Source organism: Ricinus communis, chromosome 2 (assembly GCF_019578655.1).
Source record: "Ricinus communis isolate WT05 ecotype wild-type chromosome 2, ASM1957865v1, whole genome shotgun sequence".
Classification (NCBI taxonomy): domain Eukaryota; kingdom Viridiplantae; phylum Streptophyta; class Magnoliopsida; order Malpighiales; family Euphorbiaceae; genus Ricinus; species Ricinus communis.
Genome location: NC_063257.1, coordinates 26,423,763 through 26,495,851, shown reverse-complemented (window position 1 = coordinate 26,495,851; position 72,089 = coordinate 26,423,763). Strand labels below are relative to the sequence as shown.

The following is a 72,089-nucleotide window of genomic DNA, read 5'->3' as shown; positions in this document are numbered from 1 at the left end:
TTCTAGCTTGTAGGCATTGTTGTTGATGCGTTGAAGCACTCTAAAAGGACCATCTCCTCTTGGCATAAGCTTTGATTTCCTTTGGTTAGGAAATCTTTCCTTCCTCAAGTGCACCCACACCCAATCTCCAGGCTCAAAAATGACCTGCTTCCTCCCTTTGTTGTGTTGCTTTTCATATTGGAGTGTTTTCTTCTCAATGTTTGCATGCACCTTCTCATGCAAAGTCTTGATGAATTCAGCTTTTTATTTCCCCTCTAAATTACCTTTGTCCAATGGCAATGGTAGCAAATCTAATGGAGTCAATGGATTGAATCCATACACAACTTCAAAGGGTGAGCAATTTGTTGAACCATGCACACTCCTATTGTAAGCAAATTCCACATGTGGCAAACATTCTTCCCAATTCTTCAGATTTCTTTGGATGAGAGCCCTCAAAAGTGTTGCAAGTGTCCTATTGACCACCTCTGTTTGTCCATCCGTTTGCGGATGACAAGTTGTAGAATACAAAAGCTTTGTCCCCATCTTTCCCCAAAGAGTCTTCCAAAAGTGACTTAGGAATTTGACATCCCTATCACTCACAATGGTCCTTGGCACTCCATGCAGCCTTACAATCTCCTTGAAGAATAGATTCGCAATATGGGTTGCATCATCTGTCTTGTGACATGGAATGAAATGTGCCATTTTGCTAAACCTGTCCACAACAACAAAAATAGAATCTCTCCCTCCCTTGGACCTAGGTAATCCTAAAACAAAGTCCATAGAAATGTCTACCCAAGGTTCATTTGGTATGGGAAGAGGTGTATACAAACCATGAGGCATTGCTTTGGATTTGGCTTGTTTGCAAGTAATGCATTTCTCACAAATTCTCTCAACATCCCTTTTCATGTGTGGCCAAAAGAAATGGTCACCCAACATATCCAAAGTTTTCTTAATCTCAAAATGTCCCATTAAACCTCCACTATATGCCTCTCTCACAAGTAACTCTCTCAAAGAACTTTGTGGCACACACAATTTGTTTTCCCGAAAAAGAAAACCATCAAACTTATAGAACTTATCAAAACCCCCTTTCTCACATACCCCATAAACATTAGCAAAATCAGGATCATTAGAATACAGATCTTTTATGTATTCAAATCCTAATAATTTTGCATCAAGTTTAGAGATCAAGGCATACCTTCTTGACAATGCATCGGCCACCACATTTTCTTTCCCTTGCTTGTACTTAATGATGTATGGAAAGGATTCAATGAATTCCACCCATTTTGCATGTCTCTTGTTGAGCTTTCCTTGTCCTTTCGAGATACTTCCAAGGACTCATGGTCGATGTGAATTATGAATTCTTTGTAGCCAAGGTAATGCTGCCATGTCTTTAGAACCCTCACTAATGCATAGAACTCCTTGTCATATGTAGGGTAGTTTAGACTTGCTCCACTTAGCTTTTCGCTAAAGAATGCTATGGGCTTGCCTTCTTGCATCAAAACTCCTCTAATACCTATGCCACTTGCATCACACTCAATCTCAAAAGGTTTAGTAAAATTTGGCAAAGATAACAAGGGTGCAGAACTTAATTTGTCTTTTAGCAAGTTAAAAGCCTCATCTTGTTCAATTCTCCACTTAAAACCAACATTCTTTTTTATGCATTCAGTTAAAGGTGCAGCTATGGTAGAAAAATTCTTAATGAACCTTCTATAAAAGCTAGCTAAACCATGAAAGCTTCTTACATCACTTACACTTATGGGTGTTAGCCATTCTCTAATTACTTTTACCTTTTCTTGATCAACATGAATACCCTTGTCATTGACAATATATCCAAGAAAAGTAATTTCATTAGTGCAAAAACAACATTTCTTTAAATTAGCATACAACTTCTCTTCTCTAAGCACATAAAAACACAAGTCAAATGTTGTACATGCTCATCTAAATTTTGCTATAAACCAAGATATCATCAAAATAGACAACAACAAATTTGCCTATGAATGCTCTTAAAACATGATTCATCAATCTCATGAAAGTGCTTGGTGCATTAGTTAAACCAAAAGGCATTACTAACCACTCATATAAACCATGTTTAGTTTTAAAACCTGTTTTCCATTCATCACCTTCTCTCATTCTAATTTGATGATAACCAGATTTCAAATCAATTTTTGAAAACAAATATGAACCATGCAATTCATCCAACATGTCATCTAGCCTAGGAATGGGATGTCTATACTTCACCGTGATTTTGTTGATGGCACGACAATCAACACACATCCTCCAAGTTCCATCTTTCTTAGGCACTAACAAGACGGGTACGGCACATGGACTCATGCTTTCACGAACATAACCCTTCTCCATAAGCTCACTCACTTGCTTTTCGATTTCCTTGGTCTCCTCCGGATTACATCTATATGCTGGTCTATTTGGAATGCTTGCTCCGGGTATGAAATCAATTTGGTGCTCAATGCCTCTTTTAGGTGGCAAACCATTTGGAATTTCTTTCGCAAATAAATCTTCATAAACCTGCAAAAGATCAACAACAACACTAGGAAAACAATTGGTTATTTCGTTAGAAATATGCAAAATCTCCTTGTACATAAGTACAAGCATGTGTTGCCTCAAAAGCATAGCTTCCTTCACATCACTCATTTTTGCATAAACACTCATTTTTCTTTCATTTGAACCATCCTTGTTTTCTCTCACCTTGTGTTTCCCATTTTGGTCAAGAGAATTGGAATTTTTAGGTTCACTCATCTCACCTTTTTCTTTACTCTTAAAGGTTTCCCTTCCCAAAGAGTTTCCCAATGAAGAACCCATTTCTTCATATTGTTGCTTGATGCGCATTTGGTCTTCAAAAATCTATTTTGGAGTTAATGGTCCAAGGTTAAACCTTTTTCCATCCATAGTCAAAGTATACATATTTTTGAATCCATCATGACTAGCCCTTCTATCATATTGCCAAGGTCTCCCCAACAACATATGTCCGGCCAACATTGGCAACACATCACACAACACCTCATCCTTATATCTACCAATTTGAAACGAAACTAAAACTTGCTTATTTACCTTTACAACTCCACTTTCATTAAGCCATTGCAACTTGTATGGTCTTGGGTGCTTGGTAGTAGGCAACTTCAATTTCTCCACTAGCAAAGTGCTTGCTACATTAGTACAACTTCCACTATCCACAATCATGTTGCACAACTTGTTAGAAATCAAACAATGAGTATGAAACAAATTTTCCCTTTGCTCCCTATGGACATCATGTTTATTTTGCAAACTCAATGTTCTTTGAACAACAAGATTATCTCCCTTAGCACATTCAACATCACTACAATCTTCTAAAGAAGGCATATCATCATCACTATCCCCCTCACTCTCCGACTCAATATCACCATTCCTTAGAATCATAGCTTTCTTATTTGGACATTCCCTAGCAATGTGCCCATGACCCAAACACTTAAAACATTTGATTCCCCTAGTTTGGGCTGGTTGATTCTCACCCTTTCCCTTATTACCCAAGTCAATTTTAGGTTTAGTTTCTTCCACTTTTGACTTAGTAAAAGGTTTATCATCCTTTTTCCCCCAAGAAGTTTTCCAAGAAGAAGAAGAACCCATATTTGGTTTAGAATCATACCTCTTTCTTTTCAATTGCCTTTCCACTTTCATGGCCAAATTCACCATATCTTCAATCTCCACATAAGGTTGCAAATCAACAACATCAGCAATGTCTTTGTTTAGTCCTCTCAAGAACCTTGCCATGGTAGCTTCACGATCTTCTATCACATTTACTCTAATCATAGCCTTCTCCATTTCTTTGTGATACTCCTCCACACTCATAGATCCTTGAATTAGAGTTTATAATCTTTGATGAAGCTCTCTGTAGCAGTGGCTTGGAATAAACCTCTTTCTCATGATTTGCTTCATTTCTCTCCAAGACTCTACGGGTCTTTCTCCATATCTACGTCTTTCCTTGCAAAATTGATCCCACCAAACAATTGCATAATCACTAAACTCAACAGCGGCAAGTTTTACCTTTTTCTCCTCCGAATAATTATGACATTCGAAGATGAGTTCCACTTTCCTCTCCCATTCAAGGTACACATCTGGATCATTTCTTCCTTGGAATGAAGGAATCTTCATTTTAATGCTTCCAAGGTTGCGATCAACATCATCATTTGGATGTCTTCTCCTAGCTTGTCTCCTAGGATTGATTCGTTGTCCCAACAAGGTGACTTGATCATCATCCAAATCATCCTCTCCTTCATAGTCCTCTTGGTCAATTGGTGGATGTCTCCTTTGTCTAGGCTCTCCATGTAATTGGTTAAGGATGCCATCATGCTTCTCTAATTTTTCATTGACTCCCGCCATCATACTAAACATTCTTTCGAATTGTTGTTGCATAGCTTGAATCACATGATCATTTGTAGAAGAACTTGTGTCTTTTGACATGATTGTAAAACCTAAAATTTTAATAAAAGAAAATAGAAAGAAACGATCTCACAACACTCCCTCACGTGTTTTCACTCAAAATTGATGTATACCACTTGTGTTTACACTCAATTTTGGCTTCTTTTTTTTTTTCCTAATGATCTCACACTCTTGCCTTTTACCTCTCAAATTTGCCTTTTGATTTCTTAGATGAACTAAGTTTCTCAATCAAACAAAATTTCAAGAATGTAGTAATCAATGAAAAAAAATAAGGTAGGCTAACAAGAAAATAATAAGGTAGGCTTAAAGAAATGAACAATTTGTAGCAAATAGGCTAATAGAAATGAAAAATAAAGATAGATCATCAAAGATCACAAAGATATAGAATTATAAAGATAGATCTCAATGGAATATGAAGAGTCAATTTTTTTTTTATGTAATCTGAGATCTAACATAAGAATATCAAAGATAACAATTTTTTTCTTTTAGGACAATTTTTTTTTTTTGATATATGCAAACAAAATCTTGAGATAAGAAGAATAAAGATAAAAATAATAATAATAACAAGAACAATAGATGGCAAAAGGTGCAAAATATAAGATGAACACAAGATATTGAGAATTAAAAGATAGTATTGGATACGCAAACCTCAATCTCGAGTCAATGCTCTGATACCACTTATGATGGGAATTGTAGGTTTCATCAATTAACTCCCCAATAGCAAAAATACTATGATAAGTTGAATTAGAAGAAAACTAGAAATTACCAATTTAATCCACAAATTCGGATCGTTCAAAGATTGAAGTAAGAAGATGGATGCTACTTAACCCCTTTACCAACAAGGATAAAGATACTAAGATTCTCTTATGCCACAAACAAGAAAGTTTGATGAATAACAAGAAAACAAAGATTTAGATTTTGACACCACAAGCTAGAATAAAGCTTGATAAGTCGCAAAGTTCAAGCAAGAAATTAAAGACAAAATTCTTCACAATAAAACTCAAACAAAATTTCATATATCAAATTCAATCATGCTCTAAAAGAAAGAGAAAAGGACTTGTTTATATAGAGTACAAGTCCATGCACACATTACTAAAATAGACTCACACACATAGGATTACTTTTACTCTTAAATGGCTTTAGTAACCACTATCCACACTAATAGCCATTACTTGGTATTGATTACCCCATTAGCTTGTATATAGTGGCTCTTAATAACCACTACCCACATTGATAGCCATTACTTGGTATTAATTACCACATTAACTTGTATGGTGGCTACATGTAACCCTAATTGTTATTAACATGAAAACAAGTTAAATATTATTCCTTGGGCCTCCATGGATGCCTTATTGGGTTGAAGTTCTTGGGCTTTCCAAATGTCCCTAATTAAACCCAATATGGCTTGTTGAAGCTTCTTGGATTTGGACCTTGTGATTGGGCCTTCTTGTACTATTAATGGATCTTGGATCTCTTTAAGCTTTGAACTTGGATTCATATTAGAGCAATTGAACTTTCTTGGAGCTTACTTGCTTGGTCCTTTCATGGTAATTCTCCAACATCTTCCAAACTTTGAAGGTGGTGGGAAGATGTTGAACTTTTTCACATTCTACTCTTGATAGAGAGCTCAAGAGAATGATCATTGCTCTTTTATTTTTCCCATTGGCTCTTCTAAGAGCCTTAACCAATTCATCTCTATCAAGAGGAATCTCTACATCATTTTCTTGCTTTGTTGGAAGCTTCCACTCCTTTCTAACACAATTCCAAACATCCACTACATCACTATCCAAATATATTTTCATTTTGTATTTTCAATGGGCATAATCAGACCCATTGAAGAATGGTCTAAGGTAGTGACTTCCTTTATTGGCCATCTTAATTTTTAACTTTTGCACTTAAGATTGATGAAGATTACTCGGCTCTAATACCATTTGTTATCCCTTTATGCATCAAGAAGGGGGTAGAATTGGTATATGGAAGGTTAATAAGAAATTAAGAATTCAATTAAAAGATTAGATTGAAGAGAAAGAAAACCAACACAAAGATTTATAGGGGTTCGAGTATTAACCAACCCTACATCTACTCCCCAACCTACAATTGCGTATTTCACTATCAATGATCCTTTTGCAGGTGCAAGATCAAACCTAAGTGTTTTCAAGCTCACACTCAAACTTTTCCTTATAAGTTTTTCCAAGCTCACCCCCAAACTTAGTGTTTAGGCTTACACTAAACCTTACAAGAGTTTTTCTTCCTAGGCTAAGTCAACCCTTACCCAAGTGTTTAAGGTGTGAGCGATCAGGATCCATTGTTGGTCCGGGGTGTGCTCTTCGTGCTAGGCCCGTTTTAAAATGAGCTGTTCGATTGAGGGTGCTAAGGGATTACGAAATGGCCTTAAGACCAGACGAATAAGGAGTCGCCACCTGATGAGATCGGGACAGTTTCGAGAGTGAGGAAGACAGCTTTGTACCCCTTGTGGAGAGCCTAAATTTCTCCCTCTCTAAAATCAGAGACTCTAGGTTCGGAAAGTTAGGTACGTATAGGGAAGGTTTACAAAAGCACCCCTACCTACCTAGGCAATGAAGCTTAGTCTCCACTAGAGCAGATGAGCCTTTGCCTATCCTAATATCATTGTCTTAGCCTATTTTACGCTATATGCAATGTTGCATACCAACCTTTTTTTTATGTTATTTAGCATATGAGGTGATAAACCAAGAGACTATTAGCCTAAGGTGGAAGTACTTTGGTACCTTAACTAGTCTAAATGGTAGGCACATTAGTGCCTGTGCTAGTTCTAAGTGGGCGGTATTTTGGTACCTTAGTTTTTATTATCCTCACATGTGAAAGGTGACCAAATCAGAATCCAGTTTTATTACCTAAGTCTAGGTGTCAGATTTATTTTATCTTAGCATTTGGGGTGAGTACGTGCAAGACGTGGGGGAGCTTACATTAGTAAGCTTGATTTATTTTAAAGTTGACAGATGAGGTGATCATATAAATACTAGATTGATTTTAGTTCTTTAATCATGTGAGGTGAGAAACCTAGAAAGTAATAAGCATATGTAGAAGGGATTATAAAGATTAGGACGTTTAGGAAAAATTATTATAAACCATGACCTTAGGTCCTCAAAATAAATAAATATAAATAAAAGGCAACAAACAATAAATAGAGCGTGCAATTATAGGAAAATTAAATGGTAGAAAATAAGACAGAATAATTAAACAAGTAATTAATTAAAATTTAATAGAAATTAATTGAAGTAAGGTCTGGCAGACTGAGCTAGCGCAAGGTCTCCCTCTAGAAGCCCCAAAACAGTAAAACGATAGCTAGATCAACAGAAATGACAAAATAAGGACTGTTAAGGCTGAACACGCGCGAGTTCAAACTTTTAAAAGCTCAAAATCATCAAAATGACAAGAGAAAACCAAAAGTGACAATGCACAAAGCTATTAAGGTTGAATCCGCGTGAGTACAAGCTAAACTCATAGGAGTTCAAACTTCTAAAAGCATGGTAGTGCCAAAACAATTGCATTTTATTTAAATCCGAAGGGGTAGTTTGAACCCACGCATGTTCAACTTATAAAAGGGAAAGCAAATGGGTTTTGTACCCTAAATCACAAAAAGAGATGAAATAAGATATAAGAAGCACCAAATATGAAATAAAATTAAATTTGGCCCTCAAGTAATGGGTTTCAGTTTAAAATAAAAAAGATGCTTTGAAATAAAAGAAAATGAGTGTAAAACCTTTGAAAACACTTTTTAGGATCTTTTAGGGAGTGAATGGAGTCGGGTTTTTATGCTTTTTGTGTATGGAGAAGGAGGAGTGTAGACAAAAATTGAGGGTAGGGTATTTAGTGTATATGGGTATGTGGGGGTATGAAGATTGGAGAGTGGTTGGAGAGTGGTTAGAGAGTGTGTGTGTTGAAAAGGAAGTAGAGATGTGTTTATATAGGTTTTTGGGCTTTGAAATGAAGGGTTGAGATGTGTTTTAGGGTTAGAGATTGAAGGGCCAGGATGGCGCCATGTCACTTGATAAATTTTGACTTGAAATGACATGACATAAAGTTGAAAAGGCCCTGCCCTAGCTTGAATGCGTGCTAGCTTAGCCTGAGCTCGCACGAGGTCAGCCTGGCAGCTTTTGCTAAAGTGTGATTTTTCGGGTTCTAGATCTTTAGGATTGATCCTTGAAGCTGTTTGTATAGGTTTAACACACGTTATTCAAGAGCATTCCACCAACTAAAATGTCATCATTGGGCTTATAGAAATTTTAATTTGAAAAAATTTGGTGCTAACATAAGGCTAACACTCAAATCTTTACAAGCATTTTATGGCTCATACTTGAACCTATACAAAGAGAGTTTAATGTAGAAAGATGAGAAATCACTTTGGGAGAGTTTGGGCACTTAAAAGATTGAACAACCATTGTCTGAGACTTTAAGAGGGGTATTTATACATATAACAACCTTTTAGAGATGTTACAAATAGCCCACACTTCATTAAATACAAAGTTAAGATGATTTGGCAAAAGTAGATTTCTGCCAGAGAAATGCTCTCGCGCTTTAAAAGCACCCAATACTTTTTGAATATAGTCGTTAGAACTCCAAAGGCCCTTGATACGTGGTGTACCTTTATCGACTAATGGCATAATGGTCACTAACTTAGTGATGAGCGTAAAATACACACATCTAAGTGGGATTTTTAAGATTGATTTTATGGACATTTCGATGTGAATTGGTCCCAACACTCACCCTATGCGTCTGTTTGTGTGCATTAGGTTCAAAAGAAGTCAAAGAATGATAAAGGGAAGAATTGGAGAATAATTGGACGTCAAAGCTGCCAAAACAAGCTAAGTATGCGCATGAGAAAGCTGAACATGGCCGTGTTGGTTTCAACACTGGCCGTGTTCCCAACACGGGCACCAACACGGCCGTATTGGGTGCATCAAACATCAAAGAAAAAGAAGTTTTTAGGGAGCACGGCCACAGAGAGTAACACGGGCATAAACACCAGCCCGTGTTGGGAACACAGGCATCAACACGGCCGTGTTGGCGGCGACAGGGGGAATTAATTAAAAAGAAAGAAGAGAGGAAAGTAAGAAGGAGAGAGGGGGAGAACGTCCCAAACCCTAATATTTCTCTCTCTATGGGTTTTCTGAGCTGGAACCAAGGAAAAATTTAGATCAAGGTTTCACTCGGATTCCCTTCAAAGATTGAAGATTGGGCGAGGTCCGTTGATTAGTTTTCAAATCGAGCAAGAGAAACAGAAATCGATTCAATTCGAGCAAGAGGAATTGGGACTGTTTACTCTCATCCAAGGGTATAATCGGGTTTCCCTACCTTTACTCATTGTTGTAATTGAATTCTTGTGGATTTTGATAATGAACATGATTAGCTAGATTGATTAAATCCACTGGGATTTCTTTACTATGTTGGCTTAGTATTATATTATTGGATTGCTTGGGTTAGTTTTGTATTCTTCTTGCTTTTAGTATTAATAAGTTAATGCATTATTCATGAGACGTTGTGAATTGTGTGTTTAGATTGCTTTGTGTGATTGAGAAGTCCATTTGGCAATTGGAATTTTGAATAGCAAGAACTGGTTAATAATCACTTAGAGATAAGGATAATTAACTAGCCGGATTAAGAATTAACAAAGCTTAATAGAGGCGTATTAAAGCTTAATGCTAATTTAAGAATCAAACGTTAGAAAGAGATTCCAACTTTAGGTTATTAGATTTAGGAATTCGGTTATCGAGAGAGAGAAACCGAATTCGGTTAAGAATTCATCCACGGGTAGCATAATTAGACTCACCAATCCTTTATCATTTGTTTGATTGCCAACTAGTTTAGGTTCCCTTTGGGTTTGCTTTCTTGTCTTGGTTATTTTAGTTATCAATTACTCCTGCATCTCCCTTAGAACTTAGCTTGTAGCTATTAGTTACTTTAGAAATTATTCATCACTCATTTTAGGTTAATATAACAAAGAACAAAGGAGTAACTCTGGGCTTTCACTTTCCCGAGGAATACGACCTTGATACTCGCCATTAGTGCTAGACTGCATCGATAGGTACACTGCCTTAGATTGTAGCTAATACAATTAGCAACCATCAAGTTTTTGGCGCTGTTGCCGGGGAATGTTTGAAAACTAGAGTGAAATTTGCTATTTGTTAATTTAGCCATTTTTTTTTATTTATATTTACTTCTGTTTTGTTTGTACATATTCATTTAGTTAAGTTTATGATTCAGATAGTGGATGATAAGGAGGTTCAATGCTAAACTCTTTGTATGACACGCTGGAAAATGGGATCAGGAACCAAGACAATGCTAAAAATTGGGATACCCGTGCATTTTTAGAAGCTCGAGTGGAATCGTTTTGCAGGGCTACCGATCAACTCTCCACTCCTATCCTTTCAACTCAAGTGTTTTGTGAATTTTGTTGTGGTTTACATTTGAGTAATGATTGTCCATTATATAGTGATGTTGCTCATTATCCTTATAACTATGAACAGGTGAATTATACGGGAAGTTGGCCAAATGACTCATATGGAAGCACCTACAATCAAGAGTTGAGTATTCATTCACCCTTTGGATGGAGCTTAGATAGCCAAGAACCACCAGAATTTCAGCAGCCTAATCTTGCACCATCAACTCAAGGTGAAGAGTTAGTGTCAGAGAAGCTGATGACGAGGTTTATTGCAAGTCTTGAGGATAGATTCCAACAAACAGATAGGATACTTGAACATCAACTAGCCTCGATTAAGAACATAGAGCATCAAGTAGGCTTAATCTTCAAGTTACTAGCTAAAGAGCAATTGGGAACTCCATCAAACGCTACTGAATCAGAGGAACATTTGAGCGCCATCACTTTACGTTCAGGTGAGAATTTTTCTGGTTTATCTACTATGCTTGACGATGATGCTTCTGTGCAAGACAATTTCTTGAACATAGAGATGGAACCAGAAAAGGAAAAGGCAAACATGATTCCTCTGAAAGACTATCAGCGGGAATATCTGATTGATGATCTTTGAGTTGCGATTAGAGGAATTTTTGGTGGATTTTCCACAAGTCCCTTTGATGATGGAAGATGAGCACGAGTTATCCAATGAAGAAGTCTTGGAGGAGCTCGAGTTTCTTCTAGTAAGTGAACCAAGACAAGGACTAGAGAAAACCATTGACGTTCCTGAAGAAATTGCCCAACCATCGATCCTTCCAATTAGTGAAACTTCAGCTTTCAAATTGGAAGAGCCCCTAGAGCATCATGACTACGTGCAATTATACGAGGAGCGAGTTTTGCCCATCATACTGGCAGCTTGCTTGATAGTCGGGAAGAGGAAATTGACGATTATCCCTCTAAGTGGATACTTGAAGACATTTCCTTGGAAGAATGATGGATGGTCGTCGATCACGCCCGTTTGCTTTTCACTATGAGTCCAGCTAAGAAGACTCATCATATCAAAAAGAAGCGCTTTTGGGAGGCACCCCAATTTTTATCTTTAATCTCTAATATTTTAACCTTTTATTTTGAATCATTTTATTAGTTTAGTTTTCATATTTTATTTAATTTTTGTTTCAGTTTCGATTTGAATTCTTCATTTTATTATTTGCAGCCACTCATCTACCACAGACTAGCCAACACCTTGATATCCCTGACGATGCACCTCTTTTCACTCCGGAGCCATAGTCAGGGCAGTATTAGCTCTTTCTCCTTTTTCATTTCTTATATTTTGTACACTGGGGACAGTGTGTCCTTCAAGTGTGGGGTGCGTGATATTTATCCCATCTCAGTTATTTGTTTATTCTTTGTGCAATTTCTTATAAAGTTTTGAAAATTTTTCACTTTGTTTCGATGCTCTTACTATTGACTTGCTTTTGAAATCCTATTTATGTCCATGTGATGGGGTAAAAATGATAGTGTTGAGTTTTACGGAAGAATGTAAGATAAGTAGTTTGAGTTTTGCACTAAGTTGATTTGGTTTATTTAATTCTGTTTTGATGGTTTTTGTTTGGAACCTACTCAAAAGCACACTTGTGAGAAATTGAGCCTAAATTGTAAGCATACACTTTATATGCTTGTATTTATTTCTTGTTGAGAGTGCCAATTCACATCTTTCTTGTTAGAATTTGCTCGGTAATGCTTATGAGGGCCACAAGGAGAGTTTAACACTTTGGTATGATAGAGGCACTTAGGTTTTTCATTCTAGCCAAATAGCCTTCATTCGTTTATTGATTCTGTAGATAACCCCTTCTTTCACCATTTTTTTATCATATTCCATTACCACTTAGTTTTATTCTGCTTTGGGTTATGATTTTGCATATGAGTTGTTTCTATTGGGGATCTTTGTCTTGGGAACAGTGTGGAATATTATAGCAGCTTTCTTCAATCCAAAAGAAATTCACTCTATTATGTGAATGTTCTTCCCTTATGAAAAAAAAAGAAAAAAATAATAAGAAGAAGAATAAGAGGGAAGGGTGATGAAAAGAGAGAAAGTAAGTGAGCTAAACATTTTGACTTAATTCCTATTTCCCACCTTGGACTACTATCCATTGCTTACCCCTTGTGATCATTGTGGCTTGTGTGCAGGTCATGTATTTCATTGTAGAACACCATAGGTTCAACTCTGACTAAATTTACCTACCCCTACCTAATCCCTATTACAACCCTTATAAAGACCTCTTAACATGGTTGTTGACTCTCCATAAGTGGTAGGAGTAGGATTTAAGAGCAAGCATATAGTAAGTAAGGCAGTAGTTGATGCATTGAGCGATTAAACACCACCCTTTAAACACTTTGAGTGATTTAGAGTGAATCTGTTGAGGAGTTGGTTCTGAATAATTTTGTTGAGACAGTATTTTGCGAATTATTTGCATCTTGGTTGTGATACTTGAATTGATTGCTTCGTTTCTTTTTGTTTGACTTACGCTTGTTAAGGATATGTGCATGAGCTCTCTAGCTTGATTGTCAGTTTAAGTGTTGTTCCTTAGTGGTTTATTTTCCTTATTTTACTTTTGATTGCTTGAGGATAAGCAATGAGCTAAGTGTGGGGTTATTTGATGTGCGTAAAATACACACATCTAAATGGGATTTTTAAGATTGATTTTATGGACATTTGGATGTGAATTGGTCCCAACACTCACCCTATGCGTCTGTTTGTGTGCATTAGGTTCAAAAGAAGTCAAAGAATGATAAAGAGAAGAATTGGAGCATAATTGGACGTCAATGCTGCCGAAACAAGCTAAGTATGCGTATGAGGAAGCTGAACAGGGCCGTGTTGGTTTCAACACTGGCCGTGTTCCCAACACGGGCACCAACACGGCCGTGTTGGGTGCGTCAAACGTCAAAGAAAAAGAAGATTTTAGGGAGCACGGCCACAGAGAGTAACACAGGCATAAACACTAGCCCGTGTTGGGAACATGGGCATCAACACAGCCGTGTTGGCGGTGACAGAAGGAATTAATTAAAAGAAAGAAGAGAAGAAAGAAAGAAGGAGAGCGGGGGAGAACGTCCCAAACCCTAATATTTCTCTCTCTAAGGGTTTTCTGAGCTGGAACCAAGGGAAAAGGAGACTTGGATCTAGGTTTCAATCGGATTCCCTTCAGAGATTCAAGATTGGGCAAGGTTCGTTGATTGGTTTTCAAATCGAGCAAGAGGAACAAGAATCGATTCAATTCGAGCAAGAGGAATTGGGTTAGTTTTGTATTCTTCTTGCTTTCAGTATTAATAAGTTAATGCATTATTCATGAGACGTTGTAAATTGTGTGTTTAGATTGCTTTGTGTGATTGAAAAGTCCATTTGGCAATTGAAATTTTGAATAGCAAGAACTGGTTAATAATCACTTAGAGATAAGGATAATTAACTAGCCGGATTAAGAATTAACAAAGCTTAATAGAGGCGGATTAAAGTTTAATGCTAATTTAAGAATCAATCGTTAGGAAGAGATTTCAACTTTAGGTTATTAGATTTAGGAATTGGGTTATCTCGAGAAAGAAACCGAATTCGGTTAAGAATTCATCCACGGGTAGCATAATTAGACTCACCAATCCTTTATCATTTGTTTGATTGCCAACTAGTTTAGGTTCCCTTTGGGTTTGCTTTCTTGTCTTGGTTATTTTAGTTATCAATTACTCCTGCATCTCCCTTAGAACTTAGCTTATAGCTATTAGTTACTTTAGAAATTATTCATCACTCATTTTAGGTTAATATAATAAAGAACAAAGGAGTAACTTTGGGCTTTCACTTTCCCGAGGAATATGACCTTGATACTCGCCATTAGTGCTAGACTACATCGATAGGTACACTATCTTAGATTGTAGCTAACACAATTAGCAACCTCACTTAGCATTAATGCAAATGCCGCCCCCCGTGCTGGAGAAGCGTGAACGGGTTGTCGAAGCCCTTCAAAATAAATTATTGAGTTTTCTAAACTAACTTATAGAAATAGTGAAACCAGGTCGAATCCCAAGGGAACCAATGTGAATAGCTTCTCAAAGTTAAATAATAAAAATAGGGGGTTTTAAATGATTGAACTAAAATTATAAATAAATAAGAAAATAATAACAACTGAATATTAAAGTAAATAAAAAGTCAATCTTACCAAACTTCCAATTCAAGAGTGCAAATTCCATCCAATTGTAATTCTGATCATAGACTTAAATATCAATTTTTCTATTCAAGTACTTAGTTTACTTATTCAGAAAAGCTACAACAAGTATAAATTCTCCTAATATAATTGACTCAAACCCAACATCCAAATCAAAACTTATCATTAGTCAAATGGGCACGGTAGCGTTCCATATCAACTCAATGATAGTATTAAGAATAATGAGAATGACTAAACCAACATTAATTAATCGAGATAGCTGCAATTGAATTAATCTTATTCCTTTATTTCCCTAGAGCCTATCATGCAAGCTATATAATTCGGAAAGGCTGCAATCACACACACATGAGCCAACTCCTTGCTACTTGTGTCAATTGTTCATGACAATTACAGATCACAAACTCAAGGATATCAATAGAAAAATTAATATTAAATTGAGTCGTCAGTTTAATAAATATAAAAAATTCATAAACAATAGTGGAGCAAAAATTCACAAGAGTTGTAAGGAATAGAAGAAGAAAAATAATAATATATCAAAGCTATCTCTTCCCCCCTTTTGTAAAACTATCCTCCTTATATAGGAAGTCAAACTTAAACCCTAATAAGATAATCCCTATCCAAAAAGAAACAAACTTGCTATATAATCTTAATCTTATAAGGAAGGCTAAGATAAAAGAGAATCTAAACAAATAAAATTCTAAATAATATAGGAGACAGTTTTCCTTATTCAACACTTCCAAAATAAAGGAAATAACATAAAAGTGGGTCCACCATGAATTTAACTAAAAAATTCAAAATTCTCTTCAACAGATTCCAGCAGCTCATAGATTGTAGGGCCTGGTCAGGCTTTGTTGAAAATGACCTTTTGCATAAAGTTTTACTCTTCCTCTAAAAGACTTAATTTTTGACAAGTGATGCTTTAAAACATGTCATTAAGCTGAATTCCACTCAATCCTAATTTCCACAATTAAGCACCATATACAATCAAAATATAAGGGAATCAAACATAATAAGTATAATTATTTATGATCTATCAAAGAGCCCTCGCAGTTCCTTGAAGAGCGCCTAGAAGTGAGATCATGCTTGAGCTCGCGCTACTCTCTGCCATATTTTGTCTTTCTCTTCAATGGGAGGTGCCCTTGTGCTTCACAAGAAGAAAACTCTTGACCACCATGTGTCAATGCCTTACTAGGAGGCTTCTAGGTGACTTTGAGAAAAGCGCTCTCGCACTTTTGAAAAGCGCCCTCGTGCTTTTAAAGCGTCCGGGTGCTTTTGCAACTTCAGCAATGCTATTTGATTTTCTCTGAGACCTTTTGTCCAATGCTTAAGCTACTTTACACTATATAATAGACAATCAAAATATGAAATTAGCAATACCTCAATTTGATTGTCAAGATCAAAATCAAGGGTTTCCAAAGTCATGAAAGGACTTAGGCTAATATAAGGTATTTAAATGCAAGAAAAATAAAACAAAAAGTACTTCGCTATCACAAAAAAATCATATTCTTCTATGTACAAACACACCTATCCACAAGGTCTATAAAGTATGTGATAATACATGACCTCCTAATGTACAGTTAAAGAATATTCATAAAATATTTAAAATATGTTTCATGAATATTATAGTATATATTAACTTATAAAATGTTTTAATATTATTGATAACCAAGTATCACAAGTCAATTCGTCATGCCCGAGAAAAATGGAGTTGACCAAGTTCATATTCCACTAAAATTATATATTAATTTAGAAAATGTCTCATGATTGGACTCTAGTTGAGGGGTCCGACCCGACCTAGGATTCTAGTGACAGTTAAGAGAAAGATCATACCATCATCCCAGCCTTGGAGAAGAAATCTTTTTGACAACAACCCCACACCTAAGCAGATCTTTAGTGGAAATTATATGTAGAGATGTCTTGTGAGCAATCGAGATCACTATAGGTCTAGGGTCTGCTCTCCGTACTAGACACATTTCAAAATGAGCAGTTTAATTGAAGGCCTTAGGGGATTACAAATGGCCTTAAGACCAATTGGAGAAGGAGTCGCTACCTAATGATATCGGGGCAGGTTCTAGAGTGAGGATGATGGCTTTATACCCCTCGCGGAGAGCCCAAGTTTTTTCCTCCTTAAAATTAGAGATTCTAAGTTCAAAAAGTTAGGAACGGATAGGGAAGGTTTATGAAAGCACCCCTATCCACCTAGGCGGTGAAGCTTAGCCTCTACTAAAGCATACGAGCCTTTGCCTATCCTAATAACATTGTCTTAGCCTATTCTTTACCTTATATTCTTTTTGCACATCAACCCTTTTTCATCTTATTAGCATGAGAGGTGAGGAACTGAGAGACTAGCCTAAGGAGGAGGTACTTTGGTACTTTAACTAGTCCTAGATGGGAGGCACATTAGTACACTTGCTAGTCCTAATCGGGAGGCACTTTGGTGCCTTAGGTTATATCTTGACATGCCATACTGTCCACATCACTTGCATATTTTATTAACCCTAATATAGATGTCGGATTCATTTTAGCCTTAGCATTTGAGGTGAACACATGTGAGATGCGAGAGCCTACTTTGGTAAGCTTTAATTTCATTATCTTTGCATGTAGGATGATCAAATAATTACTGAGTCTAATTGTATCCATTTATTTACGTCCGAGGTAATATCCTAAGCAATAATTAAACATATACAAAAAGGGATTAAGAAATTTCGGAATTAACTAGGGGATCTACTAATAAAAATGGCCTTAGTGGCCTTAATACAAATTAGTAAATAATAATAATAAAATAATTGATCCTCCTCAGGTGGTAGGCCTCCAGAAACTGCCTACTCTGTATATCGGGTTAGTGATTCAATCATGAAAAAAGTAATAGGATATATATGATGAATTAAAGTGTGCAAAAGGAGAAGCAAAATTAAAATGGGACGAAATTAAAATAAGATAAGGAATTAAATAACATAAAGAAGCGTATAAAATGTTGTTCTATCTTCATCATGGAGGTTGACCTCGCACGCATATGGAGTGAACTTGTACGAGGTTAGTCCCCTCAGGACTCAGGAGGCTCACAATGTTGTTTGGGACACTACTCTTTTAGCTTTTGAAAGAGAGAAACTGAGCTCACGCAAGCACAGATTCACCTCACACGAGGTCAACTTCAAAACCCAAATAATAAGAAGTAGGTGTCGTTTCGCTCAAAAACTATCGTCTGGGTCCATATGATAGGTGAGCTCGCGCGTGGTTAGCCTATCCTCGTGCTAGCTTATCTTTGTGGGGGCTTAAGAATTTTAGGCTCTCATTTCTTTCTCTTTTGTTGAGTTTAATATATATATAAATTTCTTCAAAAGGCTTTGAAATCTGAATATCTCTTTCTTCAGTTTTGATAGTAAAATCAGTATTTTCCAATCATCAATATGCTTTGAGGGGCTTTCTGTACAGAATCCTTCCTCAATAGTCAAAATGCTTTGAAAATTTTGTTTTTCTATATACTCATTGGATTTGAAAAGTTTCATTTGTGACAAAACTATCTCTTGAGAGTTGGGCTTTGAAATACTTTTAGAGCTTTGAGATAGGTTTTGAGGGAAAATTTCTATCTCAGATTTTGAAAAAGGGATAGAAAGTATACTTTTACCCTTGTTGGAAGAGGAGGATGACTTTGGAGAGTCTTCGGGTTGAAGTTGTATCAATTGCTTTGAATATTCTTCGACCCTTTTCAGGAATTCAGGATCTTGTTGTGCAAGCCACTCCTGAATTTGCAATTGTTGTTGGGCCAGATCGACCTTGCTTCTATCAATTTCTTCCTGGATGATTTTCGTCCAGGTTCTGATGGGCTTTGAAGAAGAAGGCAAAATTTCCTTCTTTGGACTTTGGATGGGCTTTGAAGAAGAAGGCAAAATTTCCTTCTTTGGATGGGCTTTGAACTTGCTGTCGACTTTTCTTCTTTTGCTTTTGATTTTCTTGGCATTTTCACTCCTATTTTTGAAGAAACTCTCTGGTTAGAAAGTCTGGAATTGAATTCGAATCTCCTCTTATGTATTCGATTTCAAAGTCAAAAACAGAAAGAATGGCTTGCCATCTGGCAAAAATTTATTTTGAAGCTATGTTTTGAACATCTTTTTGTAAAACTTCTTTAGCAGATTTACAATCAATCCTTAGAAGAAATTTTTGGTTTAAAAGATCGCTTTGAAATTTCGAAATGCACAAAACTATCGAAAGAATTTCTTTTTTGATAGTTGAATAGTTTTTTTGTGTATCATTCCAGTGTGCAGAAGTAAACTGGACAATACATTCTTTATTTTTTTGGACTTGCTTAAGAATCCAACCATATCCTAGATTTGATGCATCAGTGCGATGAATCCAATGATTCAGAAATTACTTGCTATAAATGTGGCAAGAAGGGCCATACTTCAAAGTATTGCAAGTTTTCCAAAAAACTCCATGAGCTCCAAATATAAGATGAAGTTTTAAGCAAAATTTCAGCTCTTCTTGTTGATTCCTCTGAATCAGAATTTTTGAATAGTGAGGAAGAGTTTCAAATTGATGAAATCAAAACCTCATCCGATTATTCTGAATCAGATTCTAAAGGTATTTCAAAGAATATTAATATGCTCACTAGGCAACAAGAAGCTCTTCTTGAACCCGTCAAGCATATTAATGACCCCTAAATCCAAAAACAAGTTTTGAAAGAAATCTTAAACACTGAGACCCTTGTCCCCTCTTCTAGTAAGAATACTTATGATCTTACTATGATCTTGGATAAAGGGAAAAAGCTAAAAAACACTCTTCCTACCGTTCAAGAACTTCAGAAAGAAATCAAAGCAATCAAAACTGAGCTCAAAGATTTGAAAGAAAAACAACAAAATGATTCTGTTTTACTCCAAAGCCTGATTCTCAAACAAAATAGTGATTCTGATTCTGAAGAAGAAAATGATTTTCAAAATCTTGAGGTTTCTGAAAGTGTTCCAAAAAACTTCATTAACGTTTTAAAGGAAATTACCTCAAGAAAATATTTGATTCAAATAAAACTCATTTTCCCTGGTGATTTCCAAATAGACCCTTCTCTTTTGAAAGATAAGAATGCTGAACTCCTTAGCAATCTAACCTGTAAAAAGCTTAGTAATTTCCAAGCCTACAAAGACACCTTCCTGACTAGAGTCATACTTAGGGAAGATTCAAGCCAACCTTTCTGGAAAGAGAAATTCTTAGCTGGTTTACCTGAGATACTAGGTGAAAGAGTTAGGAATACCATAAGAGAAGCCCATAATGGTCAGATCCCTTATGATTTCCATACTTATAGTGAATTAGTGAGCCTTACCCAGAAAGAAGGATTGAAGATATGCCATGACCTTAAACTTCAAAGGCAACTCAAATGGGAAATGAAGAAGACTAGGCAAGAACTAGGTAGTTTTTGTAACCAGTTTGAGTATAATCCCATAGAGCCTTCCCCTACCTGCAAAGGAAATGCAAAGAAGATTTTTGCAAATCTTTTAAGAAAAAATATTTTTTCAAAAATAGAAGGACTCCCAAAAACAAAGAGAATTTCTACAAAAAGCCATCCTCTTCTAAATTTCCAAAACAAAATTACTATTTTCTTTGCAATAAATCTGAAACCAATCAAAAAATTTGATTTGGACTTTGTTTTGAATGCAAAATTGATAGTATCTTTCTTGAATACTGTCTTTTTCTTGTAAAAAATTCTTAGAAAATCAAAGTTTTTTAGAATGGTTTTTCTTTGAATAGAAATCTTCATGTAAAAGCTTTTTATCAATTTGAAAATCTTTTGAAATCATGTTGATCTCTGCTTCTAGATTTTGTGTTATTGCAGATGGTGATGGTGAAGAGGGGGTAGAGACGATCTCTATATCCTCATTTTCTTTCTTTGGTTCATTGTAAACGGGTCTGGGGATATTGCTTTGGTAATCAACATTCTGTAGTATGTTGTTTGTGCTTGGTATATAAGATGTTGAAAATCTGGGTTGTGTTTGAGATGGAGTTGGTTCTTTGTAAGGAGCATAAATAACAGAAGGTATTTTTTATACCCTTCCAATATCTATGGTTGATGTTAAAGAATCATCATTAGAAAATCTAGAAGAGGTTGATTTCTTGTTGAATGTAAGCTTTACTTTTCCATATGAAAACTGGGTTATATTTTTGAGATTTGTATTTGGTTCTGTTTACTTTGGTGATTCAGGTTAGGTTGCAGCTTCAAGGATCCATTCTTCTGGAAGAGTGATATCTTTCCATTGAATAGTTTTTGGAATAGTTGCGTTGGATTTGGAGAGATCTGTTTGTAGAAATAAGGTTTCTCCTTTTGGTGAATGGAGCTTGTGTTTTGAACCAAAAGCAGAAATCATGGCTTTGTAATGTATTTTGAAAATCAATGCTATCGGAATAGATCCTTCAACAATTTTGTAATTATGTGTCTTTATTTGAAGAACAATGCTCTTTAAAACATTTTTATCATTTAATGAAATTGTAATGTTTGTAAAACAATTGAAAGAAATTGGTCCTTTATTGAGGCTCAACTCGACAGTACCTAATAAAGAATCATAAAAATTTATAAACCTAGCATCTCTAAGGACTGCTAAGATGGAAGTATCTAAACCTTCTCTGGTAAGGGGCTTTATTCCTACCTGGACAAGGCCTATATGGATATACTTATAGTCTTTTTCTTTATGCTTCTGGAGGGTCTTTGGATTTAAAAGATAAATTTCTTCAAAAGGCTTTGAAATCTGAATATCTCTTTCTTCAGTTTTGATAGTAAAATCAGTTTTGAAAAGAGGAAACTTTGAATACTCATAAATTTGTTTCTTTTGAACTTTGGGTATTTCCCAATCATCAATATGCTTTGTAAAATCTTCAATAGTGATTTCTTCACTATTTACTGAACCTTTGTACCTTGAAGTCTCAGAGGTAGAAGAGTTTGAGAAAGAAGAAGATCTACAGAAAAATGGTTCTAAATTCATTTTAAAATAAACCAAAATAACTTTCTAAACAAATATGAACCAAGCAGGGGGGGTTTTTCTTTAACCTATCATGAAGGGGCTTTGCAAGACAGTTCAAATTTAAATAAAAATCCATTACATAATTGAAACTACCAAGGAATCTTTGTAATTGTATTTTTTCCAAAATTTTGTCTGAAAACATTGAAGTAAAGGCTAGAGACCTTTCAATTGGGGTGATAGTTCCCCGGGAGATATAGTAACCAAGAAATCTAATTTTTGTTTGGAATAAAGATATCTTGGATTTTGAAACCACTAAACCATTTTTCTTAACAACATAGAAAAATGTCTCCAAGTGTTTAAAATGTTGCTCTAGAGAATTTGAAAATATCAACACATCATTAATGTAGACAATGCAAAACTTTGAATAAGGATTGAAAATGTCATTCATGATTTTTTAAAATTCAGAAGGAGCATTTTTTAATCCGAAGGGCATTACATTCCATTCGTATTGGCCAAATGGAACTGTAAAAGCAGTTTTGTACTTGTCTTTTAGATGAATCTGGATTTGCCAAAATCCTGATTTCATATCAAACTTTGAAAAACTAAAAGCAGAATGAAGCTTTTGAAGAAGATCTTTTTTGTTTGGAATTGGGTATCTAATCCATTTTAGGGCTTTATTCAAAGGTTTGTAATTAATCACCAACCTAGGTGTTCCTCTTTCTATCTCACTATTTTTGTTGACATAGAAAGCTGCACATGACCAGGGGGATCTGGATTTGGTAATCAAACCTTTTTGCTCTACATCTTTTATTTCTATTCTACAATGGCTTTCTAGGGTTTCATTCATTTGGATGGGTCTTGCTTTGGTAGGGATTTGTTTATCAGAAAAATCTTTTTCATATGGTAAATCTACCATATGTTGTTTTCGTCTCCAAAAAGCATTAGGAAGATCATAACAAACTTTTCATATGGTAAATCTACCATATGTTGTTTTTGTCTCCAAAAAGCATTAGGAAGATCATAACAAACTTCATTTTCAGTCTTCTTTTGCAAATCAGAGATTTTTCTTTGAACAAAATTATTTTGCATTCGATTTTGGATCCTTTTCAAACCCATATCTTGTTTCAAGTGGAAAAGCTGGGTTTGTTTTCCTTTGATCAAAGCATTTATCTCAAAATTGTAAATTGAGTGGGCTTTAATAAGATTGAGATTTCTCTTTTTGGATTTTTCTATAAAAGGAAAAACAATCTTTGAATCTTTAGCTTTAAAAATTATACCAGCAGTAGTTACTCTGAAAGGAGTAATTAAATTGATAAAATGAGTTCCTAAAATAACTGTTTGCTGAGGATCTTTTGTAAGAATAAAAACATTTCTTAAAGCAATATTATTATTTAGAAGTGCAGCTTCAGTTTTTCCTGCAATCCTAATCTTTGAACTAGTGGTAGTGAGAAACACCTTCCTCTTATATTCAATTCCTCCTCTTGTAAGTTATATTTCTTTTATCTAAAGCTTTCATTTTAAAGCTTTTATTTCAAAGCTTGTATATTTGTTCAAAGTTTGTATTTATCAATAAAATTTATCTTCTTATCTACCATCTTTAAGATTTAACATTTAACAAGCGTATGCTCTGTGCTTGCCTCGTCTGAGGATCCTTCACACCAGAAACTTGTTGATCTGTTGATCTATCTTGGTATCAGAGCCTATTGGGTTCCGGGAAAGAAACATCATCTGTATAAAGAAGATTTTAAACCCTTCTCTTCTGAAAGATAAGAATGTTGAACTCCTTAACAATCTAACATGTAAAAAGCTTAGTAATTTCCAAGCCTACAAAGACACCTTCCTGACTAGAGTCATGCTTAGGGAAGATTCAAGCCAACCTTTCTGGAAAGAGAAATTCTTAGCTGGTTTACCTAAGATACTAGGTGAAAGAGTTAGGAATACCATAAGAGAAGCCATAATGGCCAGATCCCTTATGATTTCTACACTTATAGTGAATTAGTGAGCCTTACCTAGAAAGAAGGATTGAAGATATGCCATGACCTTAAACTTCAAAGGCAACTCAAATGGGAAATGAAGAAGACTAGGCAAGAACTAGGTAGTTTTTGTAACCAGTTTGAGTATAATCCCATAGAGCCTTCCCCTACCTGCAAAGGAAAATGCAAAGAAGATTTTTCCAAATCTTTTAAGAAAAAACGTTTTTTCAAAAATAGAAGGACTCCCAAAAACAAAGAGAATTTCTACAAAAAGCCATCCTCTTCTAAATTTCCAAAACAAAATTCCAAAAAAGATTTTAGCAAAATTACTTACTATAAATGTGGCAAGAAGGGTCATACTTCAAAGTATTGCAAGTTTTCCAAAAAACTCCATGAGCTCCAAATAGAAGATGAAATTTTAAACACTTCAAAAAACACAAAGACCATAAAGACCCCGCATATTCCACATGCACCATACAAAGAATCCTCCACCCTACAGATTGGGGAATGGATTTACACACATCAAGATCTTTCCCAACTTCCCTCCAAAGAACCTACCCATCAAGCCTAAACACTTCTTTCAACTATTGGGATTACCAACAAGCTTGGTTTAATACCTTTCTTCTTCAAAACGAAGGACAAAGCCATTCTTGGCTTTTCTACTTCGATATAAGCTCAATCCAAACTTCAAAGATCCCCTATTGGTTTAAACAATGGTGAAATTTTTATAGCAATGTTCCTGAGACCATAATTCCAGAAGTTCTACCTTTGTTTAACATTTTCAAAGCCCACTATAAACCAAACAAAATAGAAAGACGTTTTCCCCCGTTACTTCTATTTTGTTCAAACTTCTTTCTTCCCTGGGTATGTGTATGGTATTTCCATTTCAATCAAGCAGCAGATGGAGAAATCATTCTTACTCGAAAGTTCAAAGTCAAATGGTGGGATAAATTTAACCACCAAGAAAAATTATCACTAAAGTTGGTACAAAATTTTCTTTCAAAAAATAGCTTCTTGCCACCTCCAAAAGAACAGACCACTTTATATAAAGAGAATGGTTTAACCATAGCTTGTCATGTAGGATTACTAAAAGAATGACATTTATCACTTTTTTATAAATACTAATTTATAAAAAGTTATTTTTCCATCTTCTAATCTATAATAGTGATAATAACAACTTTTTAAATTTTAATTTTTACATGCACTTCTTTTATTATTATTTTCATTTATTTCATTTTCATGTAATATTTCTTGCTATATATAATAGATTTGATATATTTTTAATCTTAATTTTTCTTTATTTTCTAATTTGAGTTGCATTAATGAATTTTGTGTTCTTTATTCTTTTCTATAGTTTAATTATTCTTTTGTTCATTTCTGTTTTTGACTCATTTTAATCTATGTATACTTTTATTTTTTCTTAGTGATTTATTTAATTTTTTCTTTTTTTATTTATTTATTCATTGTAGAAAAAAGTCTAACCATTATATAATTTTATAATATTTTATAATTTCTACCTACAAACAACTTTAAAGATTAAAATAGAAAATTCTATTCAAATAAAAAGATATTAATTAAAACCATTTAAATGTTTCTTAAACAACATAAACTCTTTTCTCTCTATGCTTCTATACTTCAATTTTATTTTTTATTTTTATTTTATTTTTAATTAATGATAAATTTAGAATTTAAGTATGATTTATTATTTATTTTTATAATTCATAGATTCTAGCTTTATTTAAATTAGTTTTCAACATTCATGTAAAGAATTTATAAGTTAGATAAATGAAATCGGACTGGTCAAAAGTAACTAGAACCAACTCAGAACCATAAGATTGGTTCAAGATCAATTTCTCCTCAGCTAGAATTGGAACTATCAAATCCAACTCCTACTCATCAAAAGTAATTTGTTTTAATAATTTTTTCATTTTTTAGAACTAGAACTGTAAACCGGAACTGGCCGGCTCCATTACTAGAACATCTACTTTTATATATGCTAGGATAATCATTAAATTTATATTTGATATATAAATTAACATTAATAGAAAATATTTAACATAAATACTTATGAGTGCGACTTATTTTACAGGGCTGGCCCTAAGAGTTGCACGACCTGGTGGTTGAGGGCCTTAAGGGATTATGGATGACCTTAAGACCAATCAGAGAAGGAGTCACCACCCGATGAGATCGGGATAAGTTCAAGAGTGAGGATGACGGCTTTATACCTCTCGCAGAAAGCCTAACTTTCCCCCTCCTTAAAAACCAAAGTTTCTAGGTTCGGAAAGTTAGGTAAGAATAGGGAAGGTTTGTGAAAGCACCCCTATCCACATAGGCGATGAAGCCCAGCCTCCACTAGAGCTTTACCCTATATTCATTTTTTACATCAACCTTTTCTTTATATTCTTTAGCATGTGAGGTGAGAATTCAAGAGCCTAACCTAAAGAGGATGTATTTTGGTACCTTAACTAGTCTTAGATGGAAAGCACATTGGTGCCTTTTCTAGTCCTAATCAGGACATACTTTGGTACCTTAGATTTTATTATCTTCATATGTGAAGGGTGATTAAATCATAATATAGTTTTATTACCTAAGTCTAGGTGTCAGATTTATTTTATTTTAGCATTTGAGGTGAACACATAATATAGCGTGGGGAGCTTACGTTGGTAAGCTCAATTTATTTTAGAGTTGGCATATGAGGTGATCACATAAATGCAAGATTGATTTTAATTCTTTAAACACGTGACGTGAGGAACCTAGAAAGCAATAAGATAAGCATATAAAGAAGGGATTAGAGAGATCTGGGTGCTTTTGGAAGAATTATTACAAGCCACGGCCATAGGGCCTCAAAACAGATGAATATAAATAAAAGGTAACAAATAATAATTAGAGCGTGCGATTATAGGGAAATTAAATGGAAAAAAGTATAACATAATAGTTAAGCATGTAATTAATTAAAATTTAATAGAAATTACTTAAAACAAGGTCTGGCAGACTAAAGGAGCAATGGGTTAGACTGAGCTAGCACGAGGCTAGCCTCTAGAAACCCTGAAACAGCGAAACATCGATCAAATCAGTAAAAATGACAAAATAAGGATTATTAAGGATGAACCTGCACAAGTATAGGCTAAACCCACGCTAGTTCAAACTTCTAGAAGTCTAAAATCACCAAAACGACATGAGAATACCAAAAATGACAATGCACTAGGCTATTAAGGTTGAACCCGCATGGGTACAGGCTAAGCCCACATGAGTTCAAACTTTTAGAAGCATGGAAGTGCTAAAACAACTGTATTTTATACTAATGATTTAAATCTAAAGGGTTTGGGTTGAACCCACGTAAGTATAAGGTTGAACTCGCACATGTTCAACTTACAGAGGGGAAAACAAATGGGTTTTGCATTCCAAATCACAAAAATAAAAGAAATTAATAAAAAATGATGATGAGCAAAATTCAAACAAACTAAATATGCACCAAAGAATAAATAAAATTAGATTTGGCCCTCAAGTGATGGATTTGAATGTAAAATCAAAAGAGATGCTTTGAAATAAAAGAAAATGAATATAAACCATTTGAAAACACTTCTTAAGATCTTTTTGGGAGTGAAGGGAGTTATATTTTTTGTGTTTTATATGTATGGAGAAGAACGAGTGTAGAGAAAAAGTGAGAGTAGGCTTTTTTTTGTATGTAGTTATGTGGAGATTAGAGAGAAAAGAAAAGAAGGGCTATGATATGTTTTAGGGTTAAAAATTGGTGGGCTAGGATGGTGCCACGTCATTTAATGAATTTTTATCTTCAAATGTCATATCATAAAGCTAAAGAGGCTTTGCCATGGCCTAAATGTGCACGAGCTCAGTCTAAAATTAGGCAAGGTTAGTTTGTGAGCTTTGCTAAAGTGTGTTTTTTTAGGTCCTATGGCTTTAGGGTCGATCCTCGGGGCTTTTCTGTAGGTTTAACATACGTTATTCATTCAAAAGCATTCCACCAACTAAAATGTCTCATCATCAAGCTATTAAAAATTTTAATTTGAATTTGGTGCTAATAGTTTGCCCCTGCTTTGGAGGAGAAATTTTCAAAAAAGACAAAAAAAAATTTTATAGTAAAACACATTTTGAAAATTAGTTTGAATAAAGCATAAAGAAGCTTAGAGTTTGGGTGTCATACCTTGAATATTTATGATACGTCAGTGCAATAACATCGTTTCAAGGTGAATTAATGTAATATCGTCATCTTCTTGAGGGTGTGTTGGTGTGATACTGTCGTCCTCTTGAGAGTGTGTCGATGTGATAACGACGTCTTCTTGAGATGCTGCGATACCGACGACTTCTTAAAGGTGTGTCGGTGCAATACTGTTGTCTTCTTCAAGGTGCGTTGGTGTAATACCAGCGTCTTCTTAAGGTGCATCGATGCAATACCAACATCTTCTTAAGGTGTTTCGGTGCAATACCATCATCTTCTTGAGTTGCGTTAGTGCAATACCGATGTCTTCTTGAAGGTGCATCAGCGTAATACCGGCATCTTCTTGAGGTGTGTCGGTGCGATACTATTATCTTCTTGAAGGTGCATTGGTGAGATACTAATGTCTTTTTGAGTTGCATCGATCCATTATTGTCATCTTCTTAAGGGTGCACCAGTGCGATACGCGCTTCTTCTTGAGGTGCATCGGTGTTATACCATCGTCTGCTTAAGGGTGCTTCGGTGCCATACTATCATCTTCTTGATGATGGTTATTGATGTTCTGAGGACAATAAGCCATAGTCGAGTTGTGTGTTGTGCCTAAAAAAGACAATTGTGCCTCAAAGGGGGTGTCACGACCCACTTTGGGGGCCCGTGACCGGCACTAGGGAATGGGTAGGCTTAAGGCCACCGAAACCCGTAGTAAGCCTTACCAACCCGCAAATCCATATATACAATTAACCAAATATAAAGTAGTCATAATTATCTTGCATAATACATCATCATACTACCAACAGGAGTCAGAATAGTTATATAAATTTTAAAATTTCCTACTGCGGATACTCTAGAGTAAAAATGACAAGTATATAAGTACAAGATAATTACAAAAGTCCGAAGAAGAAGAAGTCGGACTGTCGAATGTGCGATGGCGAAGGTCTTTAACTATCACCTGAAAAAAAATTACAACTGAGACTGTCAGTCTCGAGAGTGAGATAAAATCAAATAATCCAGAGACTATTGCAGTCTTCACAGGAAATATTAATTATTCGAATCCATATATCAAACCCTGAACATAAACAGAAATCATGATGTCATCATACCATAATGAAATAAATAAGTAAATAAATAAATAAATAAAAAATATCTTTGTTTCTTTTCTATTTGGGACGAGTGGCTCGGTAGAACCCTAAACCCCAAATTCTAGTAGCCTTTCGGCTCTCTTAATCCAACAGGTCTGGCGCCCAGAGAGCAAGCTCGATCAGGTCCTTACTTCCGACTGAACACTTGAATTCCAAATAAGCCGGCTCCCGAGAGCATTGCTCGATCGGGGACCTTAACTCTAGAGAGCAAGCTCAATCAAAGGCATAAATTCATAATAACCTTATATCCATGATCATTACCGGTATGACGCGTCCTGATGTAACCCATCAAAGTGGCATGTTCTACAAGCCACATTTCCCAATTCGCAATCATCACATATAATAAATATTATTATCTGATGAACTCAACCAACACATATCGAAATAAAGATTAAAGATTTAAGGTAAAACAACGTGAAATTTGTGAGGGAAAAATAATAACGTTTATCTTATTATAACATACTAATAATAATATTTATATTACTTCAAATATTAATAATCAAGTGAAATAATTTATTTTGCGATACTAATAATCATATTATGCATGAACTTTCAAAATAGCATATTAAATCAGACTTAGCAATAGTGCAATGATTAAATGACTTTAACTCACTGATCTAACGCGTTCCGCAGTCCGCTCCTACGCCTCGGGTGGAGCTGGCGGGAAGGCTGAATTATCTAATAACAAAAGACATACAATTAATAGACATTCGAAAATTTTCCTAAACTTAGACCCTAAGGTCAATCGCCTAGAATTAAATTGGACTCGAGGATTCTACGAAATTTGACGAACCTCCCTAAATTACGGATATTTACCCCCCGTAAAAGCGGGTCCAGGACTGCCAAAAACATATCGGACATGCTTGAATTTAATAACAGGAGCCGGGCCACAAGAATCGCACTAATATTTTCCCGACTCCAAAACACCACAACCCAAACAATTTAATTTGATTTATTTTTTAAACTACCCAACACAAGCAATTAATAGCCACAATAACTTTCTAATATTATAACAAAATTTTCGAGTCTAATAAAATTATACCGAGTTAAAAATTAAAATATTCCACGCGTCGAGAAAACAGGGTCAGGGCGGTCGCGATGTCGAATTCAAATCTGGAAGCGCCTACGAAGCTCAAGTTGCGGGAGTCCGGAGTATAAGAGTTTTGGTAGGAAAGTGGCCGGAAGGCGGCGGATCGGGGCCGAAAAGTCGCTGCTCACGCGACACTTTTTAAGGCCGGCAAGGATTTTCCGACGGAGGAGGGTTGCTTCCGGGGTTTTCGGGGGTGAGGAACTCGTTTCCGATGCGGATCTCAAGAGGCGGCGGCGGCAGCCCCTTGTTCTTGACAACGCCGGAAAGGAGGAAAGGGAAGGAGGCTGCTGACGAGGGAAGGGAGGAAGGCGCTGGCGGCGGCGGCCGGGCGGTGCGGGGAAGAAGACAAATGACGGGGAGAGGGAGAAGGAAGGGAGGAAGGAAAAGGAGGAGGGGGAGGGAAAAGAGAGTTTTTTTTTTTTTTTTTATATATATAAAATTATTATTATTACAACTAAGGGTGTTACAGGGGGGACTCCCTAGGCTTGAGGTTAGCATTGCATATTGAATGAAGATAAAAAAATTATACTTGTTTAGGCGATTTCCTGATCTACACGGGCTGGAACATGTGTCCGAGTCACAAGGATTGTTAAGCATTCAAGCTTTTAGATATCTTTGGTATCCTGTGTTGATAGGTTTATTCATGTATGCATGAGTATATTATTAGGATATCCTAGAACTTGTAGTAAAGTGTAAGAAAGCATGTGGTAGAATTTTAGATAATATATGGAAATATCTTAGAAACAATTTAGTAGATCATCTAGAAAATGTATGAGAGTATTCTTAGAAAATATGTAAGAACATTTTTACTTCAGTAGGATTTGTGAAGTGCGTGAATGAGAGTTTACGTTAGAAACGTACCTGGGTCTTACTTAAGGATCTTGGTAGGAGGACACGTCATTCCATAGGCTGTTGCCAGCCTATCGGAGTAGTGGGTGTTCATTTCATCCTGGGTGAGAGATCATTTGGAGGCAACTGGCTTTCATTTATTCTTGGGCACACTTCTGAGTTTCAAGCCCAAGAATGATCCACCGCACTGATGATGTTGATGGAGAGGTGGTCCAACCCTACCCATACCTTCCTGGTTCTCTTTAGAGAGATGACCATCATGCCTCTGGACTTCATGGCTCTAATAGGGCTAGTTTGGTGGGGTTCAGTGCCCCTAGATGACAGACCTGCCTACAACCTGACCCTCATCCCTCAGTTGCTTCGCTGCTCGCCCTTTATTAAGGACAAGAAGCTGCGGTCCGGGAACTTGAAGACCTACTTGCAGCCGTTGTATGAGACAGTTGTAGCGCCATATACAAATGAAAAGGTGGATAAGTGCACTAGGGATTTCCTTATACTCCTATTTAGAGCCACCTTTTTCATAGATGCTGAGTCGACCATTCACCTTTTTCTACTTTATAGACCGTGGCCGCCTAGGTGGTATGAAGGTCGGTAGCTTTGCCTACTTACTATTGATGAGTTCTTTAGGGTGATGTTGTTATTTGCTTATTATTTTCTATGAGCTATTGCTGATCTTGCTTATTGTATTTCCTTTGCAGATCTAAGCACATGAATACGATTGTTGAGGATCGCTGCTCCAGTAGGCGTTAGCGAATACCCATTTTTGGATCGCTGGGCGGACTCGCGATTGGAATCTGAAAGTTCCTAGTATTGGAAATTGATATTAAAACATAGAGAAAGTCACAATAGAAGCAATTTAAAAATTTTTCTCAATTCTCATCAAAGATCTCATTGATTAAGATAGTCATAACAAACAAAATAAGCAAAAGATGGAAAAGGTTTACAAAGGGAGTTTTTTGGCCAATCCCAGAAGTGCTTCTTTCTTCGTTGATTCTTGATTCTTCAAGAATATTTGATGCACTTTAAAGCTACTCAAATGACTAGTCTCTTTTGGTGATCCACACAAGCTTCTAAGCAAAGATCTCATTAAATCACTTTTAGGATATTTAGAAGAGATGTTGGAGATTAAATACTAGTTCCAAGCATAGGAATGATTCAACTAATCTTATTGATTGATTCACCTAGGGTTTACTTCTCAAGAAATATTTTTCTCTCTTAGATATGCAACCATCATTCAACCTTCACCCTCGCCACCCCATATGTATCTCTTTCCATATATATGGCCTTTAATCAAAGTCCTTAAAGGTTTAGGATTTCTACAAAACCCTAACTTAACTTAAGTTGGGCTTTGTTATCCTAAATGGACTTTAATTAATATAAGAACTAATCCATGGGTAAAAAACCCATCATAGGCCGAATCCCATAGGCCCAATAGCTCTTAATTAATTAAATCTTAATTAAGCCCAATGCTTAAAGCCTCATTTAAATCCTTATTTAAAGCCTATTTGTGTGTGACCCAAAAGGTTTCTAGCATGTTGGTAATGAATATGGATTATGAATTAAACTCATTTAATTCAATGTTAATTCTCTAATGTAACTTAATCCATATTCATAGATCAAGATTAGCATCTAGCAATGCATCATGACCACCCAGATGTGTAGGAATGATTAAAGTGCTTTAATCAACCTTTGTAGTGAACAATCTTATAATGTAATTCAATCCTTTCATTGTACTTTTATCCCAATTGATTCATAGAGCATGGATGCAAGTGTCAACTCTATAATTGAACCAATCATACTTGTTCTTGATAATTGCATATAACATTTTGAGTAAGATCTATGAAACACTTTTCATAATCTTCATTCAAACAACCTTGGTCAAGGATTTCCATGTTAAAGTATATCAAGAATTATCAGGATAAGGTCCCATGATATATTACCTTGGGCAATGACTTCTTTATTAATAACTTATTATGTCCAAATGACTCTTACTATGCCTAATAACTATCCCTTGATCGCTCCATGGATAGGAGAGTAGAAGATAGTATCAAAGTATAGTAATCCTCATGTAAGATAATACACTATTATCTAAAGTCTAATCATCACATCTTACATGATTGTCACAAGAGTATTGTCTATAGAAACTTGGAGTAAATTCCATATGGACTACCCAGTAGAGTCATGTTCAATGAACTTGAACTTGTAACAAGTACCCATATGCTTATTTCACAATCCCGATTTCTTACCCTTATGAGACAGATTGCTTACTTCATAAGTAAATGATAACACATTATGGTAGTCTCGAACGTTTGATCAACAACCAATTATCAATATCTAATTCTTGATGAAGCATCGACTATGAACACAGTTTAGGAATGTATGTAATGGGAACCTTGTCATTATAAACTCGTTTTATAATTTCTCTTACTTTTATGTTTACATTCTATGGTATTCATCTCTAACAGTTTGGATTATTCCTTGATAATACCTGACTAATCGTATCATCAGAGTCGAACAATGCCTTCAGTATGATTGTATGCCATCAATTGTGATGTATAAATTAGCATAGATCATCTGACAACTCTTTGTCTTTAGGGCATACTCTAATAATTTTCCACTTGCATTTAAGCACAATTAAAGCCAATCATCATGGTATCCAATACCGAACCCTTTCTTATGATGATCATGTTCTTGCTAGGTCAAATGGCTTTGTTAGAGGATCAACTTTATTATCCTCGATGGGTATTTATTTTATCTTTATATCTTATTAATAAGTCATTTATTGGTAATGTTCTAATATAATATTTTGGATCACATATGAAACATTGGTTCTTTGAAAATGGCTCTATTGTCTATTTAACTTTTTAGATCAATAATACTTAAGAACCACACCATATTCTTAAAAAAAATATTAAAGATCCAAATATCTTTCATATATTGTCTCAAATATAATGAGATGTATTGAGGTCAAGTTGTAAGAATGACCTTTTTGTAGTTCTTTCTAGAAGTCATGCTTTCCTTTTAAAAATGAAATGAATCTATCTTGTGAGTTTATTCTATGTGATTCACAATCAACATCTAGAATAACTATAAACTCTGGTACATAACATGACATATATACATAATAGAATATTATACTTTTGCATAAACATTCTATTAATAACCTCTTTCTCAATGAGTGTTTATGGCACATATTTTTGGAAAGAGATATGTTATGATACATTGCTAAGAATCTATCTTTGATTCTTTTATGTTAAACCTTTTAACATATAGGTCTATATACTCAAAGTTTAGAACATTCATGCAGTTTGAAGCACCTATGTCTATAGATCTCAATCTTAGAAAGTAAACTGCATGTTCTAACTCGTTATGGATTTATAAGGCTTGGTAGACTTATGTTAAAAAATTTCTCACTTTCCTTTTATCTATATGTCCATGACATACAATATTAGAAAACATATTATACTTGCACTAGCCCCTCCATATACATGTATTTATTCTATTTAGATTGATACTTATAATTACATCACTAATTAACCATTTGATGAAGTATATAACTTTTGGGTTTTCTTTGCTCAACCTTTGGGCGAAGATTTTTATATTAGTTTTTCTCAAAAACTCGCTTGCACCTTAATGGATCTTATCCATTTAGATAGGTCCACCATGGTCTTCACTTGGTTAAACAATATGGTATCCATAATAGAATCTTATGGCTTGATGCCAACTCTAGGAATTAATGTCAAATATTAGTTCTTGATGTAGTAGTCTCATAAAAAATGAGATATAATTACATATTTCATAAGAGATCTCCATTTCTTATAAAATGGTACTATATACTAAAACATTATGTATATTATTAGCTTAAGGATGTGCATCTTATGGTAATCACCTTCAAGCTTTGTTCTATTTTAATGTTAGTTTGTTTATCTTGATCTCTATCAAGATCTATCAAACTCCCACTTTTCAGAAAACTCTTTTTTCTCAAAAGACAACATATCCCAAATAAACACTTTTGTTTCAAGAGTATGATAGTGTTGATATCCTAAAACCCTTTTGGATATCTTATAAACTTACATTATTAGATCAAGCCTTTCATCTTTGTGTTGTTCTACCCACTGCTTATTGATAATCTAATTATGCATGTTTCTCTTAAACATCACAAACTAGTCTATATCCTATATAGACTTTATTATGATCATATTATAAATAGATTTTATTGGAGTTAATGGTTATAAGAGTATATATCCTATGAGAAGGGTTGCAACACTCTTTATTGATCTAACTATGTCTCACATAGTTAGGTTTCATCATCTTATGAAACTATATCAATTTGAGTAATTGAAAGTTATAGACATTCTAGTGATGATCCAAGTATTTCAGATCATGATTTAAACTTGATATGATACTTTATCATAACTCTTCCTAAAAGCAAGCATACATCATATGTATCGTTTAGGAATTTGGCATATGTACCTTTCTCAAAGACAACTTGATTATAATATTGATTTCATAAGATTTATAAGTTACATAACTTGTTTATGTTACTTATTTGTCTTAATATCAAAGATATAATCCTTATGCCAATTTAGGATTGTTTTAGATTTTTCACAATAGGATTTTATTTTCTTACTTTCTTACAACTTTTTGTATGACATTATAGAGATATAAAGCATTTAACTAAATAAGGCAACAATTGCCAAATCTTATTAAATGAAATAATAACAAAAATTGTTGTAGAAAAGAAATTAATAACAATTCTTAATTCTAAATAAGGAAAACAAAACTAATAACTAAACTAAAGGGCAACAATTGCCTTCAAGCTAGTTTATTCCTTTTTCTTAGAATTATAAGTTTATTCTTACTTCTTATCCTTCAAAGCAACTAGATAAACCTTGCAGTTCCTTCTCTAATGTCCTTCCTTCCCACAATGGTGACACTTTAATTTTATAGGTGCAATTTGATTGTTGGTGTTACAATAAGCTTAAAGATGATGATTGAGGATGAATTTAATTCATTCTTTATTTATTTTATTGCTCTTGAGTATTTATGTATTCTTTGCAATTTTGAGGTGACTATTTATATTAATTGAATAACTTATCAATTTAGTCTATTGCTAATCAAAATCTCATATTCATAATTGTATGAATATTTTGATAGTTGTGGCAAAAAATATAATTATATATTATGTTATGAGAATAAACAATCTAACTTAAATGAACCAAGCTTGTGTGTTTGTTAAGTAGATTTAGGTCTCTCTAATCATGTTAGTAGATAAAAATCTAAGAGCTTTTTTCAGGTTATCTATTGATTAGAGTAGTAATCAAAGAGTTTATTTTGGTTATTAATAAATTAAGAAAATATTGGCTATTGGAGCCTGTTAACGGCTATAACCAATTTACTCATGAGTTATAGTAATCTTTACCCTTGCATTAATATTCAATAGTTGAATCAAAGTTGAATTAATTCCTTCAACCAAAACTTTTTATCATATTGATTAATCTTTTATTTAATTTTCTTGTTATTTATTTATTTATTTTTAATTTTGCACACAAAACTCCATATATTATATTTTATTTTAAAGAATTCAAATTTATCAATTCTCGTGTATACAACTCTACTCACTATTATATATAAATTAATTTTTAGTAGGAATTATTTTTTTATTGGATTCGACACCCATCAATGACATTTATGTATTACTTATTTATGAGGAGAAGATTTAAAGACAAAAAGTGCAACAACAAAGAATTTGTTCCAAACAACAACTCATCTTGGTAATACTAACGACAATAATCCTATGAATGAAGTGGCGCAAGAGGATGTGGAGGCCGATTCTCAAGAGGCAAAGGTCGTGGAGGACAACATGCTTTTCAATCTAATGGTCAGTATAATGGTTCCTATTCTATATCTCCATATTATAACAACTACAATAATGATTCAATCCAATATCATAATTGCATGAGCTATAAGCACATTGCACCTCAATGTCCTTCACCTAAAAATAGGAGTATGACAAGATAATCAAATTTCTCCTCCCCAAAACCAATCTTTCATTTGGTAGCATCATCACCTAATCATGCATCAAACAACTATGCATACTTAACTTTGTGAGAAAACTTATCATTTAATTCTTGATTTAGAAAATTTGGCTCCCATTCTAATTATCATGGTTCAAATGATGTTCGTATTGCCAATGGTAAATCTCTTCTAATATCTCATATTGGTCAATCTATTTGTCATTCTTATAGTAACTCATATCTTTTAAACAATATTCTGTGAGTTCTTGGTTCATGGGCCAATTTGCTTTCAGTTAAAACCTTAATTAGTTCTAAAAATGTTTCGATTGAATTTTTTTCTAATCATTTTCTTATTAAGGATATCCCTATAAGGAGAATCATACATACAATCCAAAATGGTCCTGGTTTATGTTCAATGATGTTAAAACTAGTTGAGTCGATACAGTCTCCATAAGCCTTGATGCTTCAAGTTTCTCTCAATGGCACAATATTATGGCTCATGCAAACCTTGCAATGGTTCATCATGTTCTTCGCAAAAACAATTTACCTTTTTGTAGAAATAAAGTTTTGAATTCTTATCATTCTTGCAACGTCAGTAAGAGTCACAAATTTCCATTTAATTTGTCTAATTTTTAGGCAAATAAACCTTTTAGAATTAATATGTTCGGATTTATAAGGACCTGCTCTAGTTGATTCTATTGATGGTTGTTATTATTATGTTTTATAATGTTGGCTAGACATGACTAACAATCTATAGGCAAGTGCACATATCAAATGTAATCTAGCTACGGCAAGTATTAATGTTGTATCCTATAGGAACTAAAAAGCTATTGCTACTACGCTATTCCTATTATCTAATCGATCAAAAGGTGGTGAAGATCATTAACTAAAAATTGATTGAAAATGCAAATGAAAACTAAATTTTAACAAAGAGAATGAAAGTTTGAAAAAGAAAATAAAATGAGTTAACCTAATTGGGGATCCCTTTAGCTAACCGGCTTAGAAACAATAATTTATGAATTGATTGATTAAGAATTGCGACCTATAGATAATTTCTTAAATGAATTGGCCTTTTTCTTGAGTTAACCAATTCCTAATCCTAAAAATCTAAACTTGGAATCTCTTCTTAACAATTGATTTTAGAATAGCGTTAATCTCTAAATCACCACTAATAAGAATGTCTAGTTCTTATTCCAATAAGTTATTACACTTATCTCTAAGATGCAAATCACTTAATCACACAAGCAGTTGTCCAAACTCAATTAAATTTCTCAATTACAAAGGAGTTCTCAAATTGATTCAACAATGCAGAAGAAATAAGAGATTTTATTATACTTGAATGAAAACTACAATCTTAAATTAACAATCCAATCAATTAAGCATAAAACAAGCCTAGCATAGCTAAAGATCACTCCTAAATGGGTTTAATAAGATTAGTTACACATGTTCAGGATTAAACTAATACAAGAATCAAATACAAAGTAAACAAGAATAAAAAAGAACGTGTACACCCTTTTCTCAAATGGTGAAAATGCTATCCCCTATGTAATAACTCTGAATCCAATCTCTACGGTTCAAGATCTCCTTCTTCTTTCCTTTGAATCTTCAATCCAATCCTAAAAAATAGCTATCTGGATGATGTTTGTCTCTATCTTTCTCTTCTTGAGCGTCTGGAAGGTTGCTCTCAAAGTCTGTCTTGAATACCTTGAAAGTCTCTCTCTTTCTCAAATCCTCTTTCTTTCTTTTTCTTTTTCTTTTAAATCAGGTTTCGGGATCCAACATGGCTTGGATTTGGTCCGTGCTCACCAGCATGGCTTGGATCCATGTCGTGTCGATCTAAAATTGTACATCTAGCCTTCTTCAGCACGGCTTGGATTTGGTGCTCCTAGGCTATGTCACTCTCGGGAACCGTGTTGCAAATCGCTTCTTCTCGCCATGGGTAAGGCATTTCAGCATGTCTTCTAACCCTAACTGTGCTTCTCAGCACGAGCGTATTGGTAGGGCATGTTGAACAGTCTAATGCGCCCGATTCGTCCGTATCTTCTCGATTTTGGTCTGATTTCTCTCCAACTTTGATGATGTACCTAGAAAAACACCTGACACAAACGAAACTAAAACAGGGTGATTCTAATATAAAAATACATAATTTGCTCTAAAAAAACTCAAAATCAAGCATGCAAACATGTGTAATATCAAGGATATCAAATCACCCCACACTCAAGCTTTTGCTTATCCTCAAGCAATCAACAGTTTATATCATAAACATGCAATCAACCCTCCTTAAAATTCATGCATTGGATTATAATTAAGCAACACTCAATCTATCCCAAACTGAAACTCAACTAAAAACTAAACTAGCAATCTAAACAAGAGTAATTATCATGTTAGTGTATGAAGAAATTAAAAATAATACATTCAACATCAAATATTCAAGAAACTATATGCCTCACAAGGGATCACTCTATGCACTTAGTGTTTAAAAGGTACTTATCAATCCTTCAAAGTAATTATATTCAAGTTACTTACTATAAGCTTGTTCATAAATCCCATCTCTGCTACTGCAAAAAATCAAATTTCACAATCAAAGGGTCTTCACAAGGGTTGTAATGGGGCTTAGGTTTAGGTATGGAAATTTATAAGTGATGTATAAAATATTTTTGGACCTTTGCAATGCCATACCCACAATTTCAGCTCAAAAAGGACTAAATGCCAAACAAAGATAATTAGATTCACTATAGTTCCCAAGTCTCTAAAACAAGATGCTCAAAAAGTGAAATATTAATGAATACTCAATAAAGAACTATTCGTTTTTTTTTAAATAAGAAACAATAGAATAGAATTACTTTGGACTGAAGGGAGCATCTAAACTAAATTTTTAAAGGACTTAGTGAATTCAAAGTACAAATAAAACTAGTATTTTATCCAACAACTCAATGAATACATTGCAAAAATTCTAGAAATAGGGTAGAATCAACAAACGAAAGGCTTAACAAAGTGTGATGATAAAGCAGAATGGTAACAATGAAGAAAGTGGATAGGCTCAAACTTGGCTAACTAATGGAAAACATTCACAGGTTGGCTTTTGGCTATAATAGTGAATCCTAAGCGCCCTTATCATTTCATAACATTTGATTATTCATGTGACCTCAATAAGCATTACCGAGCAAGTCCTAGAAATAAGAAGAATACAATGCACACTCAAATAAGAAAAAAAAGGAGCATTTATGATATATGCTCAATCAGATTTAAAAAATCACAATTTAAGTGTGTACATTTGCATAAAGTGTCCAAATACCATCAATCAAATCATTATTTAATCAATTCATACACAAAACACAACAACTAATCAAATTCAAATTAACTAACTTAAAGAATGCTCAAGTAACATTGGTTTAACCCAACTATTATGATAAACTAAAAATTGCTCAATAATATTCCAAAAGTAACAAACAACAATGAGGAAAAATCACATGCTCATAATCATAACTATCAATTTTTCGAAGATAAACAAAAAGCTAATAAATATCCTAAGTATCCTAAATATATACATCATCAATAATACAATAAATCACAATAGGAAAAAAAAAGAGCTAAAAAACAACGGCTTACCCACCCCACACTTGAAGAACACACTATCTGCAGTGTGTAAAGGAGTTAAGAAGCAACATAATAAGTACAAAAAGGAAAAGAGATAAATATGAAGAAAAACTGCCCTACTCATCCTGCTGGGCTAGTGGTGGAGGTGGTGGTGCCTCGGTTGCTATTGGTGGTGGTTGTAGTGGAGGAGGTGCATCATAGGCTGCTGAAGGTGGAAAATACTCGCCAAAGTCAGCAAAGTCAAAATCATCCATCCTATTCTGCTGCAAGGCTGCCTCTATCCTGTCCCCCTAGGCCAACTGCCTCTCTAGCAAATCCAGAATCTGCCTCTATGTAGCATCAAAGTGCTGGAACTGCACTCTAGCCTCCTACTCGAACCTCTCAAACCTGTCTATGTGTTGTTGCTGCATGTTAGTGATCGGATCAAGTCTCGTAGTCAGCTCATCAATCTACATACTAGATGACCGAGGAGCTAATAAGGATGAAGGTTGGGAGGGTCTAGGAATATCTGCAGGTGTAGGGTGCTCCCTTTCCTCCTCCCAAGCTGCTCGAGCTATCGAACGAATAAGTTTGTACTCTAGCCCTAGGAGCTCTATCCTCCGGGTGACCTTCTCATATGCTGCATAATAGAGAGGCCAGTAGGGGTCATCTCACTAACAAGCGTCTACTCATCTATCAGAGCTTTTTCCAGTAGCTCCATCCACCTAGCAATCCCGTCACATAAGGTCCAAAATAGATAAAAGTCTTTTTCAGGTCCCCAGTAATAATCTTGCACTGCTTGGCTAACACATAACTTGTGTCCACCCTCTTCCTCTGATGTAGGGCCCATAAAAAAATACATTAGGCTGGGTGACCACTCCAAAACTGTCCCCTTGACCTGTCAATATATATGCTAGCAGGTAGTGAAGATATCACAGGTTATCAGAGAGGCTGGACGCCTTGAACTTGCTCGTGTAGTAAGGGTTGCCCACTTTGAGATGGTCTTCTAGGCCCTATCCAAAGAAACTCCCGGGTTGTATAATGAACCTCTAAAATATCTAAATCTATGGTTGCCTGGTCATAGAGGCCAAGTGCAACACCAAACGAGGGAATACTCACCATGCAAATATGTCCCCCTAACCGAAACGAAATGGCCTCTGGCTGGGACCAATCCCTGATCTGCGTCTGAAGGAAGAAACTAGAGGTGAACTTAAGTGTGAGCTCTCTATAAGTAATTGTTGAACCTCAGCAGCTAGGCCAACTGTCTCAATTGCCTGCTAGTCTATACAGCTTCCAAAGCCTAACTATCTGTTCTGTAGCTGCTGGTAACGAGCCTCGTGAGTGGGTATTTGAAACTGTAAAAGTCTGTATCATGCGGGAGCTGGAGGTGGAGCTAGAGCTCTAGGGGCAAGTGAGGCAGGTGCTCGAGGTGCAGGTGGTGTAGGCTGTTCAAGCGGGTCCGAACGCCTTCTCTTGGAGACACCCATCTTCCGAGGTCTCTCCCGCCGATCAGTCATAGTACCTACATGAAAATTAATCAAAACTCTTGCCAAAATAGTAATTCTAGCACGAAACAGACAACCATTACAATAACAGCAGCAGTTTAATATCAATTTAACATCACAAGCATATCTACATTATGCAATCTCAACACATTTCAGCACAGCAAAATAACAAAATGATAGAGCATAATATCACAACAGCATAACACAACATCACAGCAGCATAATGACTAATTCACCAAATCAGCTCACAATCCAGTAAGTTCAAACATTCTAAACAGCGACAATAGGGCATTTCAAAGGCAGAAAAGAAGAAATAAAAAATATGAACAATAATAATGAATAAAGCAGAATAAAGCAATAATAACAAATCAAAATTAAAAGAAAAGTAAGAAATTCAATGAAACAACGAATAAAATTCAACAAAAGTGACAAATTTAACAAAATAGGAAAATTAACAAGGAGATTGATGAAAATAAGAAACAATACTAAAAATTACAGAAATAACTAAAGCAATTAAAGAAAAGAGTAGAATCACATACCAAAATGGAGTATTAAACAAAGTTAAGGGAAGAAACTTGATTTGCTGGAAAACACTTGAAAATTGAAGGAAAGGAGGGAGAGGATATCGACCTATACACGTGAAGAGAGAAAAGAGCAAGATTTTGAACCGGTGAGATGACACTGCTTATATAGGCACTGACATCAATACGCCCATGTTCCAAGCCGTGCTGACTGACACGGTTTGGTTCTAGGCCGTGCTGAATTCTTATTTTTTTATCAACATGGTGTGGGTGCCCTCAATATAGGCATGTTACATGACACATACATGTTCATAGCTCGTGTCGCTCTCGAAAAATGTAATGAAGTCTAATTTTTCTCTCAACACGGTTTGGTTGCCCACAACACGCTCGTGTTGATAAGCACGGGTGTGCTCACGGGGCGTGCTAAACTACCAAGACCGTGCTGAAAACCAGAATTCATTCTCGGCACTTTTTCATGTGCAATCTCCTCCAGTTTTCAACAGTCAAACATCCAAGTTACCACCCACACATCTCAAAACAATAATCAAAATATCAAACATAAAACAAAAGTTGAGGTGCCTTCCAAAAGTGCTTTTTTTTCGAGTCATTTAGCTGGACTCGTTCACCACTTCCTTCATGTGCAGGGTTAACTTGCACTACAGTTGAACTACCGGGTTATGGATGTCGTCCATAAGAATCTTGGGTGAGAAATAAGTGTGGCTAATCCCTAAAGTGTCAGCATTCTTCCAAGTAAACGCCTTTTGGTACTTCTTTAGAGAGGGCAATATCATCTCCCTCACCTCGGGTGTCAAGTCTACTGCTGAAATGTCAGGCAAACTGTTGTCTTTATTTAGATATGCATGGTCGATATGCTTTAGGAGCTCTTTCAACTCAAGAACTGGTGGTTCCTCAATTGATGGCCTCAACTTCTGCACACCTACCCTGTCAATTACAACAAACTTATTATCCTCTTCACTTGGCTCATTTGTTAATAAAAATTCAAGCTGCTCCAACACTTTTTAATTTAATAGCTCATGCTCATCTTTTATTGGCAAAGTAACTTGTAAAGGGTCTTCAACCAACATTTCCTGTAACTGTGTCTCAACAACATCATCAAGTACATTAATAGAATACAGAACATCATCATAATCTAAAGACTATTTCATAGAATTATTCAAGTCAAAGGTGACAGTCTCATCCCCTACCCTAAGTTCAAGCTTTCCATCACAAACATCTATAATTGCCCTAGATGTTGCAAGGAAAGTTCTACCTAGAATCAAAGGTAAACTACTCTCACTATCCATGTCTAAGATCACAAAGTCAACAGGAAATATTAATTTATCCACCTTAACAAGCATTCTCTATAATACCCCTAGGATACTTGACTGACCTATCAGCTAGTTGTATACTTATCCTAGTAGGTTTTGTCTCTCCCAGCCCCAATTTAGCAAATAGGTTATGCAGTATTACATTAATGCTAGCTCATAAATCAATTAAAGCATTACTAATAGTTAAGTCAACTATAACACAAAGGATAGTAAAACTCCCTGGATCGTGTTTCTTTTCTGCTAACTTGTTTTGGAAAACCATCGAACATTCCTCGTTTAGCATCACGAATACCAAGTCCTCAAACTTCCTTTTGTTGCTAAGGATCTCCTTTAAGAACTTTGCATACCTAGGCATCTACGAAATACCTTCAACAAAAGGTAAGTTAATGTGCAGTTGTTTAAATACATCAAGCAATTTACTAAACTGCTGCTTGACTTGCGCTTACTTCAGCTTAGTAGGGTACAGAATTTTGGGAAAGTATTTCCTCAGTGGAATCTTCTTTGCCTCTTCCTTTTCTGGTTCCTTTGCCTTGTTATCTTCAACCTTTCTGCTTGAATCTACCTGCATCAAGATCATTATTAGAAATAGGAGAAGAACCAAAAATATAACCAAGAATATACTTACCTGACCGCAAAGTGATTGCGTTCACATGCTCTCTCGGGTTGGACTCTATATTGCTAAGCAAAGTCCCTAGCTGCCTCTCTGCCAATATCTTAGAAATCTGGCCTATTTGATTCTCCAAGTTCTGAATGGAGGCCTGTTGATTTCTAAGAGCTATGTCTGTCTGCTGAAATCTGGTATCTAAAGTGGACACAAACTTCATCATCAGCTCCTCTAAATTAGACTTTATCTCTTAAGTCTAAGGAGACTGGGGTAGGAGAACAGATTATTGCGGCTACTAATGTAGTCGCTGAAACCCTGGTGGCCCCTGGTTATTATTGTTTCTCTATCCAAAGTTCGAATGATTTCTCCAGCCTAGATTATAAGTGTTGCTATACAGTTTGTTCTGCTGCCTAGGCTGACTCCCCATATAGTCCACCTGTTCATTGTTAGATGAAGAAGAAGCAACCATACCTCCTGACATACAGTTGCTACTGAAATACGAACCACCACAAAACTCACAACTTGCTTGAGCTGCTTGGACAGGCATCTGGAGTTGATTAATTTTCTTAGATAATAACTCCATTTGAGCCGCCAAGGCTGTAGTGGCATCCAACTAGTGTATACTCCCTTGAGGTCCTGTCTTGCTCCTAGTAGTGTGCCACTGGTAATTGTTTATGGCCATCTCCTTTATCAAACTCTGGGCTTGCTCTAGTGTCTTGCTGCTCAAAGAACCACCTGCAGCTGCATCTACCAAAACCATTATAAAACGGTTGTACATGTAACCAGATTGGTAGTCCATGGTGTGGGCAGCATTGCAGTAGGTCCTTGTGCCTCTCCCAGGTGTCGTACATCTACTCATCGTCAAACTGCACAAAGGAAGATATGTCATTTCTAAGTTTAGCGATTTTAAAGGGAGGAAAGTACTTAAACAGAAATTTTTCTGCCAAAGAATCCCAAGTAGTGATAGTGTTTAGAGGTAGCGACTGTAGCCATCGCTTTGCTCTATCCCTCAAACAAAATGGAAACAAGCGGAGACGAATTGCATCGTCTGTTGTTCCATTAATCTTGAAGGTGTCATAAATCTCCAAGAAACTCACTATATGCGCATTAGGATCCTCATCTGGCAAGCCTATAAACTGAACCATTTGTTACACCATCTAAATTACATTAGGCTTTATTTTAAAATTATTGGCAGCGATATCCGGTCTCGTAATGCATGTTCGCATCCCCTCCAGCGATGGTCTCGCAAAATCATACATCATCCGGCTATTCTCATTATTATCATTAGCGTCTGCCATCTCTACTGTAATGTCTTCTGGTTCACCCTCCTCTACGGCTTTCCTAACCTGAATATCTTCCTCCTCTACATTCAATCGCATCCTCAACTACCTAAGGGATCAGTCTAATTTTGGCAGAGAGTCTACTAGATCAGGATTAGGCCTCTTGGTCATACACTACTTGAAACAACGAATAACCAACAATACAAATGAATAAAAGAATAAAATCAAGCAAAAAACAAATAAAGAACAAAGAATAAATGGCTAAATTAATAAGAACACACAGTTCACAATATTTCTCAAAATAGTTTTCCCTAGTAACGGCGCCAAAAACTTAGTACTGGCTAAACATGACTAACAATCTACAGGCAAGTGCACCTATCGAATGTAATCTAGCTATGACAAGTATCAATATATCCCACGGGAACTGAGAAGCTACTGTTATTATGCTATTCCTATTATCTAACATATCAAAAGGTGGTGAAGATCATTAACTAAAAATTGATTGAGAATGCAAATGAAAACTAAATTTTAACAAAGAGAATGAAAGTTTGAAAAAGACAATAAGATGAGTTAACCCAATTGGGGATTCCTTTAGCTAGGCGGCTTAAAAATAATAATTTATGAATTGATTGATTAAGAATTGCAATCTATGGACAATTTCTTAAATGAATTGGAATCTTTCTCGAGTTAACCAATTCCTAATCTTAAAGATCTAAAGTTGAAATTTCTTTCTAACAATTGATTTTAGAATAGCATCAATCTCTAAATCACTGCTAATGAGAATGTCTAGTTCTTATTCTAATAAGTTATTATACTTATCTCTAAGATGCAAATCACTTAATTACATTAGCAGTTGTCCAAACTCAATTGAATTTCTCAATTACAAAGGAGTTCTCAAATTGATTCAATAATGAAGAAGAAACAGTAGATTTTGTTGTACTTAAATGAAAACTATAATCTTAAATTGACAATCCAATCAATTAAGCATAAAACAAGCCTAGCATGGCTAAAGATCACCCCAAATGGGTTTAACAAGATTAGTTACACATGTTCATGATTAAACTAATACAAGAATCAAATACAAAGTAAACAAGAATCAAAAAGAACATTCCACCCTTTTCTCAAATGGTGGAAATGCTATCCCCTCTTGAATAACTCTGAACGCAATCTCTGCAGTTCAAAATCTCCTCCTTCTTTCCTTTGACTCTTTCATCCAATCCTCAAAAATAGCTAATTGGATGATGTTGAAGTGGAATTCGTCTTTTTTTTTTTCTTTTTGATCGTCTGGAAGTTTGCACTCAAAGTCTGTCTTGAATACTTTAAAATTTTCTCTCTCTCAAATCCCCTCTCTTTCTTTTTTTTTCTCTTAAATCAGGTTTCGGGATCTAACACGGCTTGGATTTGGGCCGTGTTGGCCAATCTATGCCGTGTTGATCTAGAATTGTACATCTGGCCTTCTTTAGCACGGCTTAGATTTGGGTCGTGCTGCTCAGCACGGGCATGCTCCTAGGCCGTGTCACTCTCAGAAACGGTGTTGCAAATTGATTCTTCTCGTCATAGGTAAGGCATTTCAACATGCCCTCTGAGCCTAACAATGCTCCTTAGCACGGGCGTGTTGGCAGGGCGTGTTGAACAGTCTAACGCGCCCGATTCGTCCGTTTATTCCCAATTTTGGTCTGATTTCTCTCTAACTTTAATGGTGTACCTAGAGAAACACCTGAGACACAAACAAAACTAAAACAGGGTGATTCTAATACAAAAAACACATAATTTGCTCTAAGAACAACTCAAGATCAAGCATGCAAATATGTTTAATATCAAGGATATCATTTTATTTTATGATCATTATAATAAATACTGTTAGATTTATTTTATCAAATTTAGACACCTTGTTGAAAAAATCTTTAACTATTTTATCATGTCCTTTAGACTAATTATAGGTAGGGGAAGAATATTAAGCATTGTTTGAATACAACTCATTGCAATTTATGTCCAAAAACAACATAACATAATGAATATATAGAAAACAAATGCCATCATAATGAATATGTAGAAGAAAACACCGTCATATTATTGAAATAATTTTAGCTCTACTACAACATTCTCATGTTCCAAATAAATATTGGAAGTATGCATATACTGTAGTGTACATTATTAATCGATTACCTCCTTCCAACTTAGAATCTGATTGCCCTTTTTTTATTCATTTTCATCAATCACCGAACTACTTGTCCATGTATATAATTGGTTGTTTATGTTACCCTTGGCTCATACCATATAGTGAAAAAAATAAATGGGCTCATAGGTCAAAATAATGTGCCTTCATGGGTTACAGTAAATTTTATAAAGATTATATTTGTGTTTACACCATAACTTTTATGCCGTAAATAATTAATAAGCTCAATCCAAAATTAGGCCCAAATTCTTAATAAAAGGATTTAATTAAAATAATTATTTTAACTAGTTTAATTAAAATGATGGACAATAATATTTTGCACAGCAGTTTGATTCTTCATACGGGGGAAAGGAGATTCAAATTGAAAGTTGTTTAAAACTCCTCCTATGGCAGTTTTGGGATTTAGCCTCATGGTATACATGTCATATGGACAGTTAATTACAAGCTATAGTTCTTGATGGGAGTTATGGGAATACAAGAAATAAAAAGAAGAAAAAAGAAGCAAGGGTGAGAACAAACACAACACAGATAAACTCAGACAATTTCAATCAACAAAACTCTCTGTATTTTTTATTTTTACAAAAAGAACTTTCTTTGTACTTTAAAACTCTCAAGTAATATTATTATAGTACTTTTTATTCAAGTTTATAGTCATTTATATAGCCATTAAGTAGAACATCAAACAAATTGTGGCTGAAAGGCATTTGAGATGCACAAATCGTTCTTAAAAAGAAGTCAAGGAGCACAATATTACACGGTTCGTGTACCACACACATGTGGCATGCTCGCAAATCTAAATCTAGAGCTAATATAATTTGGCACGCCCAGTGGTTCATCTATTCTACAATGGCCTCGAGAACAAGAAATAATAATGGAAAGGAACCAATGGAGCCTTAAGCAGGGTTGCTATTGATGAAGTAAAACGTGAAGGTGAAGTTTTTGTTCCTCATATGGTGGAGCAGTTAGACAAGAACATGGCACCTCAAGGCACATCTCAGTACTCTTAAGCGCTAATAATTACTGAAAAAGCCATTGGAGGTCACCTAATGCTATGTGGTTGAAAGTTCAGGTGTGGACTTAACTAATCCAGTTGTTAATCCCTTGTTAGGATTTTTATTACGTTCACAAGAAACCCATAATATGCATCTTAAAGTCCTATAGGAAATTAGTGAGAAATTAACTAGTAGTTGCCTCTAATACTCCCAAGAGTGAAAATTCAAATGCTACTACTAGAGAGAAAAATGTCCTAAAGGGACTTGGGGTGCAATTTTCTATAGAAAAGAAAGGGTTCATGGAAATAGTGTACAAATGACTAGTCTAGTGGAGCCTCAGGCTTTTTTGGCCAAGAAAAGATATGTGCCTCTACATAGGAGAAAGGATGTTAGAGTGCAAACTCCTAATGGCCACAATAACATTGGCAGGCTATACTTACCCCATCAAATTATTGCTAATACTAATGGAATTAATCAACCTACCATATATGATAAGGAAGGAGGCATAGGGGCAATCCTCCAAAAATTAATCAATGTAGGAATATGGTGAATCTGCCTTTTCAGCCTCATAGATAACCCTCATTAGATGTAGAGGCTGTTAGGGATATGGTACAAGAATTATATGGTCCTGGCCTTAGACAAATTGGCTGACCATAATTTTATAAGCCATACCCTAACAATGTGGATATTGATAATCCTTATCCTAGGGGATATAGGATCCCTGATTTCACTCTTTTTTTCTAGAGAGGATGGCCATTCTATCCTAGAGCATATTGCTAGATTTATAATTCAGTATAGGGAATTGACTAACCTAGAGAATTTTGCTAACTTTAAGTTAAGGTTGTTTCCTAATTCTTTGACAAGAACAAATTTTACATGGTATGCAACTTTGCCAAGAAACTCTATATGCACATGGCAAGAAATGGAACATCAGTTTCATATCCAATTTTTTAGGGCAAAACCAGAAGTATATATTGTAGGATTATCAAGAGTAACACAAAAGGGTGGTGAATTGGATGATGTTTATATTGCTAGATTTAAGAAAATGAGAAGCAGGTACAAAATCTATCTCTCGGAGATGAAGTTTGTAAAAATGGCTCAAAGCAGATTAATTGTTGAATTGAGGAAGAAGTTCTAGAAAATGAAAGTTATGGATCTTTAGGAGTTGGCAGTAAAAGTAATTGAATATGAAGAATTGTTAAAAGAGGAGAATCAGAAAAGTAGGGCTGCTATGAGGAGTTATGATTAAAAAATTCATAATCTTGAGATTGAAGTGTTAGTGGTAGATCTTTCAATCACTTCTATACTCGGCCATCTTTGGTAAAGAAACTTCATGAATCTTAGAAAAAATCACATGCAAGCAATGCTTCCCACAATATATTTTTTATGTCATCAAGAAAAATGATATCTTACCTTCTCAAGGAAAATTTCATTAAGTTGCCTCATGATCAAAATGTGCCAATAAAAGAGGAACTTAAAGGAAAGGATTATTACAAATATCATAATTCTCATAATCATGCTACCAACAATTTTTAGGCTCTTAAGAATTTGGTGCAAGATAGAATTAACAAGGGGATTTTGAAATTCCCAAAGAAGAAGGAAACAATGTTAATGGACGGAGATCTTTTTCCTCTTGTGGTGGCGCCTATTAATGCAGCCACTTCTGATATAAAGTCTGTTTTGAATTACAGAAAGTTAAGAAGAGAATTCGAAGGGGAAAGGAACGGAGAGATTCATAAAAAGAGAGTTGAACCAAGGGTGATTAAGCCTAGTAATGTGTTTCATAAAGTCTGGATATCAAAGAACTCTCTAGTAAGATAGGAGTTAAAGTTTGCTGAGACGTCTCCCAAAGCTGATGTGAAGAAGGCTTATTATCCTTTTAACAGTTATCATTCCCAAAAGCCTAGGTTTTTTATTCCACCAAATGTCTTGCCTAGCAATAAGTGGTACAGGGTGGAGCATAGGAAGTTTCCTTAGTTTTTAATAAGAACACAGAAAATGAGATTTCAAAGACCTGCTGAGGAACGAAGAAAGAAGGAGGCAATAAAAGGAAAGTATCAAAATAGACCTAAAAGATCAAAATTCTGTAGAAAAGCAGTAAAGGATTTAGATATGACAAGAGTAGAGGACGATGATCTTTTATTATTAATGGAAAGTTCTACAGAAAAAGCTTATAAACAACCTATAGTAGAAGGAACATTTGTGGTTGGGGGAATTCCTATCCCATATGGTTGTGCAACCCTTACACTCCCAGAAGTTTTTCAATCCCAAAATGTGAGGGATGAGGACTTCATTGAGTTAGAAAATGTCAAAAAAGGGACTCGGAGGCAAGAATTGCTTTTCGAGGATGAAGGATATTAAAGTGGGATAAATATTCAAGCTGTCAATTTAGATAAGCCAAAAATGGTAGTTTTGGAGAAACTGTCCCTTGAGATGATTGATGGGATATTTATGCAGCTACAATCTAAGGTAGTGAACCTATCGATGTAGACTAGCACTAATGGCGAGTATCAAGGTCGTATCCTCGGGAAAGGGTGAGCCTAGAACTACTCCAGCATCTTATGTTATCTAACCTTAAATAATAGTGACGAAGTTACTAATCTATGACTAAATGCAAGCTAAATGATTAGCTAAATGTCAAACAATCTGCAAAGATTTAGTGAAATAATCAAGGAAAGAAAGCAAACCCAAGGGGGAGCTAAGCTAGTCGGATTTTAGTGAAGGTAGAAATTAGATTGATTACCAATTATGATTAGCCGTGAGCAGATTCTAAATTGAATTTGAGTTCCCTCTCGAGAACACCGAATTCCTAAACCTAAGAACCTAAACGACGGAATCTCTTCCTAATGATCGATTTTAGGTTAGCCTTAAGATTAATCCACTGCTATTAAGAGTTGTTAATTCTTAATCCAGCTAGTTAATTACCCTTATCTCAAAGTGATTATTAACCAGTTCTTGTTATTCAAATTTCCAACTACTAAATGAATTTCTTAATTATAGAAAGCAATCTGAACAACAAAATTCACAACGTGTCATGAATAATGTGACATTTTATTAATATTGAAAGCAAGAAGAATACAAGCATTGATAATCAAAATCTCATAAAAATTAAGTGCAATCCAACAAACAAAGGAACTCTAGTGGGTTCAACAGCTCTAGCTACTCATGCTAACGAATAACATAAAATAAGGAACAAATATAGAAAAGAAAATTGGAAACATGCATACCCTTCTTCTTCAAGTCAGATGAACAATCCTAAATCTCCAAATCTGAATAATGAACCTCGAATTTCCTTTTGAATGCCTCCAAATCCACTCTTGATCTTCAATATGATGCTTGAACCACTGAAATCCATCCTTCAATATGTGAAATGGTCTCCCAAAGTCGAATGTCGAAGTCCGAAAAGAGGTGGCTCGCGAGTGTATATGAGATCTAAAGTCAGAAAATCGAACCCCTACAAAAGAAATCAATTTTGCCTATATAAATGTCCCAGCATGGGCGGAGTCCAGGCCGTGCTGGACCTCCGAGTCCCGAAATTTATCCTCTGCTCCCTGACCGTGCCCTCGCCGGTGCTGAGCCACCACAGGCCATGATGGAGACCGTGGTGGCCTCGGAAACCATGCCGAAAGGCCACATTTGAGGGCCAAAGGTCGATGGTTCAGCATGGCCAGAGTCCAGGTCGTGCTCAACCTTGAAACGCTGGCCTTTCTTCAATTTTGATGGATTCTGGTCCGTATTCGCACGTATCACCCTCAAATACTAATAATGTCCATCAATGATCACCTGAAACATGAAAGGAACCAAAATACAGGTGATTCTAGCATAAAACAAGATAACTATGCACAAAAATGAAAGTAATTGGGCATATAAACATGTGTAACATAATGCATATCAATGACCAAACACATTAGGCCATTATATGTAAAAGCTTATTTAAATAGGAGGCCTTTTTCAAGGGTGTTGGTTAATAAGTGGGATAACTATTCAAGCTATCAATTCCTATCTTGTATGGCTATTAACATCTTACCTTATAAGATGCTTAATGCTTTAGGCAAGACTGAGGTTTATTTAATAATGACAGATGTGACAGTGGCAGCTTTTAATGGTAAAGTGTCAAAAACATTTAGAGTTTTTCATCAGTTCCTTTTATGTTCTATGACTAGGAATTTCCATTTTCCAATGCTCTACAAGAAGCACCTAGTGTCAAGGATCCATCACCAATAACAATTTTCATACCATTGTTTATCCATATCAATTCATTAAAAGACCAACACTCACCTAGCCAAACTATCCTAGAAATACTAACATCACCACCTTCTCCCGCACAACTTTCTACACCAGCAAATACTTTACTTGTTCTAATACAATCTTTCCGTGAGCAAGCAAACACATCTCCATATCTTGCTTCACCCAGCCTACCTCTTATGGTGTATCTCTCTTCTCATGAAACAATACCCATACTAACCAATAAAACTCACTATATGGTAACCCAATCACAAACAGGCTCCTTCAGAAAGCAATGATGTTCAGGAACCATCATGTTACGACAAAGCTGTTAAGGATCCGAAATGGTGAGATGTAATGGTTGAGTTTAATGCAATGGATGAAAAATAAGACTTGGGTTTTGGTGCCTCCATCATCAACTAACACAAATATAGTCAGCACAAAATGGGTTTATAGAATTAAACAAAACAAAGATGGACAAATTGATCAATACAAAAGCCAAGTTAGTGGCTAAAGGATATCATTAAAGACCAGGGATAGATTTTATAAAGACTTTCAGTCCATTAGTCAAGCCAACTATAATTCGACTTGTATTATCAATGGTTATCTCATACAAATGGGAATTTAAACAACTTAATGTCTTTAATGGTTTCCTTCATGGTATATGCTAAAAAAGGAAGTTTCTATGATAACCACAAGGATTTGTTCATGCTTAATTTCCTTATGATGTATGTAAGTTATAAAAATCAATTTATTGTCTAAAGAAAGCACCAAGGTAATGGTTCAAATTGCTTACAAACAACTTAATCCCATTGGGCTTTATTAACTTAAAAATCGACAGCTCCTTGTATTTTCTTAAACAAGCTTCGATTAGAGTTTATTGCCTTATTTATTGATGTGTGCTACTTGTGTTAGCTACAATCTAAAGCAGTGTACCTATCGATGCAGTTTAGCACTAATGGCGAGTATCAAGGTCGTATTCCTTGGTGCTTCCTTTCTTTTGTGTTCTTTGTCTATCCTTTTGTTTAAATCAATTTGAATTAATCCTTACCAATCATCATTCAACTTCAACTCTTTTTACATTAAAACTTGTACTAGCCTTATATAGACCTTAGAAAATCCCAAATCTTAACTAATAAGGATTTACATCTTATCTAATATAAAGAGTACCTTACTAACTAGTTGAGCATCTTGTTTTAAGGACTTAGGAACTATAGTGAATTTAATTTTCTTTGTTTGGCATTTAGTCCTTTTTGAGCTGAAATTATGTGTCAGCGCATTGCAAAAGTCTAGAAATTATTTACACCTTACTTCCAAATCTCCATACCTAAACCTAAGCCCCATTACAACCCTTGTGAAGACCCTTTGATTATGATATTTGAATGTTTGCAGTAGCAGAAATGGGAGTTATGAGCAAGCCTATGGTGAGTAGGTTGAATACAATTGTGTTGAGGGATTGATGACTACCTCTTAAACACTAAGTGCATAGAGTGATTCTTTGTGAGGCATATTGTTTCTTGAATATTTGATGTTGAATATACTATTTAATTTCTTCATACACTAACATGATAATTACTCTTGTTTAGATTGCTAGTTTAGTTTTTGGTTGAGTTTCAATTTGGGATAGATTGAATGTTGCTTAATTGTAATCCAATGCATGAATTTTAAGGAGGGTTGGTTACAAGCTTATGATCTAAACTGTTGATTGATTGAGGACAAGCAAAAGCTTAAGTATGGGGTGATTTGATATCCTTGATATTACACATATTTGCCTGCTTGATTTTGCGTTATTTTTATAGCGATTTATGTGTTTTTGTATTAGAATCACCCTATTTCAGTTTTCTTTGTATCTCAAGTGTTTTTCTAGGCACATCATCAAATTCGGAGAGAAATCAGACTAGAATCGGGAAGAAACGAATGAATCGGGTGCATTAAACTATTCAACATGCCCGTGTTGAGGAGCACGGTCAAGGTCAGAGGGCATGCTAAAATGCCTTACCTATGGCGAAAAGAAGCGATTTGCAACACAATTTCTGAGAGTGACACAACCTAGGAGCATGTCCATGCTGAGGAGCACGACCCAAATCCAAGCCGTCCTGAAGAAAGCCAAATGTACACTTTTGGATCAACACAGCCTGGATTTGGAGTGTTCAAGGCAGACCTTAAAAGCTAACTTCCAGACGATCAAGAAGAAGAAAATAGAGACAAATTCCACTTCAACATCATCAAGATAGCTGCTCTTGAGGATTTGATCGTAGATTCAAAGGAAAGAAAAAAAGAGATTTGTACAATTTGGTACTAATGTTGGTAGGGGAGCTCAAAATGTGGTTAGCAAAGGAGGTAGGGCTCTTGGCATTAGTAGAGGCTCAGGTAGAGGTTCTAGAGCTAGTGTTAGTAGAGAGAGCGATGCATCCAAATTGACACATCCTGTTTAACACATAAATAGAGAGGCCTTCGGTACAACCTAGAGTATTTGCAATGACACAGCAGCAGGCAACATCATCGGCTGATGTCATTTTTGGTAGGTTAACAATCTTTGGTAAGAATGCATATGTTCTTATTGATCCGGGTGCAACTCATTCATTCATTGCATCATCATTTATATCCTATATACCAAAGGAAAAGAGTGTGATAGAACAAGGTTTTAATATGGACGAACCACTATCACATGGATTCCATGAAGATGGACTTGATGAAGATGAGCAAGAGCATGGAGGAGTTTGGCCAAAGCTTCAAGCCCAAGATCAAAGTCAAGATATTAAAGCCAAAGATCCAATACAATTGCCTCAAGGCCTAATAACTAGATCAATATTCAAGAAGTATCAACAAGCCTTAATTCAACACATGTAAGGCCTTGTGAATTCAGCCCAAGAGGAATTACAAGGAGTTCAAGGCTTTAGTTTAAGTGAAGGCCCAACTCAACTTAATGTATTACAAGTCCAAGTGTTCAATGGGCTCACTTATCTTTTTTAAGCTCAAAAAGACCAAAGCTGCTAATTTGGAGCATATGCAAACTTCGAGCCTAACTTAGCTTATGTTTTAAGACTCATACACATTCATAAGTGTCCCACCCGTACCATATGCGGAGTTTGCATACAATAAGGCTATTTATAGCACTACTTGTTCTCCATTTGAAATTATTTATGGTTTTAATCAATTAACTCCTATTGATTTATTTCATTTACCTCTTAATAAGCTTGTTAGTGTTGATGGTTCTTCTAAGGCAGATTTGATTAAAAGACTACATGAACAAGTTAAAAAGAGGATTGAGAAGAAAAATACTAGAGTAGCCGAAAGGGTTAACAAAGAAAGAAGGCCAATGGTGTTCCAACTTAGTGATTAGGTTTGGGTGCATTTTCACAACGAAAGGTTCCCAAATCAAAGAAAGTCAAAGCTAAGTCCAAGGAGTGATAGATTGTTTCAAGTACTTGAGAGGATCAACAACAATGCTTACAAACTTGATTTACAATATAAGTATAATGTGAGTGGCACATTTAATGATGTTGATTTGAGTCCTTTTGATGTAGGTGATGAGCTTGATTCAAGGATGAATCATCCTAAAGTACGAGGGAATGATATGGATTGGCCAAGGCTTAAATATGTTGGTTTGGATGGGCTTGATGACGAGGGCAACAAGAAAGAACAAGGAAGGATCCATTAAGTTTGCCACAAGGTCCAATTATAAGGTCAAGGGCCAAGAAGCTTTAAGAGTCCTTAAATGGCTACATGTAAGAGTGGGCTAACAATGAAAGTCCAATAGGATTCGGCCTAAATGAAATTGATAAATAATGGGCCTTATTTAATGTTCTTAAAGTCCAAGTTTATGAAGGCTTTGTTTAGCTCTTAGTATCCTATTCGGCTAGATGTTAGAGTTTCCTAAGCTTGTAAGGAAACTCATATTAGGTCTAATTAGTTAAGTAAGAGTCCTATTCTTCTTAGGACTTTGGATATGTCTTTAAAACATGTCAAATTTGTATGCCTTGTTTAGATTATGATTAATTAAACTTTTTACTTTCTTTCAAGCCAAAATTGCTTGTATGTTGTGTTCTTGTTTGAATGCAAAACTTACTTATCAAGGAGTTAATCTATCCTTGTGGCGTTTAGAATTAGCATGCTCAATAGGGCAGCCTTGTACTACCCAACTTATGATAAGGAAATGTACACAATGGTAAGAGCTTTAGAAACATGGCAACACTATCTTTGGCCTAAATAATTTGTGATCCACATAGATCATGAGTCATTGAAGCATTTCAAGAGGCAAAATAAGCTTAACAAACACCATGCTAAATGGAGTGAGTTCATTGAGTCCTTTTCATATGTGATCAAATACAAGAAAGGTAAAGATAATGTTGTTGCAGATGCGTTATCTCGAACATATGCACTCTTTTATACTTTGAATGCCAAATTCCTTGGTTTTGAGCATATTAAAGAAATTTATGAGCATGACTCTGATTTTGGCAAGTTTAATGCTTATGAGAAAAAGATGCTTTTGATAAGTTTTATAAACATGATGGGTTTTTGTTTACAGAAAAATATTTGTGTATTCCCATATGTTCTATGCGTGAGGTATTAGTTAGGGAAGCTCATGAGGGTGTTTTAATAGTACACTTTGGAATTGCTAAGACTTTAGATGTTTTGCATGATGTTTTCTATTGGCCTAATATGAAGTGAGATGTGGCTAGAATTTTTGATGGATGCATTGTTTGTAAATAAGCAAAGTCTAACTGAAACTACATGGCTTGTATACACCATCGCCCGTGCCTAGTTCACTTTAGATTGATATTTCTATGGATTTTGTGCTTGGTTTACCTAGGTCTAGGTGTGGTAAATGATTCCATATATGTTGTTGATAGATTCTCTATGATGGCTCATTTCATTTCATGTCATAAAACTGATTGGTGCAACATATATTTCTGACTTGTTCTTCAAAGAAATTGTGTGTTTGCATGGTATTGCCTAGAACTATTGTTAGTGATAGGGATGCAAAGTTCTTAAGCTACTTTTGGAATACTTTATGGGGAAAGTTGGAAAGTAAGTTATTGTTTTCTACTACATGTCATCCATAAACTAATGGTCAAACTGAAGTAGTTAATAGGACTTTAAGTACTTTATTGTGTACTATGGTTAAAAAGAACCTAAAATCTTGGGAAGAATGTTTGTTGCATATAGAGTTCGCATATAATCGTAGTGTGCATTCATCTACTCAATTATGTCCTTTTGATGTTGTTTATGGTTTCATTCATTTAACTCCATTAGATATGATTCCTTTACCTTTGAGTGAACGTGTTAATCTAGATGAAAAGAAGAAGTTAGATTTTGTGAGGAGTTTGAATGAGAAGGTGCATGCAAATATAGAAAGAAAGAATAAAGTCTATGCTCAACAAGCCAACAAAGGGCGTGTGAAGGTTGTTTTTGAACCCGGTGATTGGGTTTGGGTGCACATGCGCAAGGAAAGGTTTCCTTCACAAAAGGGTTCCAAGTTACTTCCATGAGGAGATTGTCCTTTTTAAGTTCTTGATAAGATTAATGATAATGCATATAAATTGGAATTGCCTAATAAGTATGGAACCAGTGCTACTTTTACTCGTCATTCGATCTTTCTCTTTTGATTTTGACATAGGTGATGATGTAACGCCTGCATTTTCTCATGATACATGTTATGTGCATTTACATTTAATCATTGGGCATATGATGGTATATTAATAATATTTTTATTTTATGAGAATAGATATATATTAATTATAAGTAAAGAATAAGAAGCATGATATTAGATTATTAATTTAGATAAGTTGATTAAGTACTTGGGTTATGTGTATTAAGCCTTAAGACTTAATTGAACCAATAGTTGAAGGTTGGGTAAATAGATTGGACTTAAAAGATATAATTAAAAGTTACTACATATATATGGTTAGCAAGAATTAACTTGGGATGATAAAACTAATTTTAATAGGTGGTGGCATTGAGAGATGAATCTTGGAAATTGGAACCATGAGCAAGCTCATTTTACCTCTTCATTTCTCTAAAATTCGTACATGGCCAAAAACTCAAAATTTGGAACAAGAGAGAGGAGTGAAATACCTAGAAAAACTTAAATTTAAGATAGGATTTTACCAATTATTGAAGGAGCCAAGCTAAAGCTAAAGGATTTGAGCAGATTAGCAACTAAAAAGCTGAAATTGGTGAGTTATTACTTGAGTATTATTAATCTATCATTAGGGTTCTTGATTATAAATTGGGAAAACTTCAGTTGATGCTTTTATTGATTAATTAAAGGTCTGATTATTATGAATTAGTAGAGTATTGAATGATTGCATAGAGATTAAGCTTGATTTAAGTTTAAGTATGTCAAGACAGAAAACTGTCAAAATTCTAGCAACCTTGATGTTCTGTATTCTCGGAATAACATGCCTTATAGAAATCCAAATTAAGCTTAATTGGTGTCAATGGAAATTTTGAAGAGTCTTTTATAACTTTGTAGTTTTGTGATTTAGCTAGTTTTCCAGTTTTGGTTGCTTAAATTGAGCAAACAGATTGCTGCTCGGGTACAGTGAGCTATATGACCCTTGCTCAGTAATTTGGGAATTATTAAATCTATAGAAGTCAGAATTGAGTAATTCTTCTTGAGATGAAACTAGACACATAAAACTATATGTCTATTTAATACGAGATTTTTATACTAAGCCAATTTTTCCCAGCAATAAATATACTTTGGCACTAAATTCTATCCAGAAAACAGAGATGTTGGAGATTAGTTTTATGCTATTTATTTGATGTTAATTTGAGTTAAATTAGTATATAGCTAGATGGAACATGTTTATATGATATTAAAATAGTAATTGAGAGTCTTAAAGAAAGATTTAGACCTATGAATTAGAAAGGGGATGATCTTGTAATGCATTAGAACTAGTATTTACATGAATATTTGGAATATGCATGAAATGTGAATTGATGAATGTGTTAACAGGAACTCAAAGGCCTGGAAAGGAAGTTGTGGAGAAATGAGGTTCTTCTATGTTGAAGGAATAAGTGTATTTTGAGTAAGTAAATAGTTAATATTTGCTATATTCACATATTTAATCAAATATTCCGCGAATGGTTGTGTTTGCTTAATATTGTGTTATGTTTGAATGAATGAGATGGAAATGATTGGTGTTGAGTGGAACAATTGTTCATGCTTGAATATGATATAAGTGAAATGATTGAATTGTGAGGTTATGTGTGTATGCATATGTGAATGGTGGATTCCCCTATAAAGCTTGGGAGGCTAAAGCCTAGAAAGGCTATAAAAGTGTGTAATGTGAGGATTAGGTGGAGTAGCTTACGTGTGCGATGAGGATGAGGCGGAGCAACACAATAAAGGGGATCCACGAGCCATGAGAACTAACCATAATTACTGAATTGTATTTTTTTTATGATGGTTGTAATGAATGGTATGAACTTATGCGTAAATTATGAATCATGTTAAGTTATATGATTAGGTGGAAATTGTATTAAGTGTATGTGATATAGATTATGTTGATTGTTTATTTACTGAGCTGGAGGCTTACCCCTCTCCAATTTTTTTTTCAGGTTTGTAAATAGTTGTGCATCAGTTGGTTGCATCTGAAGTCTAGCTTTTAGCAGTTCTGTTAGGTTGGGCCAGTTTTGTGGAGTCTCCTCCTAATGCGTTTTGTATGCAGTTATGTGATGTATATGGAAGTGTGCCTTATAAGGCATAAGGAGATGTTTTGAATACTTGTTAAATGATGTTTAAGTACAATCATATGTTTATATGTTAATAACCTTGTGTCTTGATTCTTAACAATCTACATATTGACCTATCTACATGTAGTATATAGTCTACGATGCTTGTATGGTACCTGGCAAATGTCTGTCGGTTAACATGTAATGGGGGTGTAACAGATGATTCGAGAATAAATCATGCTAAAGAAGGAGGGAATTATGTGAATCCTATTGGCACTAGGAGTCCTACTCCAATAAGGAATCCTACTTCAACTAGGATTCAAGATCCACTTTACATCCATGGAGGCTCAATTATAAGGTCTAAGGCTAAAATGGTAAAAGAAGCTCTCAATAGGCTTATTCAAGATGTTTGGGCTAAGGACACATCAAGGCTTGAAGAGTTGGATTTAAATTTAAGAATCATTAATATAATTCAGTTTATTGGGCTTGAATAAATCTAATATGGGCTTAATGAGCATAAATGAGCACATAAGGGAGTTTGGGCCTAATTAGCTCCACCAAAGATGGCCCATGCATGTGGCTTAAAAGAAACTCTAGTCTCTTACTCCTAAGGGGCGGCTACATAGTATTTTGGGAGTATTAGGACTTTGTTTTTAGTTATCTATTTTAGTAGGATGTTTATCTCTATCATATTTAAGTTGTAATTCCTTAATAGCTTAGAATTAGGGTTTTCTAAATGCTTTAAAAGCCCAGTACGAATTTTCAAGTTGATCGATTGATTGACGATTAATATATTTTATGAGTTTATACTCTATTCTTAGTTCTTGTTTAGAGTTAATTCGAACTTATCAAGTAATTTATTATTTTTAACATTCAAATCTGGCTTATCAATTTAGAATCCATACTAAATTGTGGTGTCTTCTACCTGTAATACCTTAGATTTGGTAGTTTAATATACTTGAAGGGTCTAAGGTTTCCATTCATCTAGTTCTAGATAGATATTAGGCAATGAAATCAAACTTGCATACAGGTTTAATCCTTTGATATAGGTTAGGTTCGTATCAAAAGCCCTCATTCCAGTAGAAGAAGAAACTAGAAGCTAAATATGAATAAATAAATGTAGAAAGATGAATAAACTAAAGTCAAATCAAGAACTAGATAGTAGTTAATTGGTCAACAACTCTCATATACCAAATTTGGTGAGCCAGCTCAATGCAAATAATTGAAAATTCACGTCGGTCAACCTAATAACTCTCTGACCCAAATTAATTCATTATATTAAAACATCAAAACATTTACATTGCTGCTTGTATTATGCTTGGATTAATTGAAAATAACATGATTTCTCTCTTACACAAATGATTTTTGTGTTGTCTTGCTGGATTATCAAGCTAAGCCCGAATGTCACTAGTTAATCTTGTCAATTGTGTTCCGCTGATCCCTTACACCAATCCTTGTATCATTAGGGAGTCCTCGTGCCTATAGATACATGGAATGTATCCCAATGGTGTAAATCCTAAATTAGCATATTTGGGCGTGCCTCGATTGTTCCCTCTCTCCTCCAAAAGATTCATCAGTAATCATTTGAACAATGGTACCAATACTCGATCAACCAATTTTATTTCTTCTCATTTGTCCAAGCATTATATCAGTTTCTATGATAGTCGTTTCTATACGCTTTAACTCAACAATCCTATTTATGCTCGCCAAATAAAAGCAAATAAACATACAAGACATAGATTAGACAGAGATAAACAAAAGAAATGAACACTAAGAAAATAGGTAGGATTTCATATCTGATAAGAAAAGAAATTACAAGTTCTTTATTTTCTTCCATGGCTAAGCGTAAGGATCAAATCAAAGTGATTTAAATAGAACGGTAGTCAAAGAACATAAAAGTAAAGAAGGACGTGGACGATAAGTCTAGGCTCACTAGCACGAGTCTTCATAAGTCCGCAAAGTTCTTGAAAGAATCCAAAACCTAATTCTCTACAAAGTAGAAAAGTAAAATAATAAGCTCACTAGCCTAAAATATTTGGTTGCATGTGGTTTTCATAGTATGAAAGCCCTTATTCCATAAGAAGAAGAAACTAGAAGCTAAATATGAATAAATCAATAAAGAAAGATGACTAAAATAAAGTCAAATCAAGAATTAGAGAGGAGTTGAGTGACCAACAACTCTTGTAGTCCCAAATTTTATGAGCCAACTTAATAAAAACAAAGAAAAATTCATGTGGGCCTACTTAATCACACTCCGACCCAAATTTCATCATTATATATGTCCCAAACATCAAAATGTTTGCATTCCCACTTGTATTAATTGAAAGCAATATGGTTTCTCCCTTATGCATACCGATTTGCGTCTCGTGCTACTGGATCATCAAGTCATATCCCAATGCCACCGGTCAAGATTGTCAATTACTTTCCTATGATTCCTTAACAAAAATAAGGGAAAATTTATGTGTGTATACCTAATAACACTCCGACCCAATATACTTCATTATATGCCTCCTAAACATTAAAACACGCTTATTCGCGCTTTGATTAATCGAAAGTAACATGATTTCTCCTTTATACGAGTGGATTTACGTCTCGTCCTGCTTAATCATCAAGCTAAGCCCTAATGCCACTAGACAAGCTTGTCAATTGCATTCTGATGATCCCTTACGCCAATCCTTATGTAATCATGGAGTCCTCGTGCCTAGAGGAACAAGGAATGATAGAGATCCCAATGGTGCAAATCCCGCTTCATAATATTTAGGCGTGCCTCAATTTACGATGTTCCTTCTCTCCTTTAAAAGATTCATCTGCGACCATCCTGAAAATGATATTCATACTCGATCAACTAATTTTCTTTCTTCGCATTTGTCCAAGTATAGGATCAGTGCCTATGATTGTCGCTTCCATGAGCTTTCTTTCAACAGTTGTGTTTATGCTCCCCAAATAAAACCAAACCATTGTACTAGATAAAGAGGAGTTGATTGGTCAACAACTCTCGTAGTCCTAAATTTTTTCAGCCAGAATAATAAAAAAATAGGAGAATACATATGGGTATACCTAATAACACTTGAATCCAAATTATATACATATATGCGTCCCAAACATCAAAATGCGCACATTCTCGCTTGGATTAATCAAAAGCAACATGATTTCTCCCTTACGCACATGGATTTGCATCTTATCCTGCTAGATCATCAAGTCACACCATAATGCTACTAGTCAAGCTTGTCAATTGCATTCCTATAACTTCTTACGCCAATCCTTATGCCATTTTTTATTTAGACTATGCAGAGCTGATCGGCTATAGTGCCAAAGGCCTCATTCTATAAGAAGAAGAAATTAGAAGCTAAATATGAATAAATAAATAAAAGAAGATGAATAAAGTCAAATCAAGAATCAGAGAGCAATTGACTGGCCAACAACTCTCACAGTCTCAATTTTTATAAGCCAGCTTAACAAAATTAAGAGAAAATTCCTGTGGGCCTACCTAATAATACCCTGGCCCAAATCACATCATTATATACATCCCAAACATCAAAATGTGCACATTTTTGCTTAGATTAATCGAAAGGAACATGATTTATCCATCACATGCTTGGATTTGCATCTCGTCCTGCTTGATCATCAAGTCACGCTCTAATGCCACAAGAAGCTTATTAATTATGTTCCCATGATTCCTTAACAGAGATAAGGTTAATTTTGCGTGGGCATACCTAATAACACTCTGGCCTAATTTACTTCATTATATGCCTTTTAAACACCAAAACTCGTGTATTCCCGCTTGTATTAATAGAAAGTAGCATGATTTCTCCTTTACGAGTGTGGATTTGCATCTCGTGTTGCTTAATCATCAAGTCACGCCTCAATACCACTGGTCAAGCTTGTCAATTGTGTTCTCGTGATTCCTAAATAATCAAGCAAGAGGAGACGTAAATCCATGCGCGTAAGGGAAAAATCATGTTGTTTTCAATTAATCCGAGCGTAGGTAGGCCCGTGCTAATTTTCCCTTACTTTTGCTAAGTTGGCTCATGAAATTTGGGATCATGATAGTTGTTGCCCAGTCGACTACTTTATTATTCTTGATTTGACTTTAGTCTATCCATATTTATTTATTTATTTATTCAAATTTATCTTCTAATTTCTTTTTCTTATGGAATGAGGACTTCAAAATATAAAAACTGCATGCTACTCTAGGCAAGTTAACATATTCTTTCAGTGTAATAACTTGTGGGAAATCAAGTTATCGGTTCTTTCAAGAACTTTGTGAACTTATCAACACTCGCGTTAGTGAACATAGACTTATCGCTCGCGTCCTTTCATTCTTTTATGTTCTTTATCTGCCCTTGTGTTTAAATGAATTTGATTTGATTTGATCCTTATGCTTAGCTGTATATAAGAGAACAAAGAACTTATGATTTCTTTCCTTATTAGATCTAAAATCATACCTATTTTCTCATTTTTTTTTTGTTTGTTTTATGCCTCCCTTTCTAATCTATGTCTAATATATAATGGTTTTATTTTATTTAGGGAGCATAAGTAGGCGTGTTGACTGAAAGCGCGTTGAAGCAGCAATCATAGGCACCGATCCAATACTTTGACAAATGCGAAGAAAGAAAATTAGTTGATTGTGTATTGATATCATTCTTCGAATGATAGCTGACAAATCTACTAGAGGAAAGTGGGAACAATGTGAATCGAGGCACGCTAAATATTCCGATGCATGATTTGCACCGTTCGAATCTCCATCGTTCCTTGTTCCTCTAGGCACGATGACTTTTGATGACACAAGGATTGGAATAAAGAATCATAGGAACTCAACTGACAGCTTGACCGATGGCAGTGTGCTTAGCTTGATGATCAAGTAGAATGAGATGTAAATGAACACTCGTAAGGGATAATTCATGAAATCCAAGCGTAATACAAGTAGCAATGCGAGCATTTTGATGTTAGAGCCGCATATAATGAAGAAATTTGGGTCGAAGTATTATTAGGCATGCTCAGATGAATTTTCCCTTGTTTGTGTTAAGCTGGGTCATAAAATTTGGGACTACAAAAGTTGTTGATCAGTCAACTACTCTCTCATACTACAAAATTTGCATGCGACCAAATACTTGAGGGCAGTAAACATATTATTTGAGTTCCCTACTTTGCAGACTTATCAAGACTCATTCTAGTGAACATACACTTACTACTTACGTCCTTCCTTTCTTTTGTGTTCTTTCTTGGCCCTGTGTTTAAGTCAATTTGATTTTATCCTTTCACTTAGCCGTATGGAAGAAAATAAAAAACTTATGATTTCTTTCCTTATCAGATCTGAAATCCCACATATGTTCTCATTTTGTTCCACTCTATCTAATTCGTGTCTAGTTTGATGGTTTGGTTTTATTTAGCGAGCATAAATACAATTGACAAGCTTGACAGATGGCATTATGGCGTGACTTGATGATTTAGCAGGATGAGATGCAAATCCATGCGTGTAAGGAAGAAATCATGTTGATTTCAATTAATCAAAGTGGGAATGTGTGCATTTTAATGTCTGGCATGCATATAATTATGTAATTTGGATTGAAGTGTTATTAGGTATGCCTATGTAAATTCTCCCCCATTTTTGTTAATCTAGCTCATAAAATTTGGGACTATGAGAGTTGTTGACTAGCCAACTTCTCTTTCTCTAGTATGATAATTTGGTCTTATCTAGAGAGCATAAACACGACTGTTGAGAGAAAACTCATGGAAGTGGCAATCATAGGCACCGATTCGATACTTGAACTAAAACGAAGAAAGAAAATTAGTTAATAGAGTATTGATATCATTTTTCGAATGATTACAAACCAAACTTATGGGGGAATAATGGAACGATGAGAATTTAGGCTTGTTCCTTGTACCTCTAGGCACGAGGACTCCTAATGATTCGAGGATTGGCATTAGGCATCATAGAAATGTAATTGATAAGCTAGACTAGAAAAATTGGGCTTAGCTTGATGATCAAGCAAGATGAGACGTAAATCCATGTGTGATAGTAAGAAATCATATGAGTTTTAGTTAATCCAAGTGTAATACCAGTGAGAATGCGAGAGTTTTGATGTTTAGGATGCATATAAAGAAGTAATTTGGGTCGGGTTATTATTAGGTAGGCCCTTGCAGATTTCCCCTTACTTTTGTTAAGCTGGCTCACAAAATTTGGGACAATGAGAGCTGTTGACCAGTCAACTCCTCTCCAGTTCTTGATTTGACTTTTTATTCATCCTTATTTATTTATTTATTCATATTTAGCTTCTTATTTCTTCTTCATATGGAATTAGCGCTTTCACACTATAAAAACTACATGCAACTGAATACTTGAGGCTAGCGAGCATAATATTTTAGTTTTCTACCTTGCGGGAAATCAAGTTATGCATTCTTGCAAGAACTTTGTGGACATATGAAGACCCGCACTAGCAAACCTTGATTTGGAATCAAGGCACACCCCAATATTCCAATTCAAGATTGGACCATTGGGATATCCATCACTGATAAGAACCATCTAGCTTAAGAAATCATACTCTAACAAGGAATCCTAATGATGCAAATCCTACTAGCTAAAAGAATCCTATTCTGACAAGGAGTTCTATTCCAATAAGGAGTCATCATGATATTGGGAGTCTAAATGACATCAAGAATCCAAGTGACATTGGAAATCCTAATCCTAGGATTCAAGATCCACTTCACATCCATGGAGACCCAATTACAAGGTCCAAGGCTAAGAATATAAAAGAAGCTCTCAATGGGCTTATTCAAGACATTTGGGCTAAGGACACATCAAGGCTTGAAAAGTTGGATTCAAATTCAAGGCTCATTAATCTAATTCAGTTTATTGGGCTTGACTAATTCTAATATGGGCTTAATGAACATAAAGGAGCACATTGGAGTTTGGGCTTAATTAGCTCCAATAAAGATGGCCCATGCGTGTGACTTAAAGAAACTAGGGTTTCTTACTCCTAATGGTCGGCTACATAGTATTTTAGGATTATTAGGACTTTATTTTTAGTTATCTTTTTTTAGTTAGGATGTTTATATCTATCCAATTTGAGTTGTAATTCCTTAATAGCTTAGAATTAGGATTTTCTAAAGGCCAAGAATTTCTTTCCTTATAGAATTTGAAATCCCACCTATGTAATTATTTTGTTCTTCTCTTTTTGCCTCCCTTTCTAATCTTTGTCTAGTATGATGGTTTGGTTTTATATGGGGAGTATAAACACAAGTGTTAAGTGAAAGTATGTGGAAGCAGCAATCACAAGTACCGATCCAATGCTTGGACAAAAGCAAAGAAAGAAAATTAGTTGATGGAGTACATGCACCATTCGTCTCCATCATTAATTATTCCTCTAGGCACGAGGATTCCTGTTGACACAAGGATTGACATAAGGAATCATGGGAACACAATTCACAAGCTTGACTGGTGGCATTGGAGCGTGACTAGACTTATCTCCCACGTCCTTTCTTTTGTGTTCTTTATCTACCATTGTCTTTAAATCATTTCAATTTGATCCTTACATTTGTCATATATAAGAGAATAAAGAACTAGTGATTTCTTTCCTTATCAAATATGAAATCCTAGCTATATTCTCATTTTGTTCGTTTCTTTTTTGTGTCTTTTTTGAGACGTAAATCCACGTGCATAAGGGAGTAATCATGTTGTTTTTATCAATCCAAGCATAATATAAGTGGGAATGCAAGTGTTTTGATGTTTAGGACACATATAATAAAATAATTTGGGTCGAAGTGATATTAGGTAGGGCAAACAAATTTCCCTTTATTTTTGTTAAGCTGGCTCTTATAATTTAGGATAACGAGAGTTGTTGAGCAATCAACTCATGTCTTGTCCTTGATATGACTTTAATTTATTCATCTTTCTTTATTTATTTACTCATATTTAGCTTCTAGTTTTTTTTCTTATGTAATAAGGGCTTTCCCACTATAAAAACCGCATGCACCCGAATACTTAAGGTTAGCGAGCATATTATTTCATTTTTCTACCTTGTGGGAAATCAAGTTATTGATTCTTTCAAGAACTTTGCGTACTTATCAAGACTCACACTTGTGAACATAGACTTATTCCTCAAGTCCTTCCTTTCTTTTATGTTCTTTGGATAAGCACACCAGTAGCGCAACAAAAGCTCTTAAACATTTGATATCTCATGGAAATTAAGGTTACAAGTTGTAATTGAGGATTTAAGTTGAAAAAAAGAAAATAACTTTTCTTTTATAAACATGAAGCACATAAAGAAAAAGACTACAACCTTTGAATAGCAGAATTCAATTCTTGATTGTTGATGATGTTTATGTTAGAGAATCAAATAGAGGTTCACAATTACAAACTAATGTGCATCATTTTATACATATTTATATGCCCAATTGTATACATTTTTGTGCATAGTTATCTTGTTTTATGCCAGAATCACCTTTATTTTGCTTCCTCTCACCTTTCAGGTCATTATCAAGGGACATTATCAATAATTGAGGGAAATATGTGCAATTACGGTCTAGAATCCATCAAATTGAGCAAGGACTAGCATTCTAAGGTTGAGCACGGCCTGGACTCTAGCCGTGCTGAACCATCAAATAGTTGCCCTTCCAAAGTGCCATTTTGGCATGATTTCCGAAGCCACCACTGCCTCCACCACGGCCCCTGGTGGCTCAGCACCAGCTAGGGCATGGCGGGGAAGAAGTCGTGAGTTGTAGAACGCGAAGGTCCAGCACGGCCTGGATTCCACCTATGCTGATTAGCACGGGCTTGACCACGGCCGTGCTGAAAGATTTATATAGTAAAAAATGATTTGTTGAATTAGGGTTCAATTTTCTGACTTGATTTTACATATACATGCATAAGCCATCTTTTCCCAGACTTCAATACTCGACCTTAGAAGACCATTTGATCTATTGAAGGAAGGATTACATTGGTTTTAACATCAAATTGAAGATCAAGAGGAGATTCGTGTGCATTCAAGAGGCAAATTAGGGTTTATCATTCTGAATTGGAAATTTAAGGTTTATCATCCAACTTGAAGAAGAAGGGTGTCCATGCCTTCAATTTATTTTTCTGAATTTATTCTTTACTTTGTGTTGCTTATTAGTATAAGTGACTAAATTTGTCAAACCCATTGGGGTTCCTATGTTGTTGGATTGATTGTAATGCTTGTGAGATTTTGATTATTAATGCTTGTCTCTTCTTGCTTTCATTATTAATGAGAAATCACATTATTCATGAGACGTTGTGAGTTGTGGTATTTAGTTTGCTTTATGTAATTGAGAAATTCATTTAGTAATTAGAAATTTGAATAGCAAGAAGTGGTTAATGATCACTTAGAGATAAGGGTAATTGACTAGCCGGATTAAGAATTAGCAAAGCTTAATAGAGGCAGGTTAAAGCTTAATGCTAATTTAATAATTGATCGTTAGGAAGAGATTCCAACTTTAGGTTATTAGGTTTAGGAATTCGATTATCTCGAGAGGGAGACCGAATTCAATTAAGAATTCGTCCACAGGTAATTGCAATTGATAATCAATATAATCTCTATCTTCACTAAAATCTAACTAGCTTAGGTCCCCTAGAGTTTGCTTTCTCATTCAATTGTTTTTCTAAATCCTTTCAGATCATTTGACACTTAGTTAACTGCTTGTTCATATTTAATTATAGCATAATAATTTCATCGATTCTGTTAAGGTTAGATAACATAAAACGCTGCAGTAGTTCTAGGATCACCCTTTCCCAAGAATACGACCTTGATACTCACCATTTGTGCTAGTCTGCATCGATAGGTTCACTGCCTTAGATTTTAGCTACACAAATAGAGGAGACGTTTTTTTACCAAAAGTTTGGTAAAGTAATTTGTTTCATCATGGCTAGTGATGACGATGTCATGACTCTAAATTCCAGCTATGTGAAAAAGATTATTGTTTTTATTCTTGGCACTAATGACAACCCAGGAAATATGATCACACCGGTGCAACTTAAAGAGATAATTATGATGAATGAGCGAGAGCTATTCGTACGGCTTTAAAGGCGAAGAGAAAATTTGGGTTTCTGGAAGGGTTACTGATGACGAGAAACTTGAGGATTGGTATATAGTGCATTCTCTGTTGGTTGCATGGTTGATGAATACCATTGATCCTTCACCCTGTTCTACTCTCTCGTACTATGAGGATGGGCAAGAACTATGGACTGTCTTGAAAGGAAATTTCTGTGTAGTGAATGGAACATGGATCTGTCAACTGAAAGCATCTCTTGCCCAGTGCAAGTAAGGGAAGACGTAATCGATCTCTTCATTCTTTGGACGTCTTAGTAAGATTTTATATGAAATAGCAAATTTTATCACTTTACCAACGTGTTCTTGTGACGGCTGTAAATGCAATCTTGCAGCACAATATATGCAATTATTGCAGGAAGAACGACTTATGTGGTTTCTCATTGGTCTGGATAATGCCTATGTGTCAGTCCGCTTGCAACTTTTGACTCAAGACCCACTGCCTTCGCTAGACAAGGCGTACCAGACTTTGATACAAGATGAGCGTTTGCATGGAGGGAATTTACGTCTTGAGAAGGGCAACCAAGACAATATCATGGCTTTTAAAGTTCAGACAAATCTTCAAAGTAAATCCCGTTCTGTTGATAATTCTGACCAGTTTTGTGTGTACTGTAATGGTGAAGGCCATGATCAAAGTTTATGTTTTCAACTTCATGGTTTCCCGGATTGGTAGGGGGACCGACCTCGTGGTGGTCGTGGTCCAGGTTGCGATGGGAGTGGTGGTACCCGTAGTGGTACGACTAGTGACAAAGTAGTAGAGGGAGAGGCATTAATGGTGCCCCATTGGTTCACGCACACAAAACTACCGTTGATTCTTTCAAACAAGCGAGTACTTCTCAGGCAGCGCCAACCACTTCGAAGGCAGCAGGCTTTTCTGGCATTACGCTTGCATAATGGCAGACCATTCTTGATCTTCTTAATTTTCCAAATTGCAAAGATCGCTTGACGGG

General features: G+C 35.2%; 1 long non-coding RNA gene and 1 other non-coding gene across 2 annotated transcripts; one reads left to right on the top strand and one right to left on the bottom strand.

Annotated features, from left to right (window-relative positions):
- Positions 1 to 28,823: 28,823 nt before the first annotated feature.
- LOC125369232 lies at positions 28,824 to 30,311 on the bottom strand. The gene is made up of 3 exons (XR_007214880.1): positions 30,273 to 30,311; positions 29,844 to 29,908; positions 28,824 to 29,040 (listed from the first exon to the last, which is right to left on the bottom strand). It is a non-coding gene; the product is annotated as an uncharacterized LOC125369232 (long non-coding RNA).
- A 15,201-nt stretch (positions 30,312 to 45,512) lies between these two features.
- On the top strand, positions 45,513 to 45,619 carry LOC112535526. Its single transcript, XR_003079640.1, has one exon. It is a non-coding gene; the product is annotated as a small nucleolar RNA R71 (small nucleolar RNA).
- The last annotated feature ends 26,470 nt before the right edge of the window (positions 45,620 to 72,089 follow it).